The sequence below is a fragment of the Carcharodon carcharias genome, chromosome 14 (genome assembly GCF_017639515.1).
Source record: "Carcharodon carcharias isolate sCarCar2 chromosome 14, sCarCar2.pri, whole genome shotgun sequence".
In the NCBI taxonomy this organism is placed as follows: Eukaryota; Metazoa; Chordata; class Chondrichthyes; order Lamniformes; family Lamnidae; genus Carcharodon; species Carcharodon carcharias.
The window spans coordinates 143,708,688-143,780,776 of record NC_054480.1 but is presented as its reverse complement, the minus strand read 5'-3'; the positions used below and the strand labels follow the sequence as shown (position 1 = coordinate 143,780,776).

General features: G+C 44.2%; 1 protein-coding gene across 3 annotated transcripts; it reads right to left on the bottom strand.

The window, feature by feature from the left end:
- Window positions 1-30,319: 30,319 nt before the first annotated feature.
- si:zfos-943e10.1 (GRAM domain-containing protein 2B) lies at window positions 30,320-62,680 on the bottom strand. Of its 3 annotated transcripts, none has more exons than XM_041204981.1 (13): window positions 62,504-62,680; window positions 51,552-51,695; window positions 50,983-51,061; window positions 49,821-49,884; window positions 49,438-49,538; window positions 48,914-49,012; window positions 47,699-47,770; window positions 47,457-47,531; window positions 47,093-47,183; window positions 40,388-40,465; window positions 38,275-38,374; window positions 37,177-37,284; window positions 30,320-31,085 (listed from the first exon to the last, which is right to left on the bottom strand). In XM_041204981.1, exons 1-13 carry the CDS (start codon window positions 62,581-62,583, stop codon window positions 31,076-31,078), a joined length of 1,101 nt encoding a protein of 366 aa, XP_041060915.1. In that variant the 5' UTR covers window positions 62,584-62,680; the 3' UTR covers window positions 30,320-31,075. The 3 variants fall into 3 exon arrangements, with proteins under 3 accessions (XP_041060915.1, XP_041060917.1, XP_041060916.1); XM_041204983.1 differs by lacking the exon at window positions 62,504-62,680 and adding an exon at window positions 62,055-62,106; XM_041204982.1 differs by lacking the exon at window positions 62,504-62,680 and adding an exon at window positions 57,797-57,885.
- Between the last annotated feature and the right edge of the window lie 9,409 nt (window positions 62,681-72,089).

The window sequence follows — 72,089 nt, the reverse complement described above, 5'->3', positions numbered from 1 at the left end:
GATTGAATACACCCCTGCCTTGCACATTTTGAATCTTTGGAAGCCTTGTGCCCTGTAAGCCATGCCGATTCCAAAATGCAACGTGTAGGATCTCATGGAGCATATAAGGCATATGTCCTGCTGTTGTCCTCCCTTAATGGTGTGATTGCTCTTCCCTTCTCACATTCCCCTGATGGTTAGAAGCTCAATCAGACCAACCCAAATGTGACCCCAAGCCCTATAACCTTGGAGCCCTTTGTCATAGTTGTGGACATTCCTGCCCTCCCCCCACAAACCCATCACTGTAGATGTCTCTATTCCCCATGTGGACCTCAGCACTCCCCATCTTAAGGTCATCTGCGATAATCTGAGCTCCAGCCCCGCCCCACACCCGACCATATTACACATTCCCATTTACAGGCTGCAGATGCCTCCCCGATCATGAAAATACCAACTGCATCCCGGTACCGAGCATGCACCCCGAGGACCCCCATGAGTGACCATTGACCACACCCTGTGCACCATTCTGAGCACAACCCCCATTTTGTGGGGATGCCTTCCTCCACCTTTGACCCGGAACACAACGTGTGTGTGCCCTGTATAGCTCTGTATAGACCTGTAACATGGCCCGCACAGCACCAGGACTATCTTTAATTTCTCACCCCATCAATGTGGTCCACAGAGCCTCAGGACCTGCCTTTAATCTCTTACCCTGACAACATGGCCTCAGTCCCAGGACTAAATGATTAACTGACACTTACCCTCTGAGCTCCTTCAAACCACCCCCTCCCCCAGCAGTGAGTCTGCGTGGACCCCTTCTCTCTTGTGCTCTTCTAACATCCCCTCCCCCAGCCTTGAGCCCTCCCTCTTGAGCTCTAATAACCCCAGCCTCCCTCAGTCACGAGTCTGTGCACCCCCCCTTCCCATTCGTGTAACATTAACCCCCGCCCACCTCTCTCATGAGGCTGCGTCCACCCCTTCAATTTCGGGCTCAATTTCCGCCACTCCCAGTCATTCCTCGGAATGCCAGCCCTTCCATCCCTTGTTCCTCATAACTCCCCCTGCCCCCCACCCCCACCCCACCCGCCTACCCCACCCCACCCGCCTCCCCCCTCCCCCCTCCCCCAGTCATTGTTTTGCCTGCCATCCTTCTCTTCCTCCCTTGGTCCTCAGAAACCCATAACCCCCTCCCCTCATCACCCGTCATGGCTCTGCCTATACCCCCATTATGCCTCCCCCGGTCTGGTCATGCACGTTAGAATGCAGCACTGCCTGCACCCATACCAGTCTTTGCTGAGATAGGGCAGCCCTGTCAGCCCACCCCACCCTCGGTCTCGCCTGAGAGAGCAGCTTTGCCAGCAACCAGGAGCTGGAGCAGCAGAGAGAGAGAGCTGGCAGCGGTGCTTGTGTTACAATGTTGTACGCACCTCGAAATCACGAGCGAGGTGAAGGTGGGCCGGTGAACGCCACTTACACCCAGTCCTAAATCAGACCAGTCTAATTACCCATTAACATGGGCACTCAATGAGGAGGGTGAACATGATCCTGCGAGTTGTAATATTAATGAGTATTCATGACATGCTAATGCATGCAAATAAGGTTCCCGACATGGACCAGCAGGGAAGTCAACCCACCAATAGGCTGCCTTGAAAGTTATGAGGGGAAAATTCCAACTTATTTTCCCATTAGGGGATATCTGACTTTTGGCCTCACACCCAATTTTGTGTTCCGGCCCGCCATGATTCCCCTTGCTGGTGGGAGTGGAAAATTCCACCCATAGATACATTGACTGGAATTTTATACCACCCCCTGGGGTGGGGGGAGGTGGGGGGGTGGGGGGGGGGTGTGGGGCAGAGGTGCTGACATGCAGGGGGCACATAGAATTGAATGGCAAGATGCCATACCCATCATTCACCCACCGCTGCTAGGATTTTGCCAATACTGGGTACACATGGGCCTTGGGCCTTGGGCCAATGGAGGCCCTTAAGTGGAAAACTAATGTGGGATCACATGTCACATGGTGAGGCTGTCAGGTAAACCCCCGACAGCCTGACAGTGGGCTGGGGGTGTGGGGTGCCTGGTTTGGGAACTCTGTGACCAACAGAGGCTGCTCCCAATAGTGATCCCCAGTACCACCATCACCTGCCCCCCAAACCCTCCATTGGCCACCCAATTGTAAACCCCTCCCACCCCCACCCCCCCCCCCCCCCAACCACACCCCCTCCCCCTGTCCCCCCACATCCTGACACCCCTTCACATGGCCTGCTGGGTTGGTCCCTGCTGAAACTTCCCCACTCACCTCAGCGTCCTGGCCTCCACTTGTGGTGGATGGGCTGCAGTTCCAGCAGTGGCCATTGGCGCCGGTGGCGTTGCTGGGTCTGGACAGCTGCTGGCCATCTGATGGGGTGGGGGGGGGGTGGGGGTGGAAATCGCAACCTGAGCCAACTAACTGTCAGCTGTGAAATCAGGCTGGGGGGTGCACAGCCGCAGGGAGGCGGCCTCACCCCTAACTTTCCAGCGGAGGGAATGGGGCCACCACATCTTGCATAAAATTCCAGATTCAAGTTAGAAACCAGAACAACATGACCTCTCGCCTTTCACCCTTCCTTTTGCCCTCCACAAACCCGTCTGTGTTTATCCTTCACAGGGGCTGAGAGAAGCTGCCACTCCGCCTTCCCATCCCCCCTCGCACAAGTAAAGCCAACAGTTATCGCACCAAAATTATTTTGCGAACATTTTCATTGAATTTCATCGACATTTCACAGTCCAAATGATATATAATTTTGAAGCTAATAGATGACTAATGCTATTACTTCGTAGTATACTCATCTTTACATCTCCCTTTCTCGGCCGACTAATTTATGTTAAGAGCTGCAGGAGCAGGAAATAAATGTGTCCTGAGAACATCCACCACGGCTTTTTAGATATTTGTTGGTATTTGTGTCATACATGTACACGCATTGAAATATCAGAGATAGCAAGCATGTTACTCCTGCCATGTACCTGTTACTTACTGGTAGTTCAAATTACATCCGTAGGGTCAAACTACTGAATGGAGTTTGATAATGAATAATTGTGTCACAGTGCCCCCAAATGGTACTGCTGGCTGCTGCTACTGATTCCAAATATGGGTGAATGGTTCCTTTACTCAGTATATTTGCCGTCACAGCACCCAGGTTAGGAAGGGGTAAAGCACCCAGTGTTCGCACCCTGATTGCTTGCCGGTACACAAAGAGGCAAGAAATTGTGGGAACCCCCCCCACCACCCCAAAAGTGACACATTTTTGAATATTATATTCTAAGCCAAAGAGGCAAAAATATGGTGATATTTATTATCTGTTTATCTATTTATTTATTTATCTATCTGTTGATTCAGGCAATCCAAAATTCAGCTCCCAACTCAAAAAACTGATAGCTATCATCTCTACTTGTGAAGTTTTAATTCATTCATGGGATGTGGGCAGCACTAGCCAGGCCAGTTTTTATTGCCCATCCCTAATTGACCTTGTTCAGCCAATGAGTAACATGTTGCAGTGTAGATAGAGGATGTTATCTGGCCATTTTTACTGGAATTTGTGATCATGAGTCAAAGTACAAACTCCTCATGGAGGAAAGAGATATAGCAATGGAAAATGAAAGCTTATTAATTCTTTTCATTCTTTCTTGGAACGTGGCTGTCACTGGCAAGGCCAGCATTTGTTGACCAATCCAAATTGCTCTTGATCTTGAACCAAGTGACTTGTTAGATCATTTCAGAGAGCCGTTAAGAGTCAAACACATTGCTGTGGGGCTGGAGTCATATGTAGGGCAGTAGATTTCCTTCTCTAAACAAACTTAGCAAACCAGATGGGTTTTTACAAGAATCGATGATAGCTTCATGGTCACCATTACTGAGACCATCTTTCAATTCCAGACGTATTAATTGAATTTAAATTCCACTTGCTGTGAATTCCACCAGCCACTGTGGGGGGATTTGAACCCATGTCACCAGAGCATTAGCCTGGGCCTCTGGATTACTAGTCCAGTGACGTTACCACTATCTCCCCCTGATTAATTACAGCACAAACGCAAATCATCCTAAACTTTGTGTATTGTTCACAGGGAGAAGGCTGAAGTACTTCTGCATTGAGGTTATTATATAGATCAGTCATCAAAATCTACCCAACACAATGCATTCTGTAGAAGCAAGGCTCCCACCAGTCGTTCAGTAATAAGTAAAGCATTCTGAGGGAACTCTATCCGGCTAAGAATAGGACGAGAAATTGGTCCTTCTTTTGTCCAGAACTCTCAAGGCATCTCACTGTTGTGCAATCTCAACAATGAAATAATCAAGTAGATCTCCACCCATCATTCCTATCCACAAGAGAAGGGGTTTCTGCATGAATGGTTTGCTATAGTCCTAGAGCAAACTTATCATGAAAACATATCAAAAGAGTTTCACAAATGGCATGTGGTGAGAGTTTTGAGAGTCGGGGTGTGGCTGTAGGTATCAGTTTCTGTGCCAAAGCCACTTCAGTGAAATATATTAGAATAGTAATGTCACTCAGCCTCTTGACTTGGTTAATGGCTGATCTGTATCTCAACTCCATTTACCCACATTACGTCTTGTGATCTGGAAGATTTTGCCAATTCAAATCAATCATAGGTCCCCATCTGTTGGAACGTAAAGCATCTCCGCATGTGCTTGCCCCAGCTGTGCAAATAAATGCGAGTGCAGCTTCAATCTGTGCAGACCTGAGCAGGGTTGTTGCTCTGAGAGGCATGGTCATGGGCTGCAGTGTCTCCACACGCGTGACTGCTGGTGGCCCTCGGGCTGCACCAGAAAGCAAGAGAAATAGTTACTTTTATGTGACTCCTCAGCACTAAGACAGCTGTTGCATAAGAGCTGCAGTTATCTAAACACATATTACTCTGCATGAAGGTGCTGAAAAACTGGTCCTGCAGCATACAATTGAGCCTCGATAGCTCCTCCAACCTTTTCTGGAAGTTCTCCTTTCCCAGATCCCAGAAAACTCCTGCCTTCTCTGCCTCTGGCCCCTGAACAGTTAATAGATCTTCCTGGTTCTGGGCAAGTTCTGCGCAATCCTCCAGCTGCATTGCTGCCCTGGAATTACTGGCTTTATTACTCTTGATCGCTTGGTGTTGGGACATCACGCTTCTCCGCTTCTTGCCTCAGGCAGCATATGTTCATGCAACCTTATCTTTCTATCAGGAGAAAGAAAAGAGATGTTATTAAGGTTGTTGGTGTCTTTGATGTGAGCAGGCAGACAAGTTCCACGCACTATTTGCGTTTAGGCACATCATTGTTCAAAACAAAAACAGAATTACCATTGTTCATGCAGGTCTGCATGAATATGCGATTAGCTAACATGATGATGAACAATGGCCGGGATTTCCTGGCTCCACTGTGACGGGGGGTGTGGCTGTCCAGCCAAACGTCCACTGACTTTTGGTGGGACTGGACAATCCTGGCAGCAGGTGAGCCTGGGAAATCCCATCCAATGAGTAGAGAGCTGCATGTGTACCCTGGTCAGAGTAGCATCTTCCAATGCCCTCTGCACTTGAAGGGTTGCGAGGGGTGCATCATTGGCACTGCTGTCACTCTCTACAGTGGTGCCCCAAACATTTGGGATTTGCATGCACGTTGATTCCTCCTGCTCCTTGAGACATTCACAGGACTCTGCAGACCAAGAGAGAAAACCTCAACATGTTTCAAAGACACCCATAATTTGCAATGGCCATGAGCACAAAGATTCAACTTTTTAATTGAGCTTTACCTCTAAGCAAAAGGACCTGTGCATTATAAAAGACATCATCCTGTGACCGGTCCTCCTTCCCCGGATTACAGTCAATTGAGACGCCAATGCCTACCTGGACCCACCTTATCTTGTACACATTTGATTCCTGACCTGTCTTGGGATCAAACTCTTTAATGTCCTCTTTAATTGACACAATCCTACAGACTTGCTTATCACCCAGGAATCAGGCTTAAGGAACTTTGCTGCACCAGCCATCTTTGGTTCCTAGAGATATGGGTTGGATTGATTTGAGAAATCATTGCCAAAAACAAGCTCTTTTCTCCTGAGTTACAAAAAGCAGGTCTCCCTTATCCCCACTCCATATCTCCCCTCAGCTACCCAATCCCAATCCCCCCTCCCTTGGAGGGCTCTCTGCCCCTTCTCTCTCTCCAGCCTCCAAAATCTCCCCCTCGCCCTTCGGCCTCCAAACTCACCCCCTCTCCCTCCAGCCTCCAAACTCTCCCCCTCTCCCTCCAGCCTCCAAACTCTCCCCAAGCCCCCTCCCTCCAGCCTCCAAACTCTCCCCCAAGCCCCCTCCCTCCAGCCTCCAAACTCTCACCCAAACCCCCTCCCTCCAGCCTCCAAACTCTCCCCCAAGCCCCCTCCCTCCAGCCTCCAAAATCTCCCAAGCCCCCTCCCTTCCCTAAACTCTCCCGCCACACCCCTCCCTCCTCTAAGCTTTTCCCCAGCTCCCTCTCTCCAGTCTGCAACCTTTTGGCCCCGCTGATACCGCTGAACCCCCGGGCCTTTCCCCTATCTAACCTCTCTCCGATCTGGGTCTCCCCCGACTTCTCTTAACACCATCCCCTACCCCACCCTGACCTCTATTGATCCCCAATACTCACCTCCCTCTAACTGTCCTGGCAGTTCCCACGCCAACTTCAAATGTGCAGCGGGCCAGATCGAAAACATCACTTCTAGTTTCCAGCCAGACCTGTAAACAGAGACCTGGGGGGGTGGGGAGGGGGGGAAGGGGGGGTGCAGGGCAAGGGAAAGACTGAATGACCTTCTTGCCAGAATTACAATAGGTACCAGCTCAAGCTGGCTGTGAATTACTGGTGCCTATACTGGTGACCGTTCGGAAACTGGAAGCCCCTACTGGATTTCCAAAGGGTCCAGTGGAATTAGCAGTTTGTTACGCTTCCATTAAAATCCAGTTCAGACCAGCTAAGCACCAATTGGTGCCAGTTCAGACTAGTTCAGGCTTCAATTGGTCCGAACTGTTTTTTTTTCCTTCCAGGAGTAACATAAGGAGATGCTAGGGCAGGCGACCTGAAGTTTCCACAAAGAGGTAGATTTTAAGGGACATCTTAAAGGAGGAGAAGAGATAGGGAGGCTTGTAGGTTTGGAGATGGAATTCCAGAGCCAAGTCTTGGCAACTGAAGGTACAGCCACCACTGGTGCAGTGATTAAAATCAGTGATTCACAAGAGGCCAGAATTAAAGCAGCACAGATATCTTGGAAGGTTGTGGAGCTGGAGGCGAATATAAAGAGAGAGTGAAGCATGGCCATGGAGGGATTTTAATGCTAGGATGGGAATTTTAATCAAGCTTCTGCCTCATGTAAGTCAGGGGCCATTGGGGATGGGGTGGGAATGGGTGAATGGATGTTGGTGTGAGTTAAGACTCAGGTAGCAGAGTTTGGATGACCTTGAGTTTTTTGACGGTAGGATCTGGGAGGTTGGCCAGGAGTACATTGGAATAGTCAAGTGTAGAGGTAAGAAAGGCATGGCTGAGGGTTTCAGCAGGAGATGAGCTGAGGCAGGGGCAGTGTCAGTGATGCTACGGAGGTCTTAAGTCTTAATGATGGCACACGTATGTCACTGGAAGTTCATCTCAGGGGATTGAGAATGGTCTGGTTCAGCCTCAGAGAATTGTCAGGGAGAGGGATGCGGTTGGTGATGAGGGAATGGGATTTGTGGTGGAGATCGAATGGGTTTCAGTCTTCCCAATATTTAGTCAGAAGAAAAATCTGTTCATCCAGTACTGGATATCAGACAAGTAGTCTAACAAAATCTGAGACAGTGAAGGTGTTGAGACAGGTGGTGGTGAAGTAGGGCTGGGTGTGGGTCAGATTACATGTGGAAGCTGACTCTGTGTTTTCAGATGATGCCACCAGGGGTTGGAGGGGGGGAAGCATGTAGATGAGAAAGAGGCAGCCAAGGTTAGATCCTTGGGACACACTACAGGTAACAGTGCGTGATTGGACTGCAGGTGATTCTCTGGTTGTGACTGGATGGTTAAGAATGGAATCAGATTAGTGCAGACCCAACCAGATGGACAACAGTAGAGCAGTTTTGAGGAAGATGTTGTAATCAGCCATTTCAAAGGCTGATCACGCAGGCTGAGTAGGAGAAGGAGGGATAACTAACCTTTGTCACAGTCACTTCGAGTGCCATTTGTGTCTTTGGCAAGAGTAATTTCAGGACTGGGGAAAGAGCGGTAAACTGATTGGAGGGATTCAAACATGGAGTTACGGGGAAGATGGGTACATTTTGGGAGGCAACAGCACATTCAAGGAATTTGGAGAAGAAAGGAAATTTGGAGATGGCATAATTATTTGCAAGGCTGGAAGGATCAAGCGTTGGCTTTTTACGGAGATGTATGATGACAGCAAATTTGGAAGAGAGCAGAAAGTGCCTGAGAGGAGAGAATAGTTAACAATATCAGCTAAAATGGGAGCCAAGAAGGGAAGTTACATGGTGAGCAATTCAAGTCAACAAAAGTGCTCCAGAATTCAGATGCTGCCTGATCTGATGAGTATTTCCAGCATTTTCAGTTTTTATTTCAGATTTCCAGCATCTTCAGTGTTTTGCTTTTGCTGCAGAATCTTATTTGATTAGTTACAAGGAATATAGACATGAAACTTAAGCAAATAAATTTGGTACTTCCGAGTTTATTCAAATATGCTTAAACATGCCTTCAGATGGTGTCTTTCCAAACTGAAAAGGACAGTAAGGATATAAATGTAGACTTAAAAATAAAAGAGATACTTTACACAGAAACTATGGCAGTACTACACAGACATCTGATTCAAATGTTTTGTCAATACCTGTGGCTCGGGAAGTTTAGGCTACACTCAACAAGAATAAATTACATAAACAGAAGATTACAGACAAGAATGAACACTGGACACTATTTCAAATTTGCTGAAACATTATTGGGAAGATTATAATGTTAGAAATGTACTGCTGTTCCATAACTTAGGATCTCTGATTGCTCTTGTTGATGCTTCACTAGGCAGATCCCTGATTACCATAAGGCACATGCCCTTACTCTGTATTCAGCTTTGTAATGAAGGTTTTAATCCAGACAGAAAGAGGTTCTCAGGATAGTCCAGGAACAGGTAGATAAGACTGCCAGGTTTGCTCCCTCTCAAGCAACCTCTGGGAATACAGATGACCATTTGGGGGTAACTTGTTCTTGAAATGCTAGTGAAGATAGTGGGGCTGTTTGATAAACCCGGCACTTTAGTATTTACTATGTTTGGGAACGTAACCAAACGTGGAGACTCACATTCAATTGAGAATCTCTCGATTTGAACCTTGTCAGCCTTGCTTTAATGAAAACAGAAATCTGTTAACGTGCCAGCTAAACAAGGAGCTTAACTGTAAATTAACCTTCCCAACAATATAGCAGTTTTGGACATGAGCATAGCTTTATTTTGTATGCTGGGACTCCCAGGTAGTGTAGAGTTTGTGATACAACTTAAATTGCTTTTGTTCTCAAAGAAATACTAGTTGACCACAGATGCTCAAATACCTGGTGCATTTGTTAATGGTTACTTTTCTAATGCTGTTACTTTGCTATCATAAGTGTGTTGATAAAGGAATGTTGGTTCATGTTTCTGATGTCTGATTTATTTGATAGCTTTGGCAAGAAACAATTAGCTCATTTAGTCACTAATGTATCACATGTCCTAAAAGGGTTATACGGACGCAAAACATTGACTGTGTTCCTCTCTGCAGATGCTGCCAGACCTGCTGAGTTTTTCCAGGTATTTTTATTTTTGTTTTGGATTTCCAGCATCCGCAGTTTTTTGCTTTTATCTTAGTGTTTAATTGACTGCCACCTCTCTTCAAGGAATGCCTACCTAGAAGGAGTAATGCTCTTTTCTCCGACAGGATTTCCGTATCTCTCTTTTGCCTTTGTTCACCTTCATTGCTTTCCATTTCTCTCCTGGTGTTTGACAAGGTGTATACTAAAACCCGCTTTAATATCACCACCTTCAACAACTCTTTGTCCTTTTGTCTATGACATCTTTTGACTATCTCCACCTATCACTGGCCCTCTATCCCGCTCTACCCCTCCCCCGCCCCCCCAAACCAGCTTATATTTCACCTCTTTTCTATTTTTACTTAGTTCTGTTGAAGAGTCATACTGTGTTCCTCTCCGCAGATGTCAGACATGCTGAGTTTTTCCAGGTATTTTTATTTTTGTTTTGCTTTTATCCTAAAAGGGGTATTTGGCTTGTGTAACTGTTAATATATTTTGAACTGGTGAATGAAAAATTGCTCAGGCAAACTAAATTTTAGTCATTATATGAACCTTAGAAATGAACATTACATCTCCATGTGATTCTGAAATGAAGAGTTAAGTTAAAGGGGTTAAAGAATGGTCTGGTGCCCCCTGACTAGTGTTCCTTACTAGGTTTATGCGTTTATGGATCACAGTGTTCCTTCTGGATGCATTCAACCAGAAGGCTGGAAATGTCACTCTCTGAGTATTGTAAGAGGCAGACTGATGTGTCAAGTATAGATTAACAGGACTTTCAAGTTAAAAAGCAGCCCGACATAAATGGACCTATGGTTCTCTCTGTACTACACCCACCCTGTACCAAGATGTTGGGCAGAATCCCAAGCCTTTGCCACCAGTCCTACATGTCCACTCCCAAGATTCATATATTCCTTTTGACAAAAAAATGTTTATGCCAAATTCTAAAGAAGATGTAAATCAGTGTATTTGTATACTCCACATAAGTATGTGTTATGGACAGTGGAGGAAAGTTAAGCTGAACTGCCCCCAAGTTCCCTTCCCCTCTATCCATAATCAGTGTGTTTTTTTTGGAAAAGATAGATGTGTGTGTTTCTAAGCCCACTGTTGCATATGGTCAATTTGAAGATCCAGCAGCAGACTTTTGTGATTTTAAATAAAGAGGATTATTTATTCACACACTCACCCTGAAAAATCTAAATGCTATGTCGTTCATTCACACACACACACACACACACACACTCAAGGAAGCTACAGTTGGAAAAGATTGTGCACTTTTATCTATTACAAACAAAGGGCGGAATTTTCCCGGCCCCCCGGGCAGCAGGCGTGGACAATATAGTGGGACGCACTCCGTGACGGTGTGTAGGCTGGTCTCAATCTTCTTCTCAGCCCGCTGACAGTGAGCCGCATTTCCCACCATCAGTCAGCGGGGAGCTAATTGTAATATATTAGCATATCAGTAAAAGGCCATCCCACCGTATCATCCGTCCACATTGGCGAGAGAGCACGTCAAGGTGTTTCACAAGAGCACGCAGGCAAGGTGCACTTGGCAGCCTTCACTTTGGGGGAACTGAGGTGAGTGCGCAGCAGCGTTCACCACAGCTCACCCGCTGTTTACAGGCCTCGGGGGCTCCGGGGGGGGGGGGGGTGGGGAACTGATGCCTTCTCCCCACAGGCGACTGCTGAGGGGTGGGGGGGTGTCTGGGGGCAAGTGCTGCACATAGACAAGCGAGGTGGGGGGGGCAGGGTAAGCGAGGGAAACGGCCACTCATTAGGGACACCTGTATAAACTGACCAGGCCTCTGGAAGTGAGACAGATCGGGCACAGCCACAGTGATATGATTGGGGTTGGGCTCCTAACCTGCCCTCCCATGCAAGCAATGCGGAGGCGCCAAAGGATCACCAAGCGCTCCATACCTTACCCTCCCCACCGTCCCCCCACACACCCGGCACAGACTTCAATGTGACCATCGCTTTATTGGACCGCGGAGCAGTTGGACTGCACACGATGTACAATCTCCTCACCAACGCTGGCCATGTAGCAGTCACTGCTGGAGGTGCTCACAGCCCCTTGCAACCTCAGCCTCTCGGTTTGGACCAGTGTCCCCCATGTCGCAGGTTGACAGGGCAGTCATGCAGCACACTCACCTCTGGCCATCCGAGGGGTGACCAGCACTCTTCGGGAAGCATTAAGGGGGGGGGTGACACAGGGACAGGGAAGGTGCTAAGTCCAGCCATGATAACCACGTCTCTCTCTCTCTTTCATGCTGCAGGAGGACCATGTCAGGATCATGGATCCTGAAGACCTAGCTGTGTGCCTGATGGCCGACAGAGAACATAGAAGATGGAGGAGAGAGTGACTGAGACTCCTGGCCGCGCAAAGGCAGGAGCAGCAACCTCATGAAGAAGGGGCAGCAGGGGCTCCTGCACATGCTGCCTAGGAGCGACAGAGAGCCATGGCTGGTCAGCGCCTAGCGATACCCAGGGTCTATAGACACCGCCTGCCATTCCTGCAGGTGACTGAGAACCAGTGTCGCTGACGACTGTACAGGTCTAGGGAGCTGGTGACTCACATCTGCCACTTACTACAGGACTTGGCGCCAAGGGGACATGGAGGGCATCCACTGCCAGTGGCTGTGAAAGTGACTGCGGTGCTCAAAGTGGCTCCTTTGAGGGCTCCACAAGTGACCTCTGTGGGATTTCACAATCTGCCACCCACAAATGTATCCATGAGGTCACGGGTGCACCTTCTCCATGGCAACAACTTTGTGCATTTTGCCCGGGACCGGGACAGCCAGGATGCCAGGGCCATTGGATTCACCCGGATCTCGGGAATCCCACAGGTGCAGGGTTGACTGCGCTCATGTGGCGCTCAGGTCTCTGTCGCTACACTCGGTGCGCTTCATCAACCGCAAGGGCTTCCACTAACTGAATGTGCAGCTGGTGTGCAACCATCCTGCAGGTGTGCACACGGTTTCCAGGGAGTGTGAATGGCGCCTACATCCTGAGTAGCTCGCAGATCCCTGCAGTCTTCCAGGGTCCCCAGAGGCTGCAGGGATGGCTCCTCGGGGACAGCAGAGGCTGTGGCTGATGACACCCGTGTGGGGCTCAGGCTGCAGCAGGGCGACGCTATAATGAGGCTCATGCTGCAGTTCACAACTTGGTGGAGCAGACCATCGGGATACTGAAGATGTGGTTCCAGTGCCTGGACCGGTCTGGTGGAGCCCTGCAATACAGTCCACAGAGGGTGTCACACATCATCGTCGTCTGCTGTGCCCTTTACAACCTGGCAATCTAACAGGGAGAGGAGCTGGCTGAGGAGAAGATGGAGGAGCTGGAGGTCTCCTTTGATGAGGGGCACGCTGATGGGGATGAGGGTGAGGGGGCCCTCGGAGGTGACGATGATGGGAATGAGGCCCTCGCATTGTCTAACCAAGGCAGGTGAGCTTGAGAGGCCCTGATAGCTGCTAGATTTGTGGAGGATGATGACGACATGCAGTGAGGTGTCCCCATAGATCCTCACATCGCAGTTGTGAACGTTTGACTCCAGTCTGGTTTATGGCAGCACCAATACCCTCTGTGAGAATGCTCCTGTCATGGAGACACAGTGGAGGCCCTAATAGTCGCTCGATTGCAGGAAGATGATGATGACATGCAGTGAGGACATTCCATAGATCTTCACATTGTCTCTGTGAATGTCTGACTCCTGTCTGGCCGAGGGCAGCTCGCTTGTGCTCTGTGATCAGGGTCATCTCAGAGACACAGCCATGAAACTTTAGACGCATCTGATGCTGTGTCTGTCTTCAGCACCTCAGCCCTTCAGGAGCTGGTGCATAGCATCACTGGTCATAGATGCTGAAGAGATGGGGGCCAGTCCCACATTAAAGGTGCTGAGAGCACACAGAGAGAATAAGGGAACTCTGTGACGCCTGCCCACTACATTCTGGCAGCAATAACCAGCACAATCGAGGTGCAGGCATCAGTAATGTTTCCAGGGAGTGTGAGGCTGGACCATCACTGTGGTCTGAAGGCTGCACAGACACAGGGAAGAGGCCCTGGACTGAGACACCTGCCTTTATCTTGTGCAGAAAGGTTTCACATCTGAGTGACAAGAACACTGCTCATCAGAACAAGGAGCCACAGGCAGGGTGACATTCTTAGGAGTTTATTGACAATAGTGAACAGTATGTACAGGTGATTAACACCCGTGCCCAGACTGTGCAACTAACTCTCCTTAACTGTCCTAACCCTGCCGTTACGTCTTGGTGCTCCTCGGACATCCACAGTGGAGGTGGAGACAGCCTGCTGACCTTGACGGGCGTCCTCTGGAGGGCTGAGATTTGGAGGGCCAGGACTGCTTTCAGGGTCCTGCTGTGTGGAAGTGGCCCCCTCCTCGGCCTGTGGAGCTGGAGCTGCAGAGGTCACAGGAGGAAGAGAGTCAGATGGGCCGATTACTCCGAGAATCACCTAGGTGTATGGACCCGGAGCGTGCACCTGCTGATCCTCCTCCCTATGGGTGCCCAAAGGCCCCTCGCTGACTCCATGAGTGGAAGGGGAAGTTGGAGTGAGATCGAACTACCCCGCACCTCTCTCGTATACACACTGTTGGAGGCCAACTGTGGCATCAGTGATGGAGTTCAGCCCGTGCAGCAGAGCAGGAGTGACGTCCTGGACCAAGGTCTCCATGGCGGTTGCCATTCTGCCAGTTTTGACCTCGGTGCCTTGGCAATGCCGGCGCTATCACCTCAGGCTGAAGATGGACGGACTCCTCCATCGTGCCTTGCAATCTGAGGAGTGCAGCGGACATCCCTTCCTGATGTTCCCGAGCTTGCCTTTGCAGGTCCAGCAACTGTGACGTGACCGAGTCCAGCGGCTCATCATCTGACTCGGACTCAGCAACATCTTGGCGTCCAGCAGTCCTCCGAGTGCTGGGGATGTGGGAAGTCCCTGCCTCCGCCTGCTGTGGATCAGACAGTGCGATGTGCTCACCAGATCGTTGTCCCGAGGCTACTCTAAAGCTAGGTCCCACCGAGGTGTGTGTCTGCACTGGTGGAGAGTGTGGGCGAGTGCTGTGACGGTATTTTGGGGGGGGTGCCTTCAGATTCCTCTTCGGAAGTTTCTTTGGAGATTGGCGGCCCTGGATTATGGACTCCATTTGCTGCTTCCCAGATGTACCTGTGAAAGCAAGGGGAGATAATGAGTGCATGGCAGTGGTCTGCAACAGAGGACACATCACTCACAGCATGGTTGTCTGATGGATGTTGCACTGCTGGATCCTCACTTGGTAAAGCAGCTCCGACCTCACTGTCAGTACAGGACCGGTACCGGTCATCGCCGGCCAGCTGGATGGCTCTGTTTTCAAATCGTGTGAGAACTTTGAATTCCGGCATCCTTCCACCTGTCTCTGACCTTTCCCTCCTGTTGTGAGCCAGTTTGTTCTGCATGGATAGAGATGGGGAGAGTGTACAGGACCCCTGCCGAGCCAGATGATAAGTGTGCCTGGTCTGTGTGGGTGGTGAGTGGTCCCATGGACGGGATGAGGACAATGACGGCGTGTGTGAGAGAGTGAATGGTCATGTCCCTTACACTCAGTGAGTGAGGGCCCCGTGGGTGTGTGATGGGTTTGTGAGTGTGTGAGTCGGGAGTGATGAAAAGAGCGACTTACCCTGGCAGAATGGAGGGGATCATTCATCCTTTTGTGGCATTGGGTAGCTATCCTCTTCTGAAGGGCATTGGCGCTGACCACCACTGCCACTGCCTCCCAAGCCGGGTTGGTGACTTCGCTGCCCATCCGGAGCGGGGGTAGAACACACCCCGGCGGCCTCCATGGCATCCAGCAGTCGCTCGAAGGACACGTCGTTGAAGCGGGGTGGGGGGGCTGCAGTCTTTTTGCCTTTGCTGGCCGTGTCTCCCAGACAGCGGTGGTGAGCTGATGGCAATGAGCGCTTTGCAGGCGGCTGCCTTTTAAAGATGGCGGCCGGTGTGATGCAACAGTGGGGTGATAGTGAGCGGCAAATGAGTGCCTGCCCGCCATGGAAATGGTGTGTTTCGCGAGAGTGAATATATAGCGAGGTGGGCGCGGGAAGATACGGCGTGAAAACCCGCCATTTTCATCAGCGGGTAGGACTCCATTTTATCCGCCCGCTACCGCACTTAGTGCCATTCTTGGAAAATTCAGCCCAAAAGAACAATTTGTCATTCACATGCTTGGATCATCTTAGGAAAGAAGCATAATTTGTGGGCCTGTTGAAGATGGCGTATTCACTCTTGAGGGGTTAGTCTAGGTAGATTCAAATAGCCGGAGTCATATGTCAGAGTTGTTGCAGGATTTCCTCAAAGAGTTGAATTATTCAGTAAGTCTCGAAGTTGGTTACTTGGATTTCTTATCAGGTGGTCAAGTTTCTGTACTGGGGGACTTGAAAAGGAGACAGGCTGGAAGACTTTAAGGTGATGTAGTCTCCAGGCTTTTAAGGCAAAGGTGCAACTGGAATTCTGCTGTTGATCCTGCATTTGTTGTTCAAAGATGGCCCAGATCTCTTCTGGATCAGTTTTGATCACGTGACCAATACTGGCCTTGTCCAACTAGACCGGTTTGAAAGTCCAAAACCATCATTACACAATAGGAGATAATTGTCTTTCATACTTAACTGTTGGTTAACTGGTTATGTTAGCTTTCCTTTGTTAAACTGCAAACCTGGAGACACAGCGTCTAGGAGTCCACTGATCCTGTGTTGGGAGCAAACTTCGAAAATGGCAGCCATTAGTTCCCCAGAGGAGTGCTGTCCAGTTATGTCTATTCCAAGGGGGAGGCCACTTACCCAGACTGAATCAGTTAGAATTTTCTGAAGGCTGTGACTGTCTGACCTCTTGGTCACTTTCATTTTAAAATATAGTTAGGTAGTTCCAGAAGCTTCACAGGAACAGAGTCCATGTTTGAAGTTATGAATAGCAAATACCTTCGCTGGGCAAAACAGTGTCCCCACATCAAAATTTCCTTCCCCAGTGCTTGCACTTGGTGAGGGTAAAGGGTCCACGTTGTCTGCTTCGTAATATCCTCTTCCTTCTGACAACTAATTCAGTGGAAGGAGCAAGTGTGATGTCGCACTGATGTTCTTCAATAGAGGCATTAAGACCTAACCAAGGGATCAGGAGAAGAAAAATACAATAGTGTTAAATAAAACTGCACCTGTGTTTGCAATATTTGTCCTTTGGTGGATCCCCCACAAGCTACGCTGGAGTTGCCATTTCTGCCGTGCTGCCTTGAGATTACCCAAACCCCCTTGCATGTTCACACAGATGTCAGCACATCTGTCATAGGCTCTCTGTCATTCTCTGCAAGGAGCTCTGACAATTCTTCTCACAAAGAGCTTCTGCTGACTAATCAGTATGTGACCTCTGTGAGGTATGAACCTCGCTGTTCCGTATCAACCAATAGGAAATTGATTTTGAAATGATTGGTGGCTTTCTGATGGATATGGTCAATCCGGTTCTTGTCCACCTTGAGGTGTCCTCTTTTTGCCACTGAAAGCATGACATCTGGGAAGCAATTCATTCATCCATTTTAGCTCTGAAGAAGAGTCATATGGACTGGAAATGTTAGCTCTGTTTTTCTCCCCACCTGTTAGACCTGCTGAGCTTTTATGGCATTTTCTGTTTTTGTTTCAGATTTCCAGCATCTGCAGTATTTTGCTTTTATTCATCTCTCTTAGTTGTGCCAAGGAGGTTGGGAAATGGATGAAACAAACTTGTCTTTATATTATTGTGTCATTTTCATGATCTCCGCTATACTTGTCTATACTAACAACTCTGGAGACCCATTTCAAATGGGTGTCATGTATTTCATGCATCATTGGAATAGCAAGAAATGCATGCAGGAGGAGAGATTCCACCCCTTCTCCCACCCACCAACAAGATAAATTTTAAGGAAACACACCCAATATTTTGAGGCAAATATTTCCGTTGCCCTGTCCCTGTCCATCAATGGACAAAGTTTATGATTATTCAATTAGCAGGGTGGGAACTCTGCCAGCTTTTTATGCTGCCAGGTGTATGGGTACAACCCGAAAATCAGGCAGTGAGAAGAAGAAAATCTAGACTGCTAAAGTTAACTGATAACTGCATACTGTTAGTTAATGGAAGACTGAGATTCTAATATTTTACCAAACTGAAGATACGTGCAGAACAGGAAGGCAAGCTCATAACACCTTCTGTGTGTTTCATCATGCCTGTGGAATCATTATAAACAAGTAACATCTAACAAAATATAACTTAAATACTGCTGAAAAAAGAGACACGTTGAAACTTTTCATCTTGCAGTCATCAAGACATTTTGCAAGACTACCAATATATGGGGAAAATGACAATTTATACTGTGTGCGAAGAGAGTGCTGATTGGCTGGCAAGTGGACTCTGATTGGTAGAGATGTTGCCATGGAGAACGCACCAGCCAAGCAATGTTTGAAATTTAAACCAGGTAGCTTGACCCTGATTAGTCAAGGCATTGCCCTGAGGAATGAGTCAGCGAATGGCTGTCACATTTTGTTTAGCTGAAACAACTGTGTACAAGTTCTTTCTGTCTGCAAAGAACGGGGTCCTGTGTATTAATATATGTAGCTTCCAGTACATGCAAATGCACCACATTGTGAGCCAATTGACAATCTTAAATTGGTTGTCAGCATAATTCTTAGCACATTGAGGATTATTCAGCAAATTTGCCCAATCACAGAGTCACATCGAATGTTGGACTCTATGGTTTGAGTTTTGCATGCACGAGCTGGTTGAGTACAATCAGTACGCTGCCCATTATGAACAGTGGCTGCAACATGCTGTTTGATATGATCCACCAATCTTTGGGACATACGGCCTATGTAACTAACACTGAAATTCATATACCACATTACTCATTTGTGTGATAGGCAGAACATCTTTATGGCTTGATGACAGCATCCTGTTAGTGGCCAATACCACTCGTGTTGCTACTGCATAATAGCAGCGTGAGACAGCTAGCCTCACCTGTTGCTCAAGTTTTTGAGATTTCTTGCCCTTCCAGGGTAATCTGAGGTAGAATGGGCACTTTTCAGGACCAAAAGTGATGGCCTTAGGCCCATTCATGAGTTTGCGTGTTATACAGCGCAAAATGATCTGGTCAGGGTAGCCATTATGCTGCAGGATGCCTTTGATGTGCCCTACTTCAGCATCAAGCTTGCCTGGTGAGCAAATGGATCGGGCCCTATTTACAAGGTTGCTGAAAAGAACCATCTTATAGCATGTGGAACTGTAAGAATATTGACCAATGAAGATGGGCTTTTGATATACCGTGGTTGTGAACCCCAAAGCCAAAATGGATTGGTGGGAGTCATGTGACATGACCCCCCCCCACCCTAGCTGGTGGAATATTGCCTTGTAGAATTGCAAAGCACAGCCTACCTAACAGCAGCACAGAGAAAGGACTTTGTCCAGGCTTGAATGTCTGGCCCCATCTACATTGTTTCTACTGGAACTATTAGACATCTTATACCATTACCGAAAAGAATCATTCATTTCTGTGTGCCTATGTCTTCATGGATGTCATCTCTACAGGAAAAGTGAATTATCCAGTATCAGTTTTCAACCTACCAACCTCTGTGAAGGAATTGACCACGTGACTTTTGATACTGGACTCTGGACACACTTGAAGCAATAATTATTTTATCTGTGGTCTTTGCCCTGTAAATCTTTGTTTCTCTATCCCTCTTTACTGCATGAATGCACAGGGGGCTACATAACAACCCCACCTCCCCTCCACTGTTTTCTGAGTGTGTGCAAATAAACTAATTCTTGAGGGACCAGTACTTGGTCCTCAGCTATTCACAATATATATCAATGACTTGGATGAAGGAACCAAATGTAATATGTCCAAGTTTGCTGATACCACAAAAGTTGATGGGAATGTGAGCGACGAGGAGGATGTTAAGAGACTTCAAGGTGATTTAGACAGGTTGAGTGAATGGGCAAATACATGGCAGATACAGTATAACATGGATAAGTGTGAGGTTATCCACTTCAATAGGAAAAACAGAATGGCAGAGTATTATTTAAATTGTGATAGATTGGGAAATATTGATGTATAATGGGACCTAGGTATTCTTGTACACCAATCACTGAAAGCAAGCATGCAGATGCAGCAAGCAGTTAAGAAGGCAAATGGTATGTTGGCCTTTATTGCAAGAGGACTTGAGTACAGGAGCAAGAATGTCTTATTGCGGCTCTACAGGGCCTTGGTGAGACCACACCTGGAGTATTGTGCTCAGTTTTGGTCTCTTTACCTAAGAAAGGATATACTTGCCACCGAGGGAGTGCAGCAAAGGTTCACCAGACTAATTCCTGGGATGGCAGGAGCATTGTATGAGGAGAGATTGGGCCGACTAGGTCTGTTTTCACTGAAGTTTAGAAGAATGAAGGGGATGAGGGTAGAGGAAATTAATATAGAGAGAAAGGAGGCATTAGCGAGTTTAGCGGCCTTAAAAGTGGATAAATCCACAGGCCCAGAGGAGATGTATCCCAGGCTGTTGGGAGAGGCAAGGGAAGAGATATCAGGGGCCCTGCAGTGACTTCCAAATCCTCTCTAGCCAAAGGTGAGGTGCCAGAGGACTGGAGAACTGCTAAGGTTGTTCCATTATTAAAAAAGGGAGGAAGGAGTAGACCAGGAAATTACAGGCCAGTTAGTTTAACCTCAGTGGTGGGGAAGTTACTAGAAACAATCCTGAGGGACAGAATATATCTGCACTTGGAGAGACACGGATTAATCAAGGATAGTCAGCATGGATTTATTAAGGGAAGATCGTGTTTGACAAATTGATCGAATTTTTTGAGGAGGTAACCAAGAGTGTTGATGAGGGTAATGCATCTGTTGTGGTCTACATGGACTTTAGCAAGGCTTTTGATAAGGTCCCTCATGGCAGATTGGTCAAGAAAGTAAGAGCCCATGGGATCCAAGGCAAAGTGGCACGTTGGATCCAAAACTGGCTAAGAGGCAGGAAGCAGAGGGTGATGGTAGAGGGATGTTTCTGTAACTAGAAGTCTGTTTCCAGTGGGGTTCTGCTGAGGCCCTTGCTGTTTGTGGTGTACATAAATGATTTGGACTTAAATGTATGATCAAGAAGTTCGCGGATAAAACAAAAATTGGTAGGGTGGTAAATAGTGAGGAAGATAGCCGTAAGCTGCAAGAAGATGTCTATGGACTGGTCAGGTGGGCAGCGCAGTGGCAAATGGAATTCAACCCGGAAAATTGTGAGGTAATACACTTGGGGAGGGCTAACAAGGCAAGGAATTACACTATGAATGGTAGGACCCTGGAAAGTACTGAAGATCAGAGGGACCTTGGTGTGCATATCCACAGATCCCTGAAGGTAGCAGGGTGGGTAGATAAGGTGGTTAAGAAGGCATTTGAGATACTTGCCTTTATTAGCTGAGGCATAGAATACAAGTGCAGGGAGGTTAAGCTGGAACTGTATAAAATGCTGGTGAGGCCACAACTGGAGTACTGTGTGCAGTTCTGGTCACCACATTATAGGAAGGATGTGATTGCACTGGAGAGGGTGCAGAGGAGATTTACCAGGATGCTGCCTGGACTGGAGGGTCTGAGCTATGAGGAAAGATTGGATAGGCTGGGGCTGTTTTCCTTGGAGCAGTGAAGATTGAGAGGGGACCTGATAAAGGTGTATAAGATTATGAGGGACATAGATAGAGTGGATGGGATGGCACTTGTTCCATTAGTAGAGGGGTCAATAACCAGGGGGTATAGATTTAAGGTAAGAGGTAGAAGACTAAGAAGGGAGCCCAGGAGAAATTTTTTCACCCAGGGGGTGGTAGGAGTCTGGAACTCACTGCCTGAAAGGGTGGTTGAGTCAGAAACTCTTGTACCATTTAAGAAATATTTAGATATTCACTTGCATTGGCATAACCTCCAGGGCTATGGGCCAAGCACTAGAAAATGGGATTAGTGTAGTCAGGTCTTTGCTGACTGATGTGGACATGAGGGGCCAAATGGCCTCCTTCTGTGCTGTAAACGTCTATGAATCTATGAGAATCTCATTGAAATGTATAAAATTCTGACAGGAATGGACAGACTGGAAACAGAGATGATGTTTTCTCTGGCTGGGGGGGTCTAGAACAGGGGGTAACAGTCTTAGGATACGAGGTAGATCATTTAGGACTGAGATGAGGAGAAACTTCTTCACTCAGAGGGTGGTGAACCTATGGAATTCTTTACCACAAAAGACTGTGGAGGCCAACTCATTGAATGTATTCAAGAAGTAAATAGATTTCTAGACTCTAAAAGTATCCAGGGGTATGGGGAACAAGTGGGAGTATGGTATAGAGATAGGGGATCAGCCATGATCATATTGAATGGCGGAGCAGGCTCAAAGGGAGGAATGACCTACTCCTACTCCTATTTTTTATGTTTTCTATGTTTTTTTATTCCTTTCTTTCCAATGTATTTATCTAGATTCCCCCAAAATGCGTCTATGTCATTACTACATACAATAATTGAGGTGAATAAGTTCTACATTCTAACTATTGGGTATAGAAGTTTATTTTGAATTACCATTGGATTTCTTTGTGATTACTGTATATGTATATACATATATATATATATAAATAAAATATCTATCATATGGGCCCTAGTTTGGTTTCCCCCATAAGCGTTTCCCCCATGTGTAATACTGCCTCAGCTATCTATTCCCCAACTCCTTCTAATACACCAAGTTGCCCATCAATCCTCTCCAAGGTTGCTCTGTTTATTATCTCCTACCCTTTCTATCTTAAGCGTTTTTATATCTTTTTCAATCTCCTCTTCTAATGCCATGTACCGATGACAATTTTCAGTCACATGTCCAGTTGGCTGGCCTGTAACTGAAATCAATGACCACGTTTTCCAAAGCAAAATTTATGAATTGCACATGTGAAACAGGATCCATTTCATACACACTTGAGCTGCGCATCCTGAACAGGAGCAAACCCATTTGTTTTAGTTTCCCGGCCCAACTTGGGTAGATAGGGAATAAAGAAGTAAACTTTGAAACTCCGCCCACACCACAACAAATGGGAGACGGTTGGAAATGGGGTGTTTTGGGGAAGCAGGGGAGTGGGCTGGGAGGTTAAATCGTTAATAAATATGAAACCCGATCTTGACACTGAGCCCAGCCATCACCAATATGCCTAATTCTGGCTCGCCTGTAGCCAGTTTTGGGGGTGGTTGAGCAACCTGTTTCGGAGAGGCAGCTCAGTAATGTAAGTATGCCCGTGAGGCTGAGTTCATCAGATTTTGGTAGCCATTTAAATGTAATGATAAAAACAAAAAAACTGCGGATGCTGGAAATTCAAAACAAAAACAGAATTACCTGGAAAAACTCAGCAGGTCTGGCAGCATCGGCGGAGAAGAAAAGAGTTGACGTTTCGAGTCCTCATGACCCTTCGACAGAACTTGAGTTCGAGTCCAAGAAAGAGTTGAAATATAAGCTGGTTTAAGGTGTGTGTGGGTGGGTGGCGGGGGGGGGGGGGGGGGGAGTAGAGAGAGAGAAAGAGAGAGAGAGAAGTGGGGGGGGTTGGTGTTTGTCCCTACAACCACACCAACCCCCTCCACTTCTCTCTCTCTCTCTCTCTCCCAGAGCTCAGGAAATCCAGCAGCTAGAGCAAGGCAGGGGCTGCCAGCTTCAGCAGGTTAAGTGCTTTTCCAGCACCTGACTGTGGGCCTGGAGGAGCAAGTATGTCCTCCCCACTCCAGCCCATCAAACAAACAAAGTCACAATCAGCCAGCCCGCCCCAGAACCACTTCCCCAACCCTCCCCACCCACAATGCAGCCCTGCTGTCTCCCTTCCCAATTTTTATAGGTTACTGGCTGCTGACACACTCGCCCCTCAACTATCAGGACTAAAATGTCCACAGAAGTATTATACAGACTGCATCGAATGGCCACCCTGGGGTATTCTGAAAGTCTGAGTAACCTGCACAGCTGTAGGTGCTTCGCATGCCAATGTAGAAAAGCTCATTAAAAAAATTAAGTAAAATAACACATAAATATTTATTGTTTTACTCATATTTTAGTTTACAAAAGTAATTTTGCAGAAATGGTATGTAAATTAGTGCAGGTTTGATACAATCATTGCCACACGTTCCTTATAAATCTAAGCAATAGCATCTTCCGGAATCCAGAGACCCCTGGGTCCAAGGGTGACCTGGCGGCCCTATTCAAAAACAGGGCAGGCAACCTTCCTAATGCCACTGACGCCAGACAGGAGGATGGCAGATAGCGCTCTTGGAGAGCAGGCCAAGTGGGAGGGCAGGTGGGCGGGGCAGTCTGCCCCAGGATTTTCCGACGAGTGCCTCGCTGCCCTCTTCGAGGAGATGGCAGCACGCCATGACATCCTTGTGCCAAGCGACGGGAGGAGGAGTCCCCCCACCCCCCACACATAACACAATGTGCCTGGGAGGAGGTGGCAGAAAGGGTCAGCTCCCACGATGTGGTGAGACGCACCTGGGTGCAGTGCCGCAAGCGGTTTAAGGCGATCGGGAAGGGTGAGTACCGTGTTGGCATGGGTCACTTAGCACAGCGGTTACGTTGGCCCCCCCCTCTCTCACCAACCAACTCAGAACTCTGCTTTTGCATTCATTCATTCATGGGATGGTGGCCTTCGCTGGGTGGGCCAGCATTTATTGCCCATCCCTAGTTGCCCCTGAGAGGGTGGTGCTGAGCTGCCTTCTCTATCTGCTGCATATGGTGCAGGAACACCCACAGTAGTGTTTGGGGGCGAGCTCCAGGATTTTGACCTAGCCACAGTGGTGGAACGCTGAAACATTTCAAAGTCAGGGTGGCGAGTGGTTTGGAGGGGAACGTCCAGGTGATGGGGTTCCCATCTATCTGCTGCCCTTGTTCTTCCTGGGGATGCACTTGGACCTGCAAGCCCTCACAGTGGCATTGACCTCAGCTGGGCAGTGCCAGTCTGGGAGATGGATTGGGCACCCAGTATCCCAGCTTGGTGCCCATCCATCAATGGTGAGCGGGGAGGTCCAGCCTCACGTTGGCGCACGAGCTGCCTGGCGTCTCTGCGAGCTCCTCTCAGGGCGCTCCGGAGAGCAGCAGCAGCTCCTCCGCCCCACTGCCAGTAACCGTGACATCTGATGAGGCTGCAACAACTGAGGAGATGCCAGCACAGGCTCCATGAGCCAGAAGATGCCCCCCGAGGTTATCAAGGCCAACAGGACAGCAGAGCGAGCAGGCTGTCTCAGATGCCGGTGCCAGTGAGGAGGGAGCATCTAGATATAGCACCCGCAAACAGAAACGCAAATCACCTTAGGCACATGAAGGGCTTATCACTGGTGGTTTTCTTTTGACTCCCGTCTGAGTTGTTTTTAAGTAGGTGTACTGCTCAACACTTTTTAATGGACTTTGATTTCTGTACGTAAGTATGCAGTCATTAAATGTTTAATGTCCCTAACCAGGCAAATGTTCCTGTCAGGTATCGAGTACAGAGCCTGCAGCCCTGGCGTGTGTTGGAGGCCCATCTGTGGGGTCACCTGCTGGCGCTTTGATGGCCACATGTGTAAAGTCTATAGCACCCTGGACACGGGGGAAGCCAGCAATCGTTGCAAAGTCTCTGGCTCGCTCAGCCTAGCTGGCTTCGTCTGTGCGGTAGTGAATGAAAAAGTCAATACCCACCTGAACAGAGCGTCTGTCACCAGCTTGACACAACTGTGGACAAATGATTGGGAGACTCTGCAAAGATCACTCATCGACCCCTGGAAAAAGCAGGAGGCATAGAAGTTGAGGGCCACTGTGACCTTCAGAGCCACTGGCATGGGATGTCCACCCACATGGTTGGAGCTCATGTCAGGACTGATCATCTGACAGATGGAGGTCACTGTCTCCCTTGAGAGTCGGAGCCTCCTTCGACACTGCACCTCAGACATATTGAGGTAGCTGCATCGCCGCCTGTAAATCCTGGCAGCAGGATAGAGGCGTCTTCTGCAGCCCCTTCCGCCTTGGACCTCCTGTTGGCCCTGCGCCCCTTGTGCCTGCACCGGTCCTCCCACAGGTGGCTCCCCTGGAGGCTGAATATGGACTCCTGGCCCCCTCCCACTTCTGGCCCTCCCTTCTTCCTCAGAGGGGGTGCCTCCAGTGAGAGTACAATCCCCATTCCCAGGCTAAGGGAAGGTTGTCTGATACGTGCAAGGCCCTAAGTGTTATGATTCCTCAACTGAAGCCTGTTCCTCCTGTCAAAGCAAAGAGTATTGACATTGTCCTGTTCACACAAGTAGCAGTAAGTTTAAAAATAAAGCAGTCACAACTCATATCAGCAAGCCCACTCACCCCTCTGAGGTTTTAAAAAATGTGGCCTACCCGCCTGCCCTTTGTGCCCGTGCAACACACAGGCTGCGAAAAAAGTCCATTAATGTGTAAGGGCCTTAAGTGGCCCACTAATTAATGGCAGGCACACATTGGAACTCATAGCACACCCACCCTCCGAAATATCGCAATAGCGTGCGGTGATGTCGAGATGCATGCCCGACATCATCGTGTGTCATTTTACTTGTCGGCCCAACCCCCACACACCAACAGCAAAATTCTGCCCGTGGTGAAACAATGGTAATTTGCATTCAAAGTGGAAAATATGTATAAAGGAGGGAAGGCTGTGTGTAAGGAATGGCATTCTAAGATCTAACACAAGTGTGAAAAGCCTCCAGCATCTAAGCCTCAAGCTGCTGTCTACAAGGCATTAAAGCTAAGAGAAACTCACTCTGAATTTGACTGTTTAGGGTATTGTGTATTACTTTGCCTGGGTCTATTAAAATCTGTGTGTCTCACTGTTGCCTTAACAGAGGTGTAACTGGGGTTTAGATTAATTAGGGGATTTAGAAGTTATCACAGTAGTAATTTGTAGATCTATGTATGTGCTTAAAATCATTTCTTAATAAAGGTTTAATTTAGTTTTGTAGGAAACCTGTAGGACTTGGTGGCCTTCTTTTCACCAAATTCAAAGCCTGCATCTTGTAGTAAGTACAAATTGCAAAAATAGTTGTTGGGCCTGCTTCAAGTTTCCGTCTTAGGACTTAGGCAGCTTGACATTTACTATCCACCTACCATGACTGTTAAAATCAGCCTGTAGGGGCTTGTTGGCTGTACTTTTAGGTCTGAAGACAAATCACGGATGCAAGGAACAAGCACAATGCAGCCTTTCTACAAGCTGAGGTGGCAAAGCATCGGTTCTGTTTTTAGAAAGCATGGTGAATATAGAAATATTCACTGACAATTTTCAAAAAAAAAATTATATTGCACTGAAATTAATGATAAGGCACTTCCAAAGGCCATCTGTCTACATATTTTTCCTGCATCTTGTGATTCAGTGGGAGGAAGATTAAGTGACACATGGGCGCAAGTTATGTGTCTATTACACATCAGAGGTTCAGATGACTGATCGGAATGAAAACAATCTACAGTATCCTTTGACACTGTGCTACACCCCTAAACACCATTCCAGTTTGCTTTGATTTTGTAAACTAAGAACTTTGAATGCAGAAAATGTGTAATGAAAGATGTGATAAGGATAGATAAAATTCATGACAAAATCAAAAAAAAATTGCAGTGAATATTTCAGTACACAAATTATTACAGTACATTGCGAAATACAGGTCTTAGTTTTACAGACTAAAAATGAAAGGTCTACTGTACCCTGCATTTTGCATAAAGTCCAAAGATCGTATGTTGTCAGACTGAGTTCATTTAATCTTTAATCAAATAATAAAAAATGAAAGTTAACCGTAAATCAGGCAGCATTTTGCAAAAGTTAGGCTGAAGTAATTGGAAAATGAGTCACTGCTTAAATGCGAACAGGTGGTCTTCTTTCAGATAAACCTGTTGAATATTTCCACTAGTCCTCATTTTTATACCTTTGGTTTGCACTACATTGCAGCTTTCTGCTTGGCTTTAACTATAGATTTAGATTTTCCGTTCTCAAAATGCTTTGCTTACCATGATTGTGAAGAATCATCTATCCTAGCTGTGACTGGAAGAACGTAGATTGATGACAATGAGTAATTCTGCAGGTAGCAGCTCAACATCTTGTTTTACTCTCCAGTGGAAGTTCAAGGTTCACCTCTTATGGCTATTATCGTTATAGTCACCCCATAAGAAGACAGCATATTGGGAATTCATTTATGCTATATGGATAATACATTCAGTTATCATATATAAACTAAAAGCAAAATACTCATTATACTGGAAATCTGAAAAAAAGGTGCTGGAGATGAGCAGCAGGTCTGGCAGCATCTGTGGAGAAAGTAGATTTAACATCGAGTCAATAAGGTTTCTTCAGAAGAGAAGGTTGGGAAGGGAACAACAAAAGAGAAGGTCTGGGATAGGGCAGGTGAGGTTAGTTTACAAAAACTTGTCTTTTCTTCTGTCAAAGGGGGTGGTAATGGTTGTAGTAACAAAAAGCATTTGCCCAGAGCGAGTACAAATAGCAGAATAACAAACTGCTCAGTCCAAAATGAGAAACAAGACCCAGACCAGCAAATGGCAAAAAAAATATTGAATCAAAATGGGAGGACAGAGTTCATGTGGCTTGGAATTGTTGAATTGCGATCTTGAGTCCGGAAGGCTGTAAAGTGCCTAATCAGAAAATAGGTGCTGTCCTTCAAGCTTGCATCGAAACACTGCTGGAGGCCGAGGGTAGAAATGAGAGTGCGAGAACAAGGTGGCGAATTAACATGCAAAGCAACCAGATGCTCGAGGTCATGCTTGCGGACCGAGTGGGGGATGTTCCGCAAAGCAGTCACCCAATCTTTGTTAGGTCTCCCGTTTCCATGTTATGTATAAAGACGTCTTCGGATTCATAGCTAGTGAGTTCTCAGCAGCTTCGCCCAGGAAAAGCCAGAATAAAGCAAATTTCCCTCGAGAGTGTATTAAGGATATTGTGGATACTGGTCAGAGGATATCTGCAACTGTGGGCTTGTGAACCTCTGTATAAATAATGGAAGCATAGCTTGACTGTGTACTTAAGCATGTTGATGCTCAAATAAAGGGTGCAATGCAAGTAACTAAATTTAATGTCACAAATTTACAGTACAATATACAGTACACACCTTAAAGGAAAAACAAATGATGAATGGCCTGCTTCAAAGAAATAAACAATCGAAACTCTTAGCTCAAGTTGTTTTGTGAGCGTGGGCTAGATTTTACAGGTCATCAGCATGTTCCCGGCCCGTCTGGCTAAAGAGTTGATCAGGAGCCCCCCAACACCCCCCACCCCCCCCCCAACCCCCCAACCCCACCCCCCCCCCCACCCCCCCAACCCCCACCCCCACCCCCACAACCCCCCCCCACCCCCACAACCCCCCCCCAACCCCTCCCACCCCCACCCCAACCCCCAACCCCCCCCCCCACCCCAATCCCCAACCCCCCCCCACCCCCACCCCCCCCCCCCACCCCCACCCCACCAACCCCCCCAACCCCTCCCACCCCACCCCCACCCCACCAACCCCCCCAACCCCTCCCACCCCACCCCCCACCCCACCAACCCCCCCAACCCCTCCCACCCCACCCCAACCCCCACACAACCCCCCACCCCCCCCCCCCACCCCCACCAACGCCCCCCCCCCCCCCCCCAACCCCTCCCCCCCCCCCCCCACCCCCCCCCCGCCCGCCCCCCCCCCCCCCCCCCCCCCCCCCCACCCCCCCCCCCCCCCACCACCGCCCCCCCCACCCCCCACCACCCCCGCCCCCCCACCACCGCCCCCCACCCCCCCCCCCCCCCCCCCCCCCCCCCACGGAAAGGCTGGACTGCCCTGCAACTTGGCCGGGGGCAGGGGTGGGGGGTGTGGGTGGACGACATTAATTCCACACCCATCTGGGGAAGAAGTCCCACCTTAGAGAGCTGCAGATCAAAGCAGTTATAGGTTTGAGCGCTAGCTACTGCTGGTGCTACAGCCAGAGCCCAAAGGAGAGGCGCTAAAGGCAAACTCAGGGTATCAGGAGGAGCTGGCTGGCAAGCCCTAGCAGAGGTAATGGGGCTGAGGTTGGGTTAAAGGGAGAGTGTTATGACCTTGGAAGAGGGAGGGGGAAAAAATAATTAATGTCTCTGATGGGCATAGCAGACCCACCAAAAATGACTACACCCACCGCTACTACACCCACCGCTCCCTTTGCTGAACACCAGTGCACTCAGTAAAAGCTGCCAGGTTACCTGCCCCTGCTGAAAGTGAAATAAGCAGCGGGATAAAAGGGGCCTCAACTGGCACAAGGGCAAGCAAGCCACCCAATTCCTCTACCGCCCCCTGTAAAATGGGAGACACAGGTCAGGAGGTAGGCAGGAAAAATAGCAGGGAGGCCACACACTGCATTTTACGAGACCACCCCCACCTTCAAAGATGCCAGCGGAGGGCTGTCAAACCCAGTCCATATTTCTAATTAAAAATATTGCATATAAACTCATTCATGTGGGAGTGTTGGAGAAAAGCAAAAAAAAGTCTTGTTTACACATTGGCTACAAAAAGTCTTTTGCTTCCAGTTATCACAGCTATTCATTTTTTTTTATTTAAATACTGCACAAATTACACTGTCAAAACACAATCCTTTCATATCAGAATAAAATTGAGCCAGCTCTCATTATCTCACAAATTCCAGCTACCAGTGTTACCATTCCAGAATCACTTATTTAAAAAAAAACTTAGAACGCCTGATGTCTAAAACATGAAAAGTCAGTTGGATTATATCTTCTGCTTGCACAGCACCTGACCATTGCAAGGCATGGGCTGTTCTCTCTGCATTGCTCATGTAGTAAGTCTAAACAGCTTTCACAGCATGACATTTTCAAGGTTACGATTGGGAACTTCCTCCTGAAAGGAGGAAGGTTATACCTTCAGGTGCTAGTTCTCTGTGGATCATTTTACATCGTGCAGGTCACCTGAACAGCACAACATGCTGAATTCAGCTCCAAATCCCATCAAGCAGGCTGACACAAACTCCATGCACCTTTACTAACATGGCTGAATCAATAAGTGGGATTTGCCACCGTGGTTAACTTCTGACAAGTGCCCCCTTTTTACGAGGGCACCACTGACACATATAACTTGCTGGATTAAAAACGTGCGCGAAAAGGATTTCTTTTTGACAATGACATCAACAACAAATAAAAAAAAAAACAATTTGTCCCGTGACGTCCAATGGTCTCGGAATGCTTGCTGTGAACATCATGTGATCCTGCTGTAGCGTCAATGCACACCGGAGTCCTTCAACACGTGGATGGTGCCAGTTATTTGTTCCAGCTTCATGTTTTTCTGTACATACATAAAATACAAAAAGACACACTATAGTAGCCAGTAAATACAGCATCTGATAGAATCCTTAACCCTTTGATAAGCACAATACACCATTTATGGTGCAGTGCCTTAAAAAGATTTAAAAACCCAAATTAAAAAATTCAAACCATTTGAAACAACCAAAGAATAAAAAGTGTTTTTTGCGAGCAGTTTCTACCCTATTAAAGACTGTCTCTGTACTGTTTGTAGACTCACTCGTGGGAGCACAGGAGAAATGGTAACAGATGTTTGTTAATATCTTTGCTACAGACCTTTGTTTCCAGTTAGCACAGCAATTCATTTTTTTTCTACTGTGTTCTATTTTCAGCTGCCCAGATTATACAAGATCACTTCATATTGGAATAAAAAAAAATCACTGCTAACTGACTTCACTTATGCCTACCAAACTGATTTCAACTTGACCAGCTGCTAAAGAAAATGCCCAGTGTTTGAATTTTTTTTTTTAAAAAGTAACCTATATAAATAAGTACAGTAGATTTGAATTAAAATAAAAGCTTGAAATGTCATCTCCTGCTTTGTATTGGATCAAGGCTTGAGGCATATAGGTCAATCAACGGTCTTAATTTGCTTTGCATAGTTATGCTACAGGGTGAATTCTTAAATTTCATTTTGCAGATAAGTAGTAAAAAAAAACTTGTGTTTGAGACAAAATGAGTGCTACACAGGCAGTAGCCATAGAATTTTTAATATATTATTGACCGATAGATGTGTCCAGAGTACTTCACTTCCCACTAATCATTTGAGGACATTTATGCTTTTGTTTTCCCAGCCCACAGGTGTGGGATCACACTTTAGGCTCCAAGACAGGATGGGGTGGTTAGGGGGCAGTGGGGGTGGTTGGGAGGCAGTTGGCAGAGGGGAAGAAAGGGAGAGGGATGGTGTTAAGAGTAGAGGTCAAAGAAATGGGTCTATACTCCTGCCAAATAGCACAGAGTACTTTTGAAGCAGGAGGAAGAATGAGAGGTAGGGGAAATATACACAAGGCACTTCAGTTAGAGAATTGCCCAAGTAGGCAAGGAACAGGTTTAAATCAAACTACAAAGACATTAGAGCAGTGTTAACTATTTGAGCACTGACTACCTTAAGGTCAACAGGCAAAGTATTTCATTCTCATTAGAGAAATAGTGGTGGAAATCTAGCAGCTCACTGGTTTCATCCTGAAGATTAATAGCAAACTCCATCAGGAAAATTAGATTGGAAGAGCCTCTAAAAGGGTTAACATTTGAAAAGACGAGAAACCAATTTGCACTCTCCAAGTAGTTGCGGAATGAACACAAGAAATTCCAAATAATGCATGGTAGATTTATTTGGAAACATTTCCCATTTCAACTGGTCCCTTCTTTGGTGGGCATGTCAACCAATTGGCAATAAAGCTCATTAGCATAAAAGAAAAAGAAATTACAAACAGATTTCCAAGATCAGTACAAGTGGATATAAAAGATTTCAAATCAGCTCTGGCTAGGGTCTGAGAATTAACATAGCAAAGATTAAACAGGGGAGGAGAAAAAAGAATTTCTAATACTAGTCCGTTCACAACCTTAGTGATGGCGTGAATAGGAATCGGCAGTTCATCTCTGGATCAAATGAAACACCAAGACCATCTATTTCAACCTTCGTAACATCTGAACATCATGTGCCTGTTGCACCCCCTCCCCCACCCCCCACCCCGCCTCAGCTCATTTGCTGCTGAAACACATATTCGTGCTTTTGTTATCTCGACTTGACTATGCCAATGCATTCCTGGTTGGTCTCCCACATTAGTGAACTCTCCATAAACTTCAGGTCATCCAAAACTGAACTGCCAGTATCTAACTTGCAACAGGTCCCATTCCCCTGTCTCCTCTGCGCTCACCAACCTACATTGGATCCCAGACAAGCTACACCTTGATTAAAAAAAATTCATCCTGATTTTCAAAACCCTCCATGGCCTCACCCTATCCTATCTCTGTAACCTCCCTCACACAACCTTCCAAGATATCTACACTGATCTAATTCTGGCCTCTTGTGGATGCCAATCACAATTGCTCCACCACTGGTGGCATTTCCTTCAGTTGCCAAGGATCCAAGCTCTGGAATTCCCTTCCCTCTGTGTTTCTCACTTTCCCACTCAAAGGCACTCCTTTGACCAAGTTGACCTAATATCTCCATATGTGACTGTCATACTTTTTGTTTTACAATGTTCCTGTGAAGCTCCTTAGGGCATTTCATTACGTTACAGATGCTATGTAAATATTGTTGTTGTTGCTGTTGTTACAGGCTTCTAGTTTTGTAATGTTACATATTCTCAGAACACTATTGGGATAAAATTTGCTGTATCAGGGCTTCTGTAACATCTGTCATTAGTTAGATTTGTCGTATCTTTGAGCTCAAAGGAAGGTAAGTGTGATATAAGGGTAGAGCAAGAATCAGGGTATCTCCTTAACCCTTGTTATTATTGTGGGTCTTAGATGAGGTTGTCCTTGGTTTAGATTAACAGAAACTATTGGAGGCAAGGCCGCTGGTAAACTTTTATTGTACTGTATACAGTTAGTAAAATGTTCAAGGCTTAGCACAAGGCTCCACAGAACACATTGCATACTTTATCATGTGATCTTACATCTGATGTAGCTGTCTAATTACATATTTAACATTAACCAATGAGATTTAAGGATTGGGATATAAACACTGAAAAAACAAAGGGAAAATTCAATATCAGTTCAGGTACTGGAAGCAAAAGTGGAGTTCCTGATGATCTGGCCAATATTTATCCTCCACCCAACACCATTAATCTAGTGGTCAATTTCCAGGGCCTGTACAGAAATTGGCTGCTGTGTTTCGCTACTTAACGACAATGGTTACATTTCTGAAAAAAAGTATAGGGTATTGTACAAAGAAATTTGAAAAAAGCTTACAATATCTGTACATCACAGTACAGCACTGTACATTGTTTTTTGAAAGAATGTTTTTTGAAAGAATGTTCCAAAGTCCATAGAGTTCCTCAACTAGTACAGGGTACAGTCAAACAGTTTAAAAATGAAGTTTAGTTTAGTACAGGGGTGAACCTGAAAATGTAGGAAAAAAAACTCTCAAACGTACAAGCAGCACAAAATGGCACCAACACAATCACAAGTCAGACTCCGCCTCTCAGTCTCTGGGCACTCAATCAGGGGGCTGCGATGGTGTCACACAGCTCACACCTATTGAAACTGAGTATACCGCACTTTACTGGAACCCAGACCATAAAAATATAAAACCCTTTGAAACAAAGCTGCTTTAAAAGGGAACACTGAAAGACGGGGATTTATGTACTTCAGCTGTGAAGCACTTGGAAAGTAGCACCATTCAGGACCTTGAGACTTTTCAAAATCAAATTACCTGATTTCTTTTACAATAAATTCCTAATTTCCTATGTTATCTACACTACCTATTTCAGATTATGGCTCTTTCAATAACAATTTAGAGCAATCTTCAAATTAAGAATAGATTTTTGAATTATACTTTTGAGTAGATTTGACAAGTGGCAAATAATATCTTGACTGGGATACAATCATATGCCACACATGCTCTATCTGAATCAGTTAGTGTAGTTTGGATGCAGTGCCATTACTAATTAAGCAACTATCATACTCTTGTGGATTAAACCATTTATATTTTGAATTCAACATCAACATTCCAAGGGGGAAAAAATATGCCTGTAACAGTCAAATGGTTTAAGTCCCACTCAGATTTGATCAAAGCCTCTGCATACACTTCAGTGCGGAACTGAAGGAGTGCCGTCTTTTGAATGGGGGTGTTCAACTAAAGGCTTTTTCCTCAAATGGGTGTAAAGGATTCCATATTGTACAAAATACCATATTTGGCTATCAGAAAGAACAAAGGTGGTTTTACAGTATTAAAAAAAAAAAATCAGTTTTGCCAGCTTGAACTTTGCTCTTTTGGAATCCAGCCATTAGAACCATTCAACTGAATTGCTGATTTTCCTGAAAGCGCAGAGTACATCAATTACAGGAAAATGAAACTGATGTTTGAACTGGCATTGGGAGTTTACTTTACCTGTGTAAAGAGCAAGATGAAATGAAAGTCTTAGGTGTAATTACCTTGGCTTTCATAATAAGAGATTTTCATTGATTTGCAAAGTACAATGTAAAGACACACAGTATTTTATCAGCCTTTTTGCCTACATGTTGATCTTTTTAGCTGGAAGACAGAATGAGCCTTATAATCAGCTAAAGTGACAAAGACCTCAGGACAATCTTCATTGAGAAATCCCATTCAGCCCATCTTAATTCATCCATCCAGCAAGGTCTTGAAGTACCCCCCTGGCAGGATGCAATTAGTTTTTAAATGATTCCATTGCTTTTGCCTCTGTCTGCAAGTCTATTCCATATGTTGGTTACTCTTTTTGAAGAATTTAAATGAGGCAAGACCTGAATTTACCTTTTTACTAGTTTATCCCCTTGTCTCACTTAATAATCCATATTTACCATTCCATTATCCTTAATCATCATATTCTGAAAGATCATCTCGCCAATGCGTCCCCTTCTGACTGAGAAGTCCAAGTTTCTCTGGCTTTGTTTCATAACCAATGTCTCCAATGTTTGTTAACCAAAAATTGACACAGCACTTTGTGGACTGACTAGAGTACTGTAACTGTTTGTTCACAACTTCTTCAGACTTGGTCTATGTGGCTCAATGTTCTTTGCTCGATGGCTGTGGTTGGACCTGTGGAATGTCACGTCTCCTAAGCTCAAACCTCTTTGAACTTCGTCCCACGGTATTTCAACACCATTCGTTCATGGACTATGGATGCTGTCTATTTTCCTTCCTGCATATACCACAGTAGATTTGTCCCTATTTAATTTCAGCTTTCATTGTTCTAATCTACCCTCTTGCGCATTTTGCCCAATTCATTCTGTAAACTCTCAGCTGCCTCCTCCAATTCCACTGCCTCTTGTTTAGCATCAGCTGCAAATCTGACCAGTTTTCATTGAATTTGTGTAAATTAGAAACAGTAGTGGTCCCTGGACCATCTACTTCGTGTCCCCCATTCCAAGCAAAACCCAAACCTTGACAACTTCATACAGTTTAACTTCTTAGCCAATCCCAACAGTGACCTGTTTGAGGAATTCCATGAACATTTTTCCGTGGTCCCTCTCATTGAGAATTCTTGATACCATTTTGCTAATTAAGCAAAGTCTGCAATTGCTAAGGGCTAGAATTAAAAGTGATCTCACACACACACAAACACACATAAAAAAAAATGGAAAATACGGATTTGTACACCAACCTTCCCTGCTTGGACATTACACAAATCGCCTTTGATATTGATTAAATCAGATTACTTACGGAGCTCTTAACTGACATGCTGCAGTGTAATGTGAGTGCATGAGAGTACCTAAAAGAACAATTCTCCACAGGGCTAAAATTAAATGAGGATATTTCCTAATTGATATATACCAACCCTGAGTGTTCAAATCACTACACTAACAACCAATTTAAGATAATCTGTCGAGCTTGTAACACTTAGTTGAAGTGACATACATTCATACGCAGGAACACGTTCCCTGCAAACAAAAGGAATATGTTCAAGCCTTGCACATCTTTTTGAATTACTGAGGAGCTTGGTGAGCTGATAGCTCCTTTCTTCATGTCAACGTCTCTGCCAATCAGTCAGCTTGCCAACCAATTAGCACCCTTTTCTCCTGCAGTGTAAATTGTCGTCATCGTCTAAAATTTGGCATTCCTGAGTTTGTCCTGATGAGAACAAGACAAGGCTTCGGCAACATGTCTCAGTTCAGCAGGATATATATTCCTTTGCAAAATAAAGTGTTTTATATCTGTCTTTAAGCAATGGGACTGGCACTCTCAATATTGTTGATCAGATGCAAAGGGGATTATTATTGCATCTACTGTATCTGCAGGTTCTTCTTTACTGTATTGCATTGAGCAATTGTTGCTTTTGGGAGCGGCCTGGACTGCTTCAGATGCACAGATGCTCCAATGCAGCTGGCAAGACGACACAGAGCTTCTAAAAAGTCTCAAGCTTTATCTGACCAATTGGTGCACTTACTGATGGTGTGTATGGAGTTCTGGCCAGGCCCCCATGGACATCAGCTGCTCCTCTAGAGCCACAATTCTGAAGCCGATGTAGCCTGAAGAAATTAGCAACAGTAGCACTCTGTTTGGGTGGGGGGGGAAAGATCAACAGCATTAGCATTAAAACTGGACAGATTCCTTCCTGATAACTGGCAGATGATCTACTGAAACAATTTGTAGTGAGATCACAAATCATTAATCCCAGTTTGCAAGCATCAAAAACATGGAACCTACTTTTACACAGTATATTCTATAGGATGTGAAATTTACCACAAATATGTATATAGCTTAATCTTACTATTTATAAAACATTTGAAGTTTGTCTATGCTCTATATCAAACGTTCCTGCAAGTAAGTGCTGCATATTCCATTTAAAAAAAGGTATTATTCCCCAAAAAAGTGTTTCATCAATTTAGAAACATCAGACTATTTTCTAACTGTTGGGCAGTCAACTGACTACCTGCCCGAGTGCCACCAGAAAGCTCAGTCCATATTACAGGCCAGGCCTGATTACCATTTACCGAACCAGCTTTAGACAAAATGAGAAAATATGATGAGTCCACCCTCTAAGCAACAGCACCTATGGGGCAGTACATCTGCTTAGGGGGGAGGGAGAGACCTGTGGTGCTACTGCTGCATTGGCAAGTCTTGTATAGACTGGAGTAACACGTCTGCTCCTCTTTACTCCACAGAAATAAATAAAAAGAGTCAGCCCTGGACCATTCAAACTGCCAGTACCGTCTCAAAATAATTGGGGTCCTATACATGTCATGGGACACAAATTTGCATATTAAAAAGGGCCTACCCATTTGAAACAGGCAAAGACTTTGGCCACCCAGCATGAGGCCCCTTTTGAAGATGGTAGCAGCTGGAGTGTCGGCCTTAGGGCAGCTACTTCTCCAAATATGGTGAGGAAGCCCAAGTTAAAACCTATAGATTCTACTAATTTTCAATCATTGTGATATAACCCTACAAGTCTTCTTTCCTCAAAAAAAGAACAAAGTTGTAGGCTCTCAAACTTTACAAAGTCTATTAAATGGTTCTATTTAACAGGATGAACAATAATACATACAGCAGGACATAGATGATGATGAGTGTGTTAAAGGTGGTCGATTCATGAAATACAACAAATGGTTTCGTCCTTTTTGTTACTTTCCGGTTCCAGGAATCACCTGCAGGACAAAAAAAAACAACGAAATGTAGAGGCTACTGTCAGCAAAGGGGCACATTAAAAATCAGCAATTTCCCAAGGTAGCAATTTCTTTCGAGAAAAATCTCCTTGACAACAGCTTGGATTGAAAATATGGTTTTACAGTTTGAAAATAGCACTTCTCCCTGAAAGTAAACAACTTATGGGAAACCAGATTAATTCTTAGGGTACTGAAAGACAATGGTTTAAAATCATTCAAAAAACAAAACATCCTCACTGCAATTCTTCCACATTTAATCGCAAGTTTTTTTTTTTTAAAATTGGCTCATGGGATGTGAGTGTCGCTGGCTAGCTTTTATTGCCCATCCTTAATTGCCCTTGTTCAGAGGTCACTTTTTTTTTAAAAATAGTCGACCACATTGCTGTGGGTCTGGAGTCACATGTAGCCAGACCATGTGAGGATGGCAGATTTCCTTCCCTAAAAAAGGACCAGATGGTTTTTATGAAAATCGACAATGGTTTCATGGTCATCATTAGACCCTTAATTCCAGATATTTGTTGAATTCAAATTTCACCATCTGCCATGGTGGGATTTGAACCTGGGCCCCCAGAGTATTAGCCAGAGTCTCTGGAATACCAGTCCATTGACAATACCTCTACACCACTACCTCCCCAAGTAGAGCTTAGTTTAAGTAGAGCTGGTTTATAATGTACTGAGCTCTGCGTGAAGTATAGCTCAGTAACAGTTGGCTTCATACACTGAAGTGTCACAGCTTTGCTTTGGAATCCAGAGTTCAAATTTTACTAAGCTAGTTTGCTTATCGTTCATGCGAACACAGGCTTTCAAAAAAGGTGCCCGTACAAGCTTTATGCTTTTGAACAATGAAAGATGACCTAGTGTTAAGTGTATCTGGGTAACGTTTCACGGGGGCCATTATTCAAAACCCGGAAAAATCGATGACGCTTTCCCACACATTTTGTTTTGTTGCTCAAGGTGCAAATTCAAGATGCAGCTTAATCCCTTGTTCTCCTGCATTCGACAGTCTCCCTCTCACCGAATGTTTCGCAACCACCCACAGGAGAAGTGAAAGCACATTCCGATGAACCTGGTTTTCTGGGTTATCCCATTTCATCATGGCGCAAAAATAACCTTTGTGCTTGTTATTTCTGTCTGCCATGTGGGGAAACCATAGCATGAGGCTGCACCCTACTAATCTGTGACCCATCATAGGTCATCATCAATGTACAGTGTCACCCTAGCTTATATTTTAAAAAAAATCACAAAGCAGAGAAGTATGGATAATGGGAATGAATTTTTTTGTACTTTGTTTTTTTTAAAAACAGCTTCTATAGTAAATCGAAATGATTAGATCTTAGGTTAAAAACACTGGGCGGGATTAACAAAGATGTTGGTGGGAAATGGAAAAGTAGCAGAGAGCTCATCATCATTGAAGAAAAAAAAAGCTAGTCTCCCTCATTTGTCCATGGGCTATCCAATATCCCAGTGTACCTTGTGTTCAAAGCAAGCCCATTTTATAGCAATACTCCTGCTGCGTGAAGTAATACAGTACCATCTTGAAGTAATACAGTACCATCTTGAAGTAATACAGTACCATCTTGAAGTAATACAGTACCATCTTGAAGTAATACAGTACCATCTTGGAATCACTAGTCCAAAGTTTTTTAAATTTATCTGAAATTTTTTGCGGGAGAGAATGAGGAAAGAAAACACGGGTATTGTTTGGATCAGTGTCCCACTTTATTTGACTTTAGTGGACCTTTTGTGCAATTTAAACACAAGGATGTTTGCATTGCAGTTGTTCCCCTTTATTATCTGTGAAAGATTAACCTGATTTATTTTCTCAGTGATGTGTGGATGGTGAAAAACGACAACTGAAGGGTAGGTAGGTGACTTGCTGCCAAGCATTTGCTACACTCGTACAAAAGAGAATTACTTACTTCATTCCAAACACATAACCAAGCAGGAGTATCATTTTGCTACTGCTATGCCAGGTATGTGGTAGATGATCCTTACCAATATAGCATGAAGTTCCCTCTTCAGGCTGACCTTCCTGTTCTTTGTTCTCTTTACAAAGAGTCCCATCAACAGCATCTGCATGAGAAGGAGGGAGACGCAAAAGAGAAACTACATAATCAGGGAGTGCTGACATATGAAGCCATTTCACTATTAAATCAGATAAGCAGAGTAACTAAAAAGACAAAATACTGGAAACACAGGAAGTCAGGTAGCATTGGTAAAGAAAAGAATTCTGATTCTGATAAAGGGCTATGTCTGATGATGATACAGATGAGAATCTCAAGAGGGAACAGAGCACGGAGGTGTCATGAATCTTTAAAAAAAATTCCAATTACATACATTAATAAAGAGTTTTAGTCTGTGGATGTGTCTTAATTGGATTTGGTTGAATAGAGCATTGAAGAATGGGAGTGAAATCTTGCACCTAGCTAGGAGGGATCAAGCAATATGTTTATACTACTAATAAAATTGGTACTATGAAAAGGGGTTTTGTTAGAGGAGGGAGTTCAAAGGGCCAGATGACACACACGCACACACGCACACACGCACACACGCACACACGCACACACGCACACACGCACACACGCACACACGCACACACGCACACACGCACACACGCACACACACACGCACACACGCACACACACACGCACACACGCACACACGCACACACGCACACACGCACATTCTATGTGTGTGTGTGTATATATGTATGTGTGTGTGTGTGTGTGTCATGTAACATCAAAACCTGTAAGCCTACCACTGTGTCTGCTGCAAAGGAACCAAAGTGAAAAGAACCTCATTTTGAATTCGTCAGGTGAAAATGCTTTGCCTGGTGTCTGGTTAAGTCGATTGCCAAGTATGTTGTTGCCTTAGTGGAAATTAAGTTGGAAGTTTGCTAAAAAATGATAGTAGTAATTTGTAGTCATGTGTATGTGTTTAATTTGTTGTAAATTAATAAATGTCTCATGTAATTTGGTATAAAAACCTCAAGGACTGGTGGTCTGATTCCTGAACTTGGAGCTGCATCTCGAAACATACCAATTGTAAAGATTATGACAGTTGTTTAAAGTTTCCCTCTGGGATTTTAAATAACTCAGCTGTCACCAACTGCTGTGTCATAACAAGGGGGGGGTGGGGGAATATACTCGCAAGAGAAGGAATGAACTGTACAGTGATTAGGCAGAGAGGAGTCAACTAGCCAGCGTGTGCCATCCTGCTGTCTGTTGTAATCACTAGGGAGGCTTCTGAAGCAGATTCACAGTGACAATGCTTTTCCTTGTTTGAATAAAAAGCATCAGTGTGACACGTACAATTCCAGAGTCTACCGCAAGAGGTTTATCATTGAAAGACTTTTACATGAGGAGAATCTTCCAAGCAATCAATTAAAGAGCTTGACGTGAAAGGGAACAGACGTGATCCACAAACACCCATTAGAGGATGTAAAAAGTCCTTTCACCTCGATTTGTTATTTTCTCCCTTAGTTTAAGTTGTTAGCGTGAATCATTGGAAAGGAAGCAGATATAAAACGAGTAACTTTATCTTCATTATGGGAGACAGGGGTTAATCTGGTGCAGCAGATTGCTGGCTAGTATAGAACCTGTCCCACTTCAATCCAAGTTTATTTATCCCACAGTATCTGCAATATTTTCTAATGATCTTGGAATGAAAACAAATCCAATAAAATCTCCAATATATATTGACAGGGTGACCAGACTTGAAATTTTAGGTCCACAGCATCTTACAAGACATTTTGGAAATTTATCAAGCACAGATCTCATTAGGATCAAGACAATAGAGGACTGGCTTTCCCCTGTAATGGTGCAAGTCATCCCAAAGGTTAAAAGCTGGTGCTAATTCTGCACGTGTGGCAGTGTGCAAATAGCGCTTCAAGGGTATGCGGAATAATCCTCGACTCATGGGAAGTAGGTGATTGAGCATAGCGATTGAGAATTGACTCCGGTAGACAAATAGTCAGATTCGAGATTCCAGTAGTGCTGAATTCTGTGGGGGTGGGGGTGCGCGGGAGAGAAAAAAAAGAAAGAGAGAGATTGGGATACCTGCAAAACGGCGATTTGCAGGGATACCGTGCGTCTGTCACTTCTGAGTCAAGCTCCCAGCACTTGCTCTCTCAGAACACCCACCAGGCAGAGACACGGGGGTTGATTCTCAACTCACTTTTAAACCGGGTCTTTGTATATTCCAACTGGGAAGCAAATTCACATCTCTGTCTGGGCATTGCTCTTAGGATTCCCTGATGAGATGATGCTCATCTCCCATTAGGCCCCATTGTCTCTACCGAAGTACCTTGTCTGGCAATAGGGTGGGATTCCATTACCTCTTCGGAAGTCACCCTGCAGCATTCCAGCCAGCGGCTCTTGTGCATTTTTAAAAACTCTGGTCTTATTTTTTAAAGTCCAATATTTCTGGACTCAATTTGGTGTTTTTTTTCCCCCTTCATTATCGTGATGAGTGGGAGATGAAATGTGTTATAAATGGAACTGAAAGGGATGGAGACAGAGGGAAGTGGCAATATGGGGAGATTGAGCTAACATTCTGAAAGCACTTGAGAACAGTCAAACAGCAGTGTTAAAGGGCACAGCTAATGGGTTCTGCTGCTGTCTATGCAAATTCTATTGGCCTGGTGTGTGTGGGGGGGTGGGGGGGGGTGGGGGTTGGGATTTGGAGGGGGGCGGGGGGTGACATGTTTAAGAGCAGGAATTCTTAAATGCAAAACCCTGTCATCTGCAATAACTGCTGTACCAGACACACTGAAGACTCCTTAGATTTAAAAGACAAGGGGCAGGAGATTTAGGAGGGGAATTTAAAGAAAAATTTCACCCAGAGGGTGACTGGAATCTGGAATACACTGCCTGAGGGGATGGTAAAGGCAGGAGCCCTCAACATTTATGAAGTATTTAGACGAGCACCCGAAATGCCATAGCATACAGGGTTACCGAGCAAGTGCTGGAAAATGGGATTAGAATAGATAGGTGCTTGATGGCTGGCACGAACACAATGGGCCAAATGGCCTGTTTCTGTACTGTATAACTATGACTCTACGACTCCCCTGCCAATAATATGGCCAGGCAACTGTAATAACGCATGAAGATACAGTTGGAATCTTGATGGGTGCATGCTTTGGGGTCACTCTGCTTTGCTTTCATGGAGGCATGACATACTAAGCTTAGAGTGCTTCCAAAGAACGTGTTAGTCAGGTCTTCATGCTCATCTGTGCCATTTTCCCTGCAGCCACTGCCAACCTCGATTTGGGCCTCAGAACGCACTGGTCACCCGGTAAAGCGGGAACATCCTTTTTGTTTTAAAAAAGACAGGTGTGGGTGGTTTGGTATCGGGGGGTGGACAGAGTGCACCTCTGACACATGCCAAGCTGATTGCCAGCCTTTTGGTGGTCATCCTCTTTCTCTTAGCACTGCACACCTTGGGGTCACCTTATTAGGAAGCCCATGGATGGATGTAATGGGGCTGCAGAAAAAGGGACAATTGGCACAAAAGCTCATGATAATCTTTGGGCATTAACAGCTTGCACTTATATAGCAATTTTACCATAGTAAAAACATCCCAAGGGCCTAGGTTTTTCATATGGCGGGCGGGCTGGGCTGGAGCAGGTGCGGAGATTGGCTGCTCACTGCCATTTTACCTGGGCGGGCCAATTAAGGCCCACCCAGCGTAATGCACGGCTGGTAGCGCTCAGCGCTACCTGTGCAGGGAGGGGGAGGGAGGGAGAGTTGGGGACTGCGCTCTTTCATGCAAGGAGCTGCTTCAGGGAGATTGAATGGATAATGAAAAACGTTCAATATATGATGTGAAAATTTGTTAAACATCTCCCCTCTTGTGACATTGTCACATGAGGGGGCACGTTTATAAAAAAGGTGGAAAAAATTTATTCATCCTGCCCATGGATGAGGTTTCCTGAAAAAAAAAAAGCGAAGACCACTTGGGTTTTTTGCCTGCCCGCCAACCTTAAGGTTGGGCAGCGTCAACTAATTTAAATTAATTTCTTAATGGCCTTAATAGGCCCTTAATTTCAGCCGACTCCGGCGTGCGCCCGCCAAATGAAACAAACATCGGGATGGTGGGCGATGATGTTGGGACACACGCCCCGATATCATCGCATGTCATTATTCGTGTCGGTAGGTTGGGCCCTCCCCCCGCATGCTGACCGGAAGATTCTGCCCAAGGAGTTTCACAGAAGTGATTAGCAAACAAAATTCAACAATCAGCCACCTAAAGATATATCACAAATAGGCAAGGTCTGTTTGGATAACTCCTGAAAACGCTCAATGCAACACAGTCAGCACACCAACGTCATGCTGCCTGCTGATTTCAATGATCGCTACATCCAGCCAACGCCAGCCATGCTGTTGATCTGTTGGACACATCTGGAGGCCAATATAGTGAGCAGCTGGCACCACTTAAAGGTGGCCTACATCTCTCAAATAGGGAGGTGGTGTATTGTGGCTGGAGCAGGTGTGGGTCATGCAGGAAGCGAATCTGACCTGAGAAACATGGAAAAGCAGCACAATATGGGAGAAAGTGAGCTAGGCCTGAAAGATTTGACATTGCACAGGCTGCCCTCAAGACACAGGCTTAGGAGGGCAGTGAGAGCTTTAAGCTGTGGTGCTGATTGCCTGCAGTCAAACCCCGAAGTCAGGGACGCAGTGCACAAGTAGCTCAGTGATTGAGTAGTCAGGGTCATCAAGTCCATTTTCAAATACCATATCCTTTCAACTCCACCACTAGCTTCAGTCATTGTTTAATTCACCACACCCCCATCAATTGCCTCTCAACAATCACTAAATGGGATTTGTAGCCAATATTCACACACTCACACATACACACACCTATTACTACAAGCCTCACATGCATACCTCACAGCTTGTACACTGGGGGCTATTCAACCACAACTGCCACATCCTCACAGATTGCACAACGCTTGGACATACTCTTTTCTCTCGTAGAGAGAAGATAGCACACAATGGAGGCAGTGGGAGCTAACCAGAAAATAATGGGCATAACACCCGTGAAGGGATTAATGGGATGCCAATTGTAGACGCTACAACTGATACCACTGAAGATGACAGTACCCTCATAGCTAATCTTACTTCTCGAACTCCCAGGGTGGATGTCGTCTCTGGCTGAGAGACACCCCGCCTCCCTTGTCCTGCTCTGCATGGCCCCTGGCTCATTCTCCCAGTCAAGAGCCGTATCCTCTAATTCACAAACCAGCTGCTCCAAGTGATTGCTGCAGAAACCTTGAGGTCAGTAAAAGTCCTTCAGCAACCTGCCACATCACAGCCGGCTTTTCCGATTGGAAACAGCTGTAGAAAGTATCAAACACTTGGCAGAATTGGAGCAACCAGTGTGGAAGAGTTGATGGTTACTTGAAATGCCGGTGGGGCTCCTTCCTGCTGCTGAAAGCATGTTCGGCTCTGCGAGGTTAGAGACATTAGCGGACGCAACAGGCGTTAACTGGGACATTTGGGCTCCAAAATGGCAATGCTAGCACCTAGTCAGCATTGCCCACTGACTGACAGCCGGGTCTGCCTGGGTTCGCATACTTCCAAAGACAGTCCCATGCACATGGGTCAATGCCCTCACCATTATGGAGTCTGATGCAATTCAACTCATGGGCGATCATACCATAGGCACCTTTTGGAGTCCTTAAGGATGCTTGTTAGCACCTGTTTTTCTGGGTGCTACAAGCCCAATTTCTGACTTGCAGATTTTAAAGGAGCATCTTAAACGAGAAGGAGGGGGGCAGTGAATCAGAGATTTAGGGAGGGAATTCGAGTTTAGGTCCTTAGCTGGAACATTAAACAAAGATCAAATTATACGCAGGTGGTTTGCAGCAAATATCACAGATCCAATGGTGTAATCTTTCTAGATTATGAGAGTAGTAAACAATTTATTGCGCCTCTATGATTGAGTTTATCAAACAGTAAACACAATAACAGCAGTTGTCACAAATGCTTCCTACCAGGAATACTGGAACTGCAGGAAGTGATTGTCATGCCACCTTCAAAATAAATGGGACAAAAAAAAAACACTAGCGGAAACATGTCCACTTGGATTCCCAGCAGGCAAGGTCTCCAATTGGAATGATGCACTCTCAATTCATTAGAATCAGATGTTTAACACCAACATGTGAAGTCATGTCTGAAACTAGATTTAGAAGTTCAAGCCACCCTTGTTCCCATATAGGTGCCCACCACGCTTCACACAAAAGGGAAGTGTGAGGTTCAGAGTTCTTTGAACTGGAAGCTGGCTGGCTCAAACAGTAAAAGAATTGGGCTTCTGGTCAGGTGAATTCCAGTTCCAGTATAACTTTCTGAAGTTTGCTTTGGTAGCTAGGTGACTGATGACTACTGCACAGGTGAATGGCATTCAAAAGGAGGGAGAAGCACAAAAATGAAATTTTATTGACGTGAACATCTGCCGTTGCTATAACATGACAAGAAGCGTCTACAGCCTAGTCTGCCTGCTCAAGCTGAAGGAAGGCAGCTGGTGATATATAATTTGCAAAATGCAATCGCATGAAAAAATTGCATCACACAAGGAAGCTCTCTAGTTACAGCTGCCAACCCCTAATCATGCAATGCTTTGCTGAGACATTGTCCTTTTTAGATAAAAAAAAGTCACTCGGTCCCTACATTATAAATCCATTTTAAGGTTGCTAACCTGTACTTGGTATTGACTCTGGGGAATCTTCATGGCAGACGGCAGTGTTCAGGACTTGGCTACTTTGTTCAAAGCTGGAGTGAATCAACTCCTGGGGGTGAAAAGACTGTCTTTATTATAGGTAACACAAAAAGAGTGAGAGTATTTCTATAATATAAGGTTGATTATTAATTTCAGAATTTATTATGGAGTCTGGTTTTGTCCAAAACTTAACTTTTTACTGTCAATCTTAAATAGCAGCACAGGAGTGCAAAATGAAGCAAATAACTGCTTTCTGAGTTCTTTACACATACATTAGCTTTAAGAATGGGAACCAGTGTTACAGAAATCATTTTAATCAAGTAGCTGCAGTTAAGTTTCTTACCTGTGAATTTTTGGAATCCTTACTAAAGCTGCTTTCAGCTGTTGAAACCTGAGGGCTGTTAGTGGGACTTCCATTCTGGAAAGCATATTTTGTTATTAGAGATTTATAAAACACAAGTGCAATTCGATAGTAAGTACTTTCCGTCGTAATCTCATGATAGAATTTGCACAGGGTGAGTTTCATACAGCAGGTTTCCCACCCAAACGCTTGATTAGCTACACAATAAATCAGTGAAAAACTACCTCCAGATGGGCGCAAACGCTCTTCAGAACTTTAAATGTCATTTCTCTTGACCGTAATGATCCGAACAGATGCTGCAAAAAGAAAATCAAAACAAAATTTAGTTCCCAGGAACCAATTGTTATGCTAACTTTTACTTGGTTTAAATAAAACTGCTTGAAAAATGCAACCTGCAACATAAACGCTTATTTCAGTCGCATGTTCTAAATAAACCAGGAAATCACCATAACATGGGTTTTGACGGCATATAATCTCTCCAGTTCTACGACGTAGGTCATCGATTCTGTATCGTTGGCCATTTTGCGAATTTGAATTTGGTTTATATCAAAAGCTTGCAGCAGTAAGTATGACCATGAAGCAGCCAGATGTGTGATAGGAGTTCAACTGGTTCATTAGTGCCCATTAGAGAAGGAAACCTGCGTGGTCCGGCCTTAATGTGGCTACAGTCCCACACGCCGTGATTGACTCTTAAATGCCGAGCAAGTCACTCAATTGTAATAAAAACGGCCAACTCCCTACCCACCACCATGGTGGAAGCATCTTCACTGCACAGAATGCAGCTGTTCAAGATGATATGCCACCACCTTTTCAGTGCTGTAAATTCCAGCCTTGCCACTGATAGCCAAAAATGAATAATAATTTTTAAAAATTGATTTGTAGTTGCACTCTGATATCAGGGCCAGTCCCCAAACTGAGACTGCAGTATTGATGTGAGGCAAGCTAGTTCTCAGTGATGCTACCTCTATAGTATAAATGCATGTTCAAATGTTAGAAACACACAATGGATTTATCTATTGCCAAAAACGGAAAGATAGATTAACAGAAAGATAGATTAACATTTCAGACAGTTCTTTTCACCAGAACCTGAAACATTTAGATATGTCGCTTTTCAGATGCAGATGGTTTTTAAATTCAAATTTCCAGATTTCCTTTTCTTCCCCCCCACCTCCCAAAAAAAAAAACCTGCACATACTAGAAATTTGAATTTTTAAAAAAATATTAAAAAAGAGAAATCTCTTAATCAACAGGCTTCCGAGCTAAGAGAAGAAATGACCAAAAGAAATGCATCCCCAGATTATCTCTACATAAAGAATAAAATTTGATCATTAAAGAACGGTTTTCGAAGATGACTGTAGAGAGAGCTGGGAAATTTCTTGCAAGTGCTCCTTTGCTTAAGCATGAATGAATGGAATCAGAGTTAGAGAAACGAAACTTGCCTTCTCTCCTTCCACGGTCTTGACACACAGGGCATTGGGGACGAGAAGGGCCGTGTTCTGCTTCTTCAATGAAATCACTGATGCGACAGGAACAACAAGCTGAATGGAGAGAGAGAGAGAGAGAAAAAAAAAAAAGGGAAAAAAAAAATTCTGTATTCAGCTACTTCACTCTCCAGCAGATGCAATACTTCTTTGCCGCGTCTTACTTCCAAGTACCCTTTCTTCAAATGGAAGAATGAATCAGATTACCTACATTACTAATTCAAAAGCTGATGGAGTAGAAACTTCCCCTTCTCCCAAAGAAGTTGAACGCTTTTGCCTTATGTAGCATCCCACTTAATGTGTGATTGCATTTCACAAATCAATGTCAGATCCAACTAAATTACCCAGTACTGCAACCGTGACCAAGGCAGTCGTTTCCCATCACTGTGGCCATAAATTTATTTCAGAGCACTGAATCTAAGGCTTTTAGAGGAGGCAGAGGCGGGGGGCAGGGCTGTGCTGGGTGGGTGTGAAAGACGTACCTTTGTCTCTTTTAAAATGCTGCTGTAGAAACAGATATAGTTCTCAGTCACATACATCTTGCCATGGTATGGGACTTCCTTATGCAAGGCACATTTGAAACCTATTAGGAAATAGGGCAGGGTTACATACAAAAATCATATAAAGACCTTCAGAATTGAGAGTGCAAAGATCATAGGTGCTTCAACCAAGCCTTAATTTCATCTCAATTTTAATAACGTTAAAAGTCCCTGCATTGTACAATGCAGGTTCATTGGAAAAGCTCGCCATGCCTCATTAATGATTGCTACAGAGATAGGGCATGAGTATTATAGAACACGAGCACACAGATGTACATTAGCCTTGGAAACCACAGCCCCTATTCACCCCAGATACAGAAACTTACTGTCAATCACGTTTTCATTAATGTCTTTAAACTGTTTGAGAAATGTGGCATTTGACTTCACTGTCTAAAAAAGTGGGGGGGTTGAAGAGACAGGGGAAAAAAAACAAAATTAGAGTTAGATTAGAAACATTTTTATCTGGATGTATCTCAGAATCATGTGTTTAGAAGTACAGTAAATAACTATTGTAAATTGTGGATAAAACAGAATAAAGTAGCTGGCCTTGAATTTGTTGTTTAAACACGTAATCTGGGTGGGTAGAAGAAATTCAGGTTATGATTTTTATAGCATTTAGGGGCAGAAATATAATATTCAATCCCACACATAGGCAGGTGTATTAGGAGGCCAAGCGACTCATAAATATGATGCATTAGCCTTTGTGGTGTCCTAGCTATGCAGGGTGCAGGGAATGCAAAGCAGTATGGAAATGGGCCTTTTCCAAATAGACACACCAAAAGATGTTCAATCTAAAGCACAGCCACAAAGTTAGACCATGACAAGATACCTCAGCGAGTTTCCCCAACTACCTTCTTGAAGTGGATTCCCCAGTTGCACAGTAAATGCTGCTGACACCTATCTCAAATACATAAATGGCTTTCGCCCCATGAAAGCAGAACTCATCCGGAGCATATCCATGGAGCAAGCAGAGATTCCAGCCCCAAATGGCCTTCAATTTCTACCTCTTTAGTTTAAAATGCTAAGCTGCGAAATGCTGTCTCAAAAGACCCAAGACGTGGAGATGGAGTTGGTCTCAGATTAACTCCTCACACTACTTCAGTTCTCAGGAGTGACAGAATAATTCCTTGCAGAATTATTCTATGATCAGGTTAGTAAAACTAACTTGGAGAACTGCGTATACAAGATGCAGCAACAAAATATTTATATACTGTTAGACTGCAGTTAAGATGTGGCATTAAGTACTTTCCAACAGACATTGTCCAGAAGGATATCTGACTTCATTAGAGGTGGATACACCCAAGTTTGTTAAAGCAAAACGATTTTTTGATATCTCACACTCAAGTCCATTCTAGATTAAGTGACCAACACTTTCAATTCTTCCATGCATTTGTTCTCTAACTTTGCATCTGTGACTAGACTCATGTTCCATTACTTTCCCAGACATGCATGACAAAATTGTAGGGTTTATATGACTGAGTTCCTTACTGAAGCTGAGGCCGATCGTCTTCTTCCAACCAATGGTTCCTCTTCAGTTTTTAAGCCAGGTGAATCAAAGGCCTGTGATCTGAATAAAGCAACAACAATCACATCAGACAGACAGTCATTGCCACTATGGCCAAAATTCAACATTCCCACTTTGCTGGCACTGAGTTACACTTGGATTAGGGGCCAGGTTTGGACTTTGTAATGCTAATCCTCTGACCTCAGCTCCTTTGTAGATTGACAGACCTGCTGAGTTTTTCCAGGTATTTTTATTTTGGATTTCCAGCATCCGCAGTGTTTTTTTTATTTTGCTTTTATACTAGTGATGAGAGTTTGGGGGATTATTCATCAGCAGGTTAGACTCACAACAGAACTTAACTCCAAAAGAATTTGGTTAAAAGCATCAATTTACTCACAGCAAAAAAAAAAAGTGTTACTATGAGCAGCTTTACAAATCTCACCTTAGTTCACAAAAATGTACAAGATGCACAATATTCAACCAGGTCTTTTGGAAAGGCACACGCACACGCACACGCACACACAGAGAGGCAACTGAAACCCTTGCCCGTCACCTGGTGAGTTGCAATTCTTGCTCTTTCCGCTGAATCTCCGACAAAATGGAATCCGCTTCCGAGCTGGAGACCCTCGGTTGCGCTTGGAGCTTTTTTTTATTCTTCCTCTGCTTCTCGGCCATCAGTCCAACCTCATGAGGGCAGCTGCGGCCAACAAAAAAAAAAAGTGTAGAGAAACCTCAGATCAGCAAACACAGAAAAAGCCACCCGAGAGTGACCTGCGTTACTCGCAATTAAAACCACAGCTCCGCAAAGCAAAAAAAATAAATTGTTCAAGTTAAGTGAGTGACCCGACAGCAATGAGTTTGGGGGGCACGTGGGAGTGCAAGAGTGTGATCATTTAGATGTGATCCCTCCCTTTTGCTGTTGCACAAGTTCTTTCCCAGAGTCACCCATATATATAAAAAAAAAAGTTTGCCTACTAATACTTCCCCTGGAATGAAAAGGCAAAGGCTGGTGACAATTCTTAGGCTGGACTCCATGGGTGGGGTGGGGGGCAAGCAGCCACCCAGTGCTTCACCATTAATGACCCCCTGAAACTTTTTCAACTTTAGGTGCTGGGGGACATGGGCAGGAATCCTGAAGCTCACTCAGCTGCAGGCTGTACTCTCAACTCCTCCCAGAGCCTGGTATCAATCAAAAATCAGCAAGGATGACAGCATTTCCCCCACTCCCATTGTTAGAAACCTCAAAAAAAAAGTTACACACATGGTTTAAAACCCCAGTTACGCCTGATTAAACAGCAATGTGATTCACAAAATTTGATGAACTTGCCCTGAAAGAAAAGGAAGTTAATATCCTGGGAGCGCTGTTAAATTCGTTAATTTGTGCCTAAATTAAGAAGTTTTTTTGGAAATAAGTTCAGAATATTTTAGCTTCTACCTTCATCCTCTGAATGGACAATGTTTAAATTGGTCTACATGAAAAAAAGAAGTCATTTTATTTCAAGCTTTGTTTCCCTGTTTGGAGATGTCTGCGCAAATTCCTAATACATGATTGGTTGCTCACAGTCCAAAACCATCACTCCAGCTCCATGTTGGGAATAAGCAGTAAAAGCACACTGCAAATCAGCTGTAGTGCCACTATGTCGATATAGAAGGAAAACTTACCAGAGTGACTGTTAGATTCCTCAGCTAGACTTAGAGGAGATCAGGGATGAGCACCCTTGCTACCCTGCCAACTGCAAAATCTGGCCCGTTAACTTTACCGCTCTTAATGCTGTTCTTGGTCTCTGCAGGTAGATGATTTGTTAGCTAGCCAAATGTACTTGACGCACATATTGGAAGGAAAATGTAGTATTAGGACCTTCGGGATTGTAAAAGTTAATGGGGAATGGGAAAACAGTACTGACCACATTATGATGTTAGGACTCACATGGAAGTAGAGGATTATAATGGTGAATTTGGTAAAGTCAGCATGAAGATAGCACATAGTCAGGACTGTATTAGTACAACTATTTACATGGTTAAGCGTCATGAGACAACCTAATAAGGCTCAATTCTGAATGACTCTATTGCTATTAGGTTGGTTGCGAATCTGGTCCCATGCTCTCCTGGTGTACTGTATACAGCTGAGGCTGGTGGATGATGACAATGTTAACAATGGCCACCATCGCCCCCAACAGTAATGAACTTGGAATGGAGGACTAGTTTCTTGTAAGAAACAGTAAACTTTATTTACAGACTCCTGATGAGACTACATGCTTGTTCCAAGACCAAGGCTAAAGCAGCTCTGACCCCAAGATTCCCCATGTTAGGGGCTGATTCATCTATACAGTCATATGATCTCCAAAGCAGTAAGACATGGTTTAAAATAATCATTTCATTCTTCCCCATTTTTGTTTTACCTGCTTACTTACAAAAACATCTTAACCCATATTACGTACGATTATATACAGTTCACCCCATTATTAAATTTAATCTGAGTTTTTTGGATTCAGATAGAGCGCCTCAACTCTACAACTGGAGGTTTTTCTATTAGATTGACTCGTACAGGAACTGCAGCATCAGGGACATCCTTAAACAATGGCAGTTCTGAATGATTCACTTCAGAATAGACATACCAGATCTCTGTCGATTTGGCACTGCAAGGGTCAAAACTTTGACTTCGATTTCAGGTGGATTAACCGGTTGGAAGGGTTTCGACTTCCGAGATGATCTATATGTTTTCTAATAATCCCGTTTTCCACTTCGAATCAAGGTCCTGTTTCAGAAACAATTGCACCAGGAACCCATCTTGGTCCAGTTGCAAAATTTCGTACAAAAAGAAACGGTCTCTCCTGTAGTAAACTCTCAGCCTTTACTGTGAAAGTCATGATTCACTTTGACTACCCTGGTTTTTCTTGACCTTCCCCTCTAAATTAGGGAATACTAGACTCAATCTTGTACAAAGTCAGCGCTTCATTAACAATTCTGTAGGTATTAAACCAGTGGTTGCATGAATTGTGCAATAGCTAACCAGAAAATCTTGAAACGTGTTTCTAACGTTCCCTCTGTTAGTTTCATGTTGGTTTTAAAAGATTCATACTGCTCTCTGCTAACCCATTGGATAAGGGATGATACAGTGCTGTTCTGATATGTTTAATTCCATCTAGGTTCACAAACCTTTGGAATTCAGTACAAGTGAAAGTAGTACCATTGTCTGACAATTTCAGGTAAACCATGAACAAACTCTGGTGCAGTTTTTCAATGGTTGCAGACAATGTAGCTGATCACTTCAAACACATCCATCCACTTTGAATGTGCATCGCTAAATCATCAGAAACATAGTACCTAGAAACGGGCCTACATTGTCTACATGTAGTCTAACCCAGGGTCAACCAGGTCGCTCCCACAGATGCAAAAGAGCTGAAATGGGCAACTTCTGCTGTTACTGGCACTGGAGACAGTGTATCACCATTTTTTCTATATCACTGTCTATACCTGGCCATCAGATATAACCGCGTGCGAGCATCTTCATTTTAAAATACCAGGATGCGCGCTATGAAGTTCTTCCAATAATGGTTCTCTTCCTTGCACAGGAATATTGACTCTTGCTCCCCGTAACAAGATACCATCCTGACAACTCAGTTCGGATCCAGGTACAAAGAATGGTTTTAATTCTTCAGGGACTTGTGCATTTGACCATCCTTGTAATACTTGTTCAGAATCTTCCTAAAATTGGATCCCGATTTTTCCAATTCTTTATCTGTCTTGCACAGGCTGGTGGGGAGTCCAGGAAATTAAATGCAAGTACTACCTCTTGAGATACTGCTACGTGCATAGTACTATCTGGCAAAGGGAGACGACTGAGGGGGGTCTGCATTTTCTATATGCACATCCAGATGGTTCATAATTGTATGCCGACAAAATTGAAGTCCATCTTTGAATTCTAGTAGAGGCTATTGGTGGGATTGCCTTATCTTCACTAAACAACCCTAACAGTGGTTTGTGATCTGACACTATGGTGAAGTGTCAACCGTGTAAACATTGATGGAATTTTACCCTAAGTACAATAGATAAGCCCTCTTTTTCAATTTGCAAGGATCCTTTCTCAGGTGCAGACAGGATTCTGGATACATATCCGATCAGCTTTTCAGATAGGATTTAATTTTTTGTGCATTTGCCACAGGGTTTTGTCTCCTCCATTTTTTGATTTCACAGGCAGTCAAATTTCTCTCCAGTGAAATCTTAACTTGGTTCAGTGCAGGGAGGTTGAGTTACCCATTTGCACTGCAAAGTTCCATGACTTTCCCTTCTAAGGCCTCTGTCTCCATCGACTGATTCCTCAGTTCTTCTGCTTCTTTTGTATCTTTTGGCTTCCTCTTGAACATCGATAATTGTTGGGTTTTTTCTTCCAACTGTTTCTTCAGTTGGTTCAGAGTGGCACTACATTCGTTTAGCTTCTTTTCAGGATTTTCCTGTGGAACCAATTCTGACCTGAGGGATCCTTGCTTCCTGTGAAGATCTTCGATCTCATTCCAGAAGACACCATCATATTCTCCTGTCAACTCAGGATTCTTTCCTGCTCGGACTTGAAAAATTTTAGACCTGTTTAATTTGATTTCTTTCAGCCAATCATGGCCCAAAAGGCTGGGTCCTTCTCCAGCTACAACAATTACTGGCAGCTGAGCTGTCTATAGTCGGTATGATACAGGTACAGAGGTGATGCCTTTCGCCTGTATTTCTTCTCCTGTATATGTTTTTAAACTGAGCAGCGGTTTTCTCCAAACTGAATGGCTGGGTGCTTTCTGGGGGTTATTTAAAGATGTGTTTTCCCACCACTGCTCCTGTGTCAACCTCCATGAGCAGAGGCTTCCCATTTACTTGAAGTGTAACAGTGGCTGGTTCAGTTTTCCTGGCCTTCAGATTGTGTAGGGACTAAACATCAGCCTCAGTAGCTTCTGACTCATCTATATTGTGCACTTCATTTAACTGGACCTGCTGTCTGAATGGCTGCCCTGATCTGGTCCTGCACTGTTTAAAACATGCCCTTTTCGTAGCAGTACTGGCATTCTACCTCTTTAAATCTACAGACTTCGGGTGCATGATTTCCCCCACAACAACAACAACACTAACTTCTGGGTTATTGGTGAGCTGATTCCAGCATTTCTTTTTATTTTACTCCTGGTAGGGGCTGTGTCCTGCTTCGCAGTAGCCTCCCTGGTCTTCATGCCACCCCCGGCAGCAGGTTCCTGCCCTAGTTGCGAAACAATGCCACGTTGCACACTCTGCAAAGCCTGCGATTCCCTCTCCGTGACACGCTTCAGGTCCATTTCAACTTCTGCAAACAAGTGGTGCTGAATGGCGTCATCGTTTAGGCCGCAAGCTAAATGATCTCGCAACATGCTGATTAAAGTATCACCGAAGTCAGTGCTCCATTAACTGTTTTAACTTCACGATATATGATACAATCGACTCACCGGGGGCCCTTACTTGAGAGTTAAACTTGAATCTTTGCATGATCACTGAGGGTTTAGGCTGAAAATGTCCATTCATGAGGTCTACTAGCTCAGTGAAGATTCTGGAATTTGGCACGTTCAGAGCCATCAAGCTATGGATTAGGTTAGAGGTTTTGCTCCTGCAGACACTGAGGAGAATTGCCTACCATTTCTCTTTTGCTGTATTTTGATAGCCACAAAGTAGAAACCTCCGCACTCAATGTACTGACTCCAGTCCTCAATGGATGAGTCGTATGGGTCAATTCTGCCAAAGTGAGGCATTGCTGGTGACTACACTTTTCTTTCTTCCCTTTAAATAATCAGCGTTATTTATCCTCGCTGCCAGTTGTAATAAACTTGGAATGCAGGACTAGTTTCTTTTGAGGAACAGTAAAATTTACAGACTCCAGCTGAAGTTACACCTTGGCCCAAGACCAAAGGCTAAAAAAAAAAACTCCCCCCTCCCCCCCTCCCCCCCCACCCACCCCAAGGTTCCCCACGCTTAGGGCTGATTCACCTATACGGTCACTAACTTACTGTCTTTACAACAAGCGCAACCCCACGTGCAACAAAATCCACAGCTCATGGATTGTACTTCCTAAATACATGCAACAATTAAGTTCAAAAAAAAGGAAAACAGAACAATTGGTCAAACACAAAAATATTGTAGGTGAAATTTTTTTTTAAAAAATGGTTCAACGTGAACAAACCAATTTGATCCAGACCGAACCAGAACAAAATATTGCTCCACATTAAACAACAGTTTGCTGAAACACCTCAAAAGAACTTTATTGTTGAAGGTGTAGGAATTTTGCCTCATCCCCAGGAGTATGTAATTGACTGTAAATTCAGCTATGAAAGTCACTATAAATACATACATGCTCCTCTTTTCACTTTGGAAGGGTAGCAAAGGTAGATGTTGAGTTGATGGCCGGTTACACAAGTGGGAGGGATGGAAATAAAGAGACTGATTCAAATTCAACTATTCTTGAAGGAAGAGCCATATCAAGGCCAAGCGGTTCCGGGAGGTAGTATCAAAAGCAGAGACGGGATGTAATTAACTGAACAGAGGTAGGAGGAGTGATGAGAGTAGGGAAGTCCCGGAGTGGGACTTGAACCTGGACCTTCTGGCAAGGATATTACCTCTGCAACACTTCATGGCGATTCTCTGCAATAGGAACTCGCCGAGTTCCATTTCCCTGCTTTTTCCCCCCATAGCATTGCAAATTTTCTCTTCCAAAGAGAATTGGATAATTGTCTGAAGGTCTTGGTTGGCTCTGCCTCCACCATATATTCAAGCGGCACATTCCAGATACTAACCACTCACTTAAAAAGAGACACCTTTTCCTCGTGTTGCCAATGCTTCCTTTACCAATTGCCTTGAATCAGCGTCCCCTGGCTCTTGATGTCGCAATCAACAGTTTCTCCCCATCCACTTTGTCCAGGCCCTCAATCAAAAATCCTCTTAACCTTCAGCTTTTCCAATCTGTGTATGTAACCGAAGTTCCACATCCCTGGAACCATTCTCATGGATTTTTTTTTTGCACCCTCTGTAATGCCTTCACATCCTTCCTCAGGTGTGGTGTCCAGAAGTGAACACAGCACTCCAGTTGACACCAAACCAGTATTTTATACAGGTTTCATCATTAACTTCCTTGCTTTTATATTCTTAATGGGCCTGGAGTAAAAGGCACAACATAAGTAAAGGCAGTCCTACACTCCTGGAAAATTTGGACAGGATCCAATATTGCAAGTCATTTACCATTCCAATCATCTCTTTACTTCACATGGCTCTCAGGTGAAATATTCAAAAAAAGTGTAAAATATCAATCTTTACCCTGAAATCAGGAAAAGCAAAGCTTAATCCAAGTATTAATTAAACTGCTTCTAACTGCGAAGAAAACAGCCCTTTTCTAACTCTTTACACAAATTTAAAGACCCAATTCAGACAGCGTGCAGTGCCACCTTGATTGTTAATTTTTCAAGATTAATCTTTGCAGCAGCTGCAATTAGTTACACTGCTTGTCTCATTTTCACTGCAGTTGTGCACGCTATCCCATACCCGCTTATTAAAACAGCGAAAATGCAAGCTTTAATCTTCCTCCACTTACTGATGCTCACAGGAACATAAAGCAAAGTGAATGCCGCAGTTAAGGTCACTGCTATTCCCAGAATAATCTGGCTGTTTTCAGATAAAATTGTCAATTATTCGTAGCCGTTTCTAACCGAACACCTAAAAAACATGTACGGACGTGTTAAAATGTTACAGATTTGATTCAAACATTACACACACTAACCAAGGGAATCAACCACCTCCCTAATAATAAGGTTGTTCAAATGGTGGGTTTGAAATGTGGCATAATGACTCAGCATTTACCACAAAGTGAAGGTTAATACATTTTCCCTGCAGACTTAACCCTGCCACCAGAGTCAAAAACGGGGGTGAGAAGCCCATCTTTGTGGGCAGAGGGAGACACAAACAAACTAACCTCACCACAGGGTGACCTGCGGCTACAGCTGAAGCCAGGCAGGTGGGTGACTAGGCCGACCTGGAACACTAATTCCCCTTGGTCTGCCCTCAAGGCCACCTCCAGGCAGCAGGCCCAGTCCCTGTTAAGTGTTTTGGTACACCTTTAAGAGGTGTGGCCTACGTTTCTAATGTACAGCAGCGTTAAGGATGTGATGTTACACATCATCATGTGACTTCTGTACATTAGCAGTCTAAAAGGAGATAGTTGTACAGTGAAGACTTGTGTGTACACGTAGAACTAAAACAATCCACATTATTGATCAATGCCTCATAGTAGCTATCAGAGGTTAACACAAAAGGAAGCAACTGAAAAATTCCAGTTGGCCTCTGACAATAGGCCTTAAGTGGCTCAATTGGCTAACCACAACCTGCTGGCCCATTTCTCTCCACCCCACTTCCCCTACCCCCCCCCCACCACACGGGCTGTTTTGTTGACCCCTTTAATCATATTTTGATTTAAAGTTTGTAAGTTTCCGTTAAACTTTGTTCTTGGTTTTACAGCTGACCTGAATTAGGGGCTGTGCCTGATTTATCCCAGTTTTGTTAATTTGGTTTTATCGGTTTTAACTCAAAAGAGTTACCCCCCCACATCAACCAATAATCTCAATCACCCACATTGCACATGGGGCATGTGCGTTAATGCCTGACATGAGTTTATTTGCCCGTGCAAGGTACTAGGCAGAATAAAAAATCTTTTGCTCAGGAGATAAAAGATTCTGAATCAATAAAGCTGCTGCCAAGGAAGTTCAGGTGAAAAATTTAATTCTTACATCAAACACTAGTGAGTGGATATTCAGTAATTTGAATGCTTGCATCACCTCCTTTTGCAGTGGTCACACACTGCAGCCAACTTTAAGAGGAGAAAATTACATTTGGAAAAAAAGTCAGCTTCATTACTGACCCTGACCTGCTTCAAAGTGGTCCATAAAATATTTTAGTCTTCGTCCAGATGCAATGAAAATTTCACTAGGAGCAGGTGATCAAATAATTCATAAGTGATGAAGTATCATTGTTAATCCAATCCCAAGCCAGTTGGTGAACTAGAAAACTAGACACCTATACCTTTCTTGATAATACGTAATGCTGCATTCTGTGAATAAACCCATCTGCTTCCTACCCACCAACAGTGGTCCCAGCAGTCTCTCCTTATAAGTGCTCCAAGTACTTAAGTAAACAATGCCCTTCACCCTTATATCTTAAATTAACATTCCTTCAGATTATTTTCACGTTATTACTGGAGATAGTGTCAATTCTATGTTATCCACACATTGAAACAGGTTACTTTAAAATGGGTGTGTGAAATATGCCACCAAAATCCCCAACACACATATCAGTAATTAACATTTAAATTTTAGAGTGCAGTTATCACACTCTTGTTGCTGTTCTGCTAAGACACTCCGAGAACAATGCCAATTGCTAATGATAAACAATTCAACATCAGGTGAATTCAGTATTGCACAGTTCTATGAATCTACCATTGGATTGTGGTCAACAAATAGCTACAGGGACTGGTCCAGTGTGTTAGCACTCTTCTATTCCAGAAATGCAAGTTTTTAAATATGGAAATGTTGCGATTCCTGATAATGCTTAAACAACACTGTTTTTGGGGCAGTGCGAAAACATTCTTCCTGAACCCTTTATGTACAGAAAGCTGACCAGCAGGAACGATCCGGAGACTGCTGGATTTGCCCTCAGTTTCCCGGCGGTTGTTAAAAGCGAAACGGGAGATTTGCAAAAAAACTATAAAATTACACGACCCTACTCCATTTCACTGAATGGTAACGGGCGATGGCGTTCACAGGTGGTACTCCAGTGCAGGCGCAGCGTGACGACATAGAATGTTTACATAGCAGGCGCGCACACAAATGGCACTTATTCTGCCCAGTTTTTCGCCCTCTGACTCGAGGCCAGAGCATGAGCGAGCCTCAGGTTGACCCAACCGAGACAGGGAAAGTTAGAGAGAGAACACAGGATCCAGCCCAGTCAGGTGGTAAAAGGAATGAGCGATTAAGAGAACTGTCTGAACTTCTCAACTGCCCTGTCTGCCTGGAAAATGCATATCCACCTGCCCAGTCCAGCCCAGCCTAGAAAGCTTCAGCAGCTCTCTCGATTCTAGTTGAGCCGCAGGAGGCTGAGACTTGAGGTAAGAGGGAGTGCTGCTTCCAGCTTTGCTGCTGGGATAGAAAAATTGCATCGATTATTTAAAAAAAAAGCCAAAGCCCAAAAGCCAAACTTAGAAAACTTTCCACAGAAAGACTTGACTCAAGTCTCAAGAGATTCGAGGCAGAGTAATTTGGTAAAAAAAAGGGAGTGCTGCTTACATTATTGCTATGAGAAAGCTAGCCTAGTAGCTTTAATAGTTATTAACACTGCCCAAAACAACTGATGAATGACCCTGGTGATGGGGCATTCTGGAACAGCTGGCACCAGTGCTGGTGAGGTGCACATGGGTTTGGAAATGACAAGTCAAAGGTTACTCAATTATGTCATTATGTCCAGAGGGAAAAAACCTCTCCCAGAGTAGCTTCACTCGGAGATGGTAACCCCATTCGCCATGAAACAGGACTCTTCAAATGGACAGAATTACTAATTTGGAAATCCCAGAAATTCAAATGTACCCACAAACCCAAGTTCTTTCAACTCAGAACTTTCCAGTAACCTACTGACTGCATGAAAACAGGATGCATAATTCTCCACATCATTGAACACATTGATAAAAAAAATTAGCAATTCTGCTTATTCAGCACAGAATTCAATATGAAATTTCACAGAAACGTCTCCAAGCCAAAATACTGGAAAAAACATGCATTTTACAAGCTTAGGTTACCCACGTGCTTTACAGAAACACACAGAAGGCTCCCACAAACAGTGGTGTGGTAAGGATTAGATAACCTATGTTAAGTGTTGATTGAAGGATAAATATTGACAAGGACAGTGGGCAGAACTCAACTGCATCTCAAAGTGACACAGAAAAAAGTAACAAAATCAATGAGGTTATAGCTACTGAAGGATTCTATAAACCACAAGAACAGCATGCAAACTTACTTACACATACTTCACTGGCCAGCAGGCAACAGAAATCTTGGCTGACTTTTCTCGCCCTCACTACCTTGTTAATCTGGGACACTAAATCAACTATAGCACTATTCACCTGCTCCCCTGGCTGAACTGCTTCAGTGTAGACCAAGGGCAGTTAGCTGTGCCTTATGTAACGTGCAGGTTAAAATTGCTGAACCATCACAGGTTTGCAAGCAGATAACATTGCTTGCTGTTTAAAAAAAATGTTTCTAATTACTAAGCATAACCAAACATTTAACATGCAGGTAATGCATTGCAATTATCTGGCTTACATTAGCAACTTGCAAAAATGGTCTTGCTTACATTATAGGGGTGAGTGTTACAATTCCATTAAGTAGACCTATAACAAACATTGATAACTACTAGAACTCACAACAGCACTTTGAGAGCCACTATACATCTCAATCTTCAAAAAATCAGTATTACCTTAGAAGTTCTGGTAAATGGACTTTTTTCCCAATTAACTTCATGCATTTGCCCGGGGAAGGGAAGCTGTCTTTTAACATAGCTGTAGAAATCCTTTAGAATGCCTTTGATCAGTCTCAGCAGAGTGAAATAAGAATGTTGTGTTATCCACTAGAGAAGAACTTTGATAAGATCCTACTGTTACAAGTCACGCAACATCAACCTGCTATGCTAGTCCAATCAGGTTAGAGCAGCCAGTGTATACTAGTCCCCACCTGAAAACTGGCCAGACAGCATTCTCTAAACAAAATAGCATACACTAACAGCTCGCTGAATGAAGTCTGGGGCTGAGAGAACTTTAGAAACAAGTTCCATCAAAGCAGAAAGCATATAAACAATTTCACTTTTTAGAAACAAATCCACTGTAAGAAATAAAGCCCAGTTCAAGTAGTTTTTGCAAAAGGAAAGATACATCAATATTATATTCATTACACTACAGGCCCTGTTATCTTCCAGACTCTCCAAATTTGGCATTAGTATTTACACTTTCCTCAAAACTTAAAACAAATACATTGCTAAATTGTTACAAACTGCATAATTTGTCAATTTACTGAAGTAAAACGTACTTTCACATTTGAAAGTGATTCTTTGCGTAACAGCTACTTTACCAGTTCACAAAAAAGCGGCTGTGAAAATTATTACATAAATGCAAGTCTGTCTTTTAACTCCAAATCAAAAATTAAAAATTAAGTGTAAAGACTTCTTTTTGTTGTTATGCAATTAGTTGAAATATATTGATATCATGTGCTTTCCCATCAAAACACTAAACAGAATTTTTTTTTTTAAAAAAAAACTTCATTCTTGTGGATGTGGTAGGTCATGTGGTGCAGTGGACAGCGTCCCTACCTTTGGGCCAGAAGTTCCAGGTTCAAGTCTCAGTCTGGGATGGCCATGGAAGGCGTGTTCATAGGCATGGCCAAACAGGTTGATCATCAGCCTGTAAATCCTTGCAATATGCCCAATGGCAGGCAGTAATAGAGCAGGTGTTTCTGGGTCAGCCGTACTGCAGAAGGCTATGGCAAACCACTGAAGTACTTTGCCAAACATAATCATGACCAATCCAATGGAAGTCTATGGTCACCAATGCCCTCTTAGGGCATGGTACCTAAAGGAGGAAGATGATATGGGTGCTGACAGCTAGACTGGCTCTTATAACCCATCCTTACTAGGCCAGTTGCCATCGGGTAGGTGAGTGAGCTTTCTTCTTGAACTGAGCTGTTCATGTACCGAACTGCTCCCACAACACCGTTAGGTATGAATTTCAGGATTTTGGACAGGTGACAATAAAGGAACACAATGATGTGTATCCCAAGTCAGGCTGATTTGGAAAGGAACTTGCAGTTGACAATGTTCTCAAGCACCTGCTGCCTTATTCTGAGGTAATGGAATTTAATAAAGGTAATACTTTAAATATTAGTCAATTTTCTGTAATGTTGCTCACAGGTAGTCTGGATTCTGGAGCACGATTGCTATGGTTAACAGCCTCAGTTGTTGTCTGGACAGCAGAGGAACCACATAAGAAAAAAAAAGTGTTTGCCACAGCAGTCAAAGTAGTTAGGCCTGTCATATTTACAGCTGATAGTGGCAGAGCTGTCCATCTGATTTAAACACACCTCAACTATTTTTCAATCAGCAAATAACATCATTAAACTAGAGGCAGAGGCAGTAACTATTGTGATGCAGTGATTCACAAATTCATTTACCCTTATCCCAGAATGATTGAATAAAACCTGCAGGATTTAGCAGACAACAGTCTGTCTAAAGACAGGGAGAATAGGTGGCAGGGGAAGAATGGTTAGGCAAGAGGGTCTAGTTTGACAGAAGTGTGTGTCTGTCCAGAATCTCCTCTACCCAATAAACGTGTAGAAATACTTCCTGTCCTCATTCCTGACTAGCCTAGTTCCAACTTTCAGGTTATGCCTCTCGCTCTTGGCTCCCCTACTAGAAGGAATCATTTCTCTCTACCCTATGAAATCTTTTAATCATCTCAAATACTTCAATTAGACCTACCCTTAATCTTCTATACTCAAGGTAATAGAAGCCTAGATTTTGCAAACAGTCTTCATAATTTAACCTTTTTAGCTGACACTTTTTGCCCATTTTATTCAAGCAGCTTGAAGTCCATAAGTAGATGAGACTCTAAGTTATAGGATGCCAGGTTTCAAAATTAGGACAATGGAGTAAAGCCAGTTTGGCCTACCAGTGGTAATCAGCTTGATTTACTACTGGCTACTAGACAAAAAACATACATATGATTTATTACTTTAATGATGCAAGTGGCAGGAATAAGCAAAAGGGAAGGCAGCCTTGATGGGAAACTTTCATGAGACAACAGGAGAGAAGAATTGGGAAAAGTTCTCCACTTCATCAGCTTATTACAGGACTGCCTCCCAACACTTATTTGGAGGTCAAGGGAAAGCAGCTCTCTCACAGGAGCACCCACCAACCCCCACCCCGCCAACTGAGCTCTACACTGACCCAGAAAAGACCCAGACTGCTGTGCGCCAACCAAGAGAGGGAGTGGTGAATGGAGCGAGTGGTGCGCTATACACAGTATGAGCCTGAGGTGCCTTTACCCACAGGGAGGCTAAACAAAAAGGCCATCAGTTGAGTTTGCAAGCACTGCTTCGTAGAACGCTTTTTTTAAAAAAAAACTTTAGTCAGGTTGTTAACCAGTCACATTTTGCACCTGTGGGTTGACAGTTGGTCAAATATATATTGTAATGTTTTATTGCAACATTAAAAAGGTACGGAGTGTAAAGATTTTCCAAATACATTTGATACAAATTACCCAGAATAAGTGAAGAAGCTCCTCTATACACCCGGTAAATGCCTCTAACCTTGCTATCCCTTGGTAACTAAAATCCCCCTAGTCCATTCACCCGTGCACTTTGGCCACTGCTTTGGATCTTCACGCCCATCATCTACCCTTCCTGTTGCCTAGTTACACCACCTTTCATTTCTCCTCTCTTGGGTACCTGAGAAGAATGTCCTCACCCTCCCCCCACGGCCTCAGCCACTATTCCAATTTTCTTACTTTCTGTTGTCATCCTAAATTTATCCTTCAAACTAACCCATATTCTTCCCATCATCTTGGGCCAAATTAAACTGCTCATGAATCTCAGGATCTTATTCAAGATTTAATTACGGATAAACGGACTCCAAATTCTGTTAGATTGTTACTGCTACAGTAGCAAATCTGAAGTCCTGAAGTGCCCTTCCTCAACCCCAGGCTATTTCAATGTCAGGCAGCCTCACGTTCTCCTTGAATATCAACTCAAAATTTCTGCTTTTACCCTATTGCACATCAGATCCCATTCATCCTTATTTGTCCTTAATCACCTACAGTATCAATTTTTTTTTAAAAAAAATCTTACCCTGGTGTTTAAATCCCTTCCAAGGCTTAACCCATCCCAATAACCGCCTCTAGTCTTGTACACCCTCATCTTCCCAATTGTGCTTCTTTATTCATCCTTCCTCCAACCCCACCCCCGCCTGCACAGCAACATTGCGACTCTAAAAACATCCCATTTCTTTTCTACATCGAAGGCACAGCATAAAACGTGAGTTGCTGTCGTCACGGGTGATCACTTTTCATCTAACCAGCCCAGTTTGAAACTTAAACAGGTGGTGGATCCTGTCAACAGTCTGCTTCAATGCAAAATAAAATTAGGGCAGGACACAAAAGGGCAGCTGATCCAATTCCCTCGGGTAGATTAGATTAAAATTACCCCAACGTTGCCACGAATCCCAGATTAGAACTAGTTGAAGGGCATGATAATAATGGAATATGGCAGATCATGAAACACTGAGCAAACAGGAAAGTAGGATAAAACTGGGTGGCTCACAAACAAAAAGATACTGGAATCGGTTTGATGGTGTCGTTTTTGTACTGGATTATTCTATAATATAAATGAACAGAACCAAACACTTTAGGAGTATGGTAACTCTAGTTTAAATGATTTTAAACCGGGAGCAGCAATATACAGTGCAGTGTAACAAAGGACCCTTAGATGCTTAGCAAGAGTGAGGGGGAAAGTCAAAGTTGGAGAGAAACGTGGTCATTTTTAAAGGTCAAAGAGAGAAAAAGAAGTTGCATTTATATAGTGCCAGTCATATCCTGAAGACATCCCAAAGCACAGCATAGCCAAACTTGAAAAGTAGTCATTGCTGTAATGTAGAGAAACATGGCAGCCGCTTTCACACCGATGTGGTGATTGAGCAAGTAGTTATGCAAGATAGAAAAAGAAATGCTGGTAGAACTCAGCAGGTCTGCCAGTGTCTGTGGAGAGAGAGAATTAACGTTGAGTTCATATGACTCTTCTTCAGAGCTAAAGAGAAAGGGGGTAAATAGGCTATTCATGGTTCCTATTCAGATCGGTTCTTTTCTGTGATAATGGTTGAAGTATAAAACGTTAACCATGAGAGCAACTGGATCTTTCACATCCCTATGAAAAAGGGCAGGACCGTGCCTCAGCTTTAATGTCTCATCCAAAAAAAAAACAGCACCTCTGACAACGCAGTGCTCCTTTGGTACTGCAGTGGAATGCCAGCCTAAATTGTATGTCAAGTCTGTGAAGTGGAACAAGGGGCAAGGCCCCTATTGCTGAACGAAGCTGACACTTAAAAAGATGTAGATGGAACAAGGCAGAGTGATTTAGTAAAAATTGTAACACACGGGATGACAGCTGTGCCAAGGGGTCTACAAGGGTGCACAGGGATCAGAAGCAAAGATGGTGTGAATTGGATTGTAGGGAAGAGGTTAAAATGCAAATAAGTACATGGAAAGCTTGGTAAACAAAAACCAATGAAGTTTTTAAAAATATAATAAGCTGGAGATAAGGAGCCATTGGGGTGGGGGGTACAAGCGGTACAAATAAGGAGAAGAGTAGTGATGGATGAGAAAGACTTAGTACTGGATAGGATACAATTAATTGTATTCTGGATAAGTTGGAGTTTGAACTCCACCCTACGCAAAAAAAGAGCTTGAGGTTAGCATTGAAGGTGAACAAAATAACAGAAGTCTTTCAGCACCACTGGAATATCATAGAGACAGAGCTGATCTTGATGGGACTGGTGTGCAAATTGTAGTGCAGTTTGGAGTTAAACTGGGCATTTGAGTTTCTGCAAAAGCCACAAGGAATGGAATTGGAGCTACTTACCCATTGACAAAAGAAAATAATGGGTTCCAAAAAAAGGAACAAAAATAGTCAAAATGGATATATAAAAAAGGAAATAAAAAGGAAGATTTACCAAGTTTATGAGGGAGAGGATGTCCACTGTGCTAAGATATGACTGTGTAAAGTAAATAACAAGAGATATATTTTAAAATCAAGAAATCATTCAGAAAGAGCACGCTACAAATTTCAAAAACTTCCCATCTGGTTCCCAAAGGAACCAGATTGGTTAAAAATGAGGATGATTAGGGGGATGGTAAAAGTGCTTAATTACCAGTGAGACATTTTTAAACCAGGACACCAGCAATTTACCATCTGGCAGTAAAACAGAACCTAAAATTCCTCTGTTCTGGCTGCGGGGTGGGGTGTGGAAGAGAGGGAGGAAGAGGTTGAATAAAATTACACAATCTGAGTAGGCAGGAGAGGAATTTGTGGCTGAGCCCAAATATGTCCTTCGTCTCTTCTACTACAAATTCTTGTTTTTGGGTGGGAGCATAATAAACCAACTCTCAAATTCAGACATGGAATGATTCTTATTCAGCGTCCAGTATTGCTAAAGGGCATGGGAGATAGTGTTTAAACTTCAATGGCCAGTTTGCCAAAAGTGAATGGAGTACCACCATTAACGTAGAGATGCAATTTGTAAATGCTTCCAATCCTGGTCTTTGAAAATAATGAAGTTCTACTTCCACAGGCACTGATAACAGTAAATTCATGACGCCAGGTTCCCATCCCCTTCATTTGGGCCCAACATTTCTACAATACCCCCAGAGGGAGGGTCCATGTGACTATAATACATATAAATATAAAGCCATTGAATTCTCATGTGAGTGAGGCAGCAATAGACATTCTCACCCATCCTGCCTCATTTTCTACTAGTTTTGGAACAAGGGAGTCAGACATTAAAAATCTTGCTCTGAACCTTTGAGCTTTTTAATCTCGTGACGTCAGGCATCAGATATGGAGGCCACCTTACCTGTTTTTGGACAGCACCCAGAGGACTCTGTCCATGGCAACCAAAGGGGGCCTCAAACTGCCAGCAGTCATCAACTTTCTTGCTTCACTTCCAAGCATCAGGCCCTGCCAGCAGGTAGGTCTGTCCCCAGGGGTCCAGTTGGTAGCTGGCACCACGAGGTCTGAACAGATTCAGTGCTGTGCCTGTCCTGTCCAGTTCAGACCAAAAGGGGGCCCAGGGAAAAAACAGCACAAAGGTGATCTATTACAGATAGAAGGAAGCATCTCCAGCACAAAAAGTGATGGGACACAGACACCACCCCCACCCCCTAGGATTTGAAAATCAAAAGGGCTTTTTATCCAAGTCCATTGTGTTTGAGATTCCAAGCACAGTGCAATCTCTTCAAAAAGCCACATACTCAACTAGAAGGCTGCAATATTAATTTTGCTGGTATGCGGTTGACACAATACATGCTACAAGGTATGGAGGTAACACGGCTTAAAAAAAAAAAAGCCACTTGGGCAAGACACCGGTGGATGATTTGAAAATAGAAAATGCTGGAAAACCTCAGCATGTCTGACAGCTTCTGTGGAGAGAGACAGAGTTAACGTTTTCCCATCCATACAACCTGTCTGCCATGCACGCACACAAAAGTGCTTGTGACCAATAAAGTACGTTTTGCAGAATAAGTTGTTCAGGCATTAAACAGTTATGGTTTGCTTTTTCCATGCAGTTTACTACGCTGGGAGCTTAGATACACTTACAACTATCACCATACAGCAGTGTGACTGGTTCTCCACAATTGCATTTGATTGGTGCCACCAATGTACCTGTCTAGTCAGTGAGGTGTAGAAGGTATGAGATAAAAGGATTTGGCCAGTAATTAAATATTCCTGTATGCAATGTGTCACTAGCCTGTTGTACTTGCTTCTAAGTGATATAACAAGTATATAAATTGTGATGCTAGCTCTACAGTCACTTTGCAGCACTAATTCATTTGCAATTGAGTATATTTTATTTACTGGAAATATAAATGATAAGTCAGTGACCATGTGACAGTAGGCACTTCGATTATCTGTTATTCACAGGAACCAAATATCAAGTCAAGAGTCTGATGAGATACCACCAGCTGTGTGTGTTCTACCCCATATCTTTGAGTTATCCTGATGGTTTAGGGTTCAGGAAGAGGGGAAAATGCAGTCGTGTTTTTGCACATGGTGGCTGAACCCCTCACCAAGTGTACTTTCATGTTTAATGTAGTCATCCGGTGAGACGGTGCAATTTCTACCCCTGCCTCCCCACAAACCTCCCCCAAAACTTTAAATAAAAGATGCAGTTTGTTTGGAGTGAGAGGCTTGGGAGAAACAATCTCTCCACAATCAAGGATGGTCAAAAGGTGAAAATGCTTAGGCGACTGCACCCGCTCCCCGTCCCATTCCAATTTTCCCCTTTCTCACAGATCCCACCGATCCTTAGTGGGTACAGTTGAAGTTTTGGTTGATTGGCTGTTGTCACAGGAGCTTAAGGGAGCCAATACGTCATATCTGCACAGATGTAACATGAAGTGACTAACAGCAGAAGCTCTGATCAATTTTTCTCCTCTGCTCCTGGCTGTCAAGACTGGTTTATGATGCATAATAGCCCTGACAGATCAGATTTAAAAAGGCAGAATCAGATCCAAAACCTTGCTCATTAGCCTAACATTCCACCAGATAGTGCATTTACCCATTAAGCCAACAGGCAAGTGAGGAACTTGCGCTGGGGAACTACTGAACAAATTTATATAGAGTCATAGAGGTCTACAGCACAGAAAAAGGCCCTTCAGCCCATCGAGTCTGCGCCAGTCAAACAAGTACCTAAATATTCTAATCCCATTTTCCAGCACTAGGCCCATAATCTTGTATGCTATGACATTGTAAGTGCACATCCAAATACTTCTTAAATGTTATGAGGGTATTTGCCTCTACCACCCTTTCAGGCAGTGAGTTCCAGATTCCCACCACCCTCTGGGTGAAAAAATTCTTCCTCACATCCCCTCTAAACCTCCTGCCCCCTGATTATTGATCCCTCCACCAAGGGAAAAGTTTACTTTAAAGTGCAGTCACATCTTTTGAATTAATTCTTTGGTTGAAATTTCAAATGAGTAGACAAAAAAAACCTTTTGAAACCATCACTTATTTGTTAATAAGTTGGGACATTTCTGCTTTCTAATGCCACAGCACGCCTATTTTACACAATATTAGCCATCAGTGTTTTTGTTTGCAGCTTAAAAGCTTTTCTCCCCCATTTCACAAAGTTAAAATGTTCACGTGTGTTTTAGCCAGGAGGTTACTATTAATCCTTTGCAGACTAAGCGCTACTTGAAAGTGTCTGCATGTGGAATCATAATTCTCAGAACTGAATGCAATGCTCAGAAATGTGCACACAAGCTTAATAAATAGGAGTTAAGGCCCAGTGCCCTTGAGCCACTGTCCCCCACAATAAAAAGTCTTCAGTATTAACTTTGGCAGTTTGCTGCTGCAGTACTTTGCAAGGTATAATGAAGATCACACCAATATACTCATGCAAAAAGTCAAGTTTAAGACTAAACTTTTAGCCAAAAAGTAGGAGATCGACTTTTTTTTTTTAAAAACACGAGTAATAATCGAGGGGTTGAAATCCATCCCCCTCCCATCATCTCACTATTGCAGATTTGCCAGATTGGAGACTGTTCCTGCTAACCCCATCCCTAAAAAGGTAGCACACAAAGAGCCTAAGCTGTGTATAGAGATTGGAGGAGGATCTCTAACATTCTTCTGACATTTTGAATTCTCTAACTGGTGCACAATGATTTATTTGTCTGCTCTGCAATCAACAACTTTAAGTTTGAACTCGGCTGTGTATCTGTTGTTCTTTCTCAATGTCACGTTTCCACATTAGAGGGTGGGGTTGGCGGGAACATAGTGCCCATTGGTGGGTGGTAGCCTTGACATCACATATTGATGTGTGCAGACATGAGCACTTGAATTTACAATGGATGTGCTATTTTATGAATGAGTAGGTTTGCACCAGGGAGATCTAGACTTCAGCAGCAAGCAGGTGGCAATTAACACAGAAGTTTGGATCTTTTAACTAAAAGCTAGGCTTCAACTTTTATACAAGATCAACCATTACTTTAGTGTATACACAGTACACATTTCTCACGTGCCTCACTGCATTGGCTGGCTATACTCAACGTCACCGAGAGAAAACAGCAAGTACATTACCTCAAAAGCAAAAAAAGATCAATTTACCAATTGCACAAAATTCCCGTCAGAAACACCAACTTGAATTCACCTTTTGAAAACACTGCAGGTTTGAGTCAATTATGCAAATTACATGGGAGAGGAGAGAAAAGTGAAAATAGATGCCATTTCATCCCAAGCTGCAGTATTTC

Bases quoted from the DNA above. Each gene is read 5' to 3' on its own strand.
- si:zfos-943e10.1 (XM_041204981.1), bottom strand. From the start codon at position 62,583: ATGTTAAAAGACAGCTTCCCTTCCCCGGGCAAATGCATGAAGTTAATT. The intron at 49,013-49,437 runs GTACGTCTTTCA...CTCTCCATTCAG, and splicing joins GCATTTTAAAAGAGACAAAG to CTTGTTGTTCCTGTCGCATC. The intron at 38,375-40,387 runs GTAAGGATCATC...TTTGTCCTGCAG, and splicing joins GGGAACTTCATGCTATATTG to GTGATTCCTGGAACCGGAAA.